We start from the raw sequence: 72,089 nt of genomic DNA on the forward strand, positions 1-72,089 counted from the left end.
AAAAATCTCTTGTAATGCAATGGAGTAAATTTGTATGCTACTTTATATTTAACTCTCCCTGGCAGCTCACAAATTAAATTGGTCCTGCTAATGTCAGTTTTAAGGTCTCTGCAGTGGCTAGCTGTCTGCTTCAGGATTGATTTTAAGATCCTTTTAATGGTTTTCAAAGCTCTTAACGGTCTCGGTCCCAGTTACCTATCTGATTTGCTTTTAACATATGAGCCCTCTAGAACTCTCAGGTCTTCAGGCAGCGGCCTTTTAATTATTATACCAGAAGTTGCCAACAAAACATATGGTGCGGCCTCATTTTATCACTACGGCCCACGCCTGCGGAACAGATGCCTGAAGACTTGAGGAGAATCTGGACATTTTTAAAAGCAAACTGAAGACCTACCTTTTTAGCCTGGCTTTTAACTGATTCTTATTATTTTTATCGTTATAAAACATTCAATTTAATTTATTTTATTTTTCATTTATTTATTTATTATTATTATCTTTTTCTATTCTATTTTAATTCATCAATTTTTATTCTATTTTATCCTACTACACCTGTCTATTTTAGGCTACTTCATTTTCTCGTCTTCTCATTGTATCTATTTTACTTCATTTTATCTAGTGTTTTTCCCCATTGCAAATGATTGAGTGAAGATAGCGTTTCCCCGATGTCTCTATCCAATGTTCTAAAATTATTGTGTGAATGCATATGTGTATGTGAATGTAGTATGTGTGTCTCGCAATATGTGTTCCCTATGTTCCTTGTTTTTATCATGTGAAGCACTTTGAGCTGCTGTGGGCATGAATAGTGCTATACAAATAAAGCCTGACTGGTTGATTGATTGATTTACAGTAATGAAACAGGCAGATAATTAAATCATAACATTCATCATGTAAAGGTGCTGATCAATAAACCAATCAGTCCCCAGGGATCTGCACATGAAGGCTTTTTCTTTGGCCTCTGCTTCGAAGTCACCCAGTCCTTAAAATAAAAAAGCTTTCATGACACAAGAAGCGTGAGAGAGGAGATGTTTTATTGTGAAAATATGTGACCGGAAGTGGCGCTTCTGCGGACTTGACGGAGCATCGACAAGCAGCCTCCAACAAAGTGCTCCTGCTCGGCCGCTCAGACCTGCTGCTGCTGCTGCTGCTGCTGCTGCTGCTGCATGTGGAGGGACTGAGGGAGGCGGTGGCCGCTCCGAGCAGGAATATTTCTCTCCATCAGGACGTCAAGAGTTTTTTGTTGTTTCCCTCTCGCGTCTCTTCCTCCAACACTGGAACACTTCAGAGTTCATGTGGCGATTAAACTCCGCGCGTGATGACTGGTGATGATTAAAAGGTGAGTGATGAGTCAAAGCTTCACTTTGGTTCTCTCACGTCTTGCTGCACTGACAACAACTCACTCAACATGTCATGTTTTACAGTGACACAGGTCAGTGTTAGGCTATAATGAAATTAAATTGAATGTTTTTTTTCAAAATGAAGGACTTTCCTCACTGGAAATCAAAAAAAAAAAAACACACAAAAAAACCGGAGAAAAAGACAAAAACAACATAAACAACAACAACAAAGGGCTTCCTCCATTTTCCTTAAAAATATTCAAATATTTGTTTTTGTTTTAGGTGAGCCAATACTATTAGCTTCAAAAATAAACACCATCCACCCAATGTCCAGTGTCAAAGAGAATAAAGATGAAAATGTAAATGATATATCCCACTACCAGCACCTACTGTAAAAGTCATATTATGATGCACAGATTAATACGTTTCCCAGCGCTGTCTGTTTCCTTCCATCATTTTGGCTCACACGAGCTCCCTGCTCCAGAGATCTAGAGGTGTCAAGAGACCAGAAGACAATAATAAATCCTATTATAATAATATGTCTTCATATTTTCTTATCATATGAAAATCTCATATATAATCCAGCCTGCACAGGTGAAAGTTCCTTTGAAAAAAGCAGAGAAATGACAAAGGTATTGTCATGACATCACAATATTAAATCAAGATTAATTGAATTGTTTTGTACAATATGTTGTCATTGTGATTGCTAAAACGTAGAAATATCAGTGTTTGGGGTCAACATATTTAACTCCCTGTTAACCCTTTATATTAAAACTTGATTTATTAGACAGTAGTTCTGTTTAATAAGTATCATTAGCATCAACGGTGCTCTGTATGTATGAATATACTTGACACCTGTGGTCTGTCAGAGCTCAGAAGTAGTTTGTAACAGCAGACATCTAAATCAAGTCATGTGTGAAGGGATTTCTCATAACATCAGGAAAGTTTGTATTGTACAAACCGTATTATGCAAAGAATGTACTTTTTGTTTTTTTTTATACCATCAAATAAAGTGGAGCCTTTCAGAGTCCCACAGCATCCAGGTCCATAGATGAAACATACAGCTGATAATCACTGAAAGCCGAGGCAACAAAAGACTGAACTCTATACATGCTTTATTCATATTCACTGAGTATTTTGTTGTCTGGGATGTAAATAGTCCGATTACTCACATAATGTATAATGAAGGTCTTCAGTCTGTGATAGAAGTTGAAAAGTGGAACACAAGCCGTGCGGTCTGAATGGCATGAGAAATGTTAAGCTTATTTTCTAACAGTAAATCTGTCAATGTGCAATAGAGAGAAATATCTTCAGCTGTCTGCAGGTTTCATTAGAAAACATTTAGTTAAAACACCTTGAAAAGAGAGCGGCATGCTGCTGCAACACAGATATGACACAGACACCGAAGGGCATGTGCAGTGTATATTCAAACCTTTTTTAATAAGAAGAATTTCATGCAAACAATGTGAATTAATTTTGCCTTACTGTCAGGCATTTGGACATAACAACACACTCTTAAAAAGTGTGTGTGTTTTTTCCTCAGATAGACATGTATTGACTAAACATTTTAAACACGTTCTGTCCCTAAATGAGAATAGCTCCATTCGTGATTCAAATAAACAAAAGTCAGAAAGAAGTCAGAAAATGTTTGCTACTGAAATGTAGAATCATGAAGTAGTTTAAAAGTGACATACACAATGCAGCACTTGACTGACTAACTGCTTGTGTGTGATGTGGTGTGTGATGTGGTGAGATTCATGGTCATGCCTGTGGCTCCGTCTGAGGATGACTCTGTAGCAGAGTGGAGTGTGACAGCGCGTCTGTCGGATTCTGACCTGCTGTGTTATCTCTGATTGGAAGTCTGTGAGTTTTGTGTAGGGAAAGCCTGGAGGTGGTGGAAGAGTAGATTGTTGCTGAGAATAATTGGGGGGATGTGTCTGTATCTGCTGCTGCTGCTGCTGCTGCTGCTGAGCCCAGGTGACAGGAAGGTTCGTCTTCTACTGATGTGCAAATCCACCAGCGCTAAAAGTTCTGAGAGATTATCATCAAAGGGAATATTTATGTTACAATGCAGTCACAACATTGCTGCGCTTGATTATGTGAGTTGGAATAGTTAGAGAAATACATGTGTCTTACTCTTAGAGGAGGGTGTATGGACATGTAACTGGGAGGATCTCATGTCGGCTTTTGTTGTTTCTGTGTGAGTGCAGGTTGTCTTTCATAGCTTGTTTCATGTTTGATTTCCATAATAATTCATATATTGATTATTGGACTATGTCTTGGTTCAGCCATAAGAATAAATAACAACATCATAATATGAAAGTTTGTTGTCCATAGCACAAAATAATCATCATCAACAGTAAATCTAAACAACGGCCACCAAACAACAAGCCAAATGCAATGCACTGACACTGTGATAAATAAGAGTTGCTCTTCTTGTCATAATTTAAAAGCTAAATGTAATTAACTCAAAAGTGCGTGACCAATTTAATTTCCTGTAACAATTTCCTGATACCAGTCAAACGTGTTTTCTGTTCCCCTTGCATGACGCACACATCGCCATGGGGATTTATCTTAAAGCTGCAGTCTAAGCAAAGTTGCAGACCTGGTGTGAAATGGATTGTTAGTACATAATTAAGAGCTAGCAGGTGATTCATGTAAACATGAATTTACAATTAACTAATGTGATAAGTCAGCCCAAGGCCCATTAAACCCAAAATAAAGTGTGAAGACACTTCTCTTTACCAGGGGCTTTTTCCTAGAGCTTTAACAAGCTCTGAGTGTGTCCCTGAAGTCTGAGTTGACTTACTCTCAGAAGAGAGACTGTTGAGTAGTTAAGTCAGCGTGTTCCTGACGGCTATAGAAAAAAGCCATCATCAGTCTCGCTCCGATGATTCACCATGGAAAACAGTAACAAGGCTGCAGCCGTAATAAGTTGCATGGAAAAGAAATTACTCACAGAGTGAATGTGAAAGTTTAGAAGCAGTAATCTCTTCATCACTGAATTTAACATCACTTTCTTTAATATTAGCCTTTGTGAATGTTGTTCAGTGATTTTATTTTCATTAAAGGGCAAATCCCACAGCCACTGAGTGTACTTGGAAGCAGCTGAAAATGAAATATAAAAACAGCCTTGTGATTGCAACTCGCTTTAGTTTTTTGGTTTCAGTGACTATTTCAACTCTACCCATGAAAAGATGTTTAACACACATCCTGTCATCCACTGTAAAATCCTGATTAGTAGCTAGATGAATGTCCTTGATTAAGAAAATGGACAAAACCGACAAAGATTGTGTAGCAGCAAGATAGAAAGACAGATTTTTAAATTGACTTGTTAGAAAAAAATATATAAATATATACCAACTAACTGTTGCTTTTGTATCTGTAGGAAATCCAGAAAGCCACATGAAATGTGAATTATTTCTGGGGTGGTGATTGCTTAATCTGCAAAGTGATAGAAATGAAGAGCCATGCAGAGACTTTGTTCAGATGTGAGTCTGTGCTGTGTAATAGGATGTAGGGCCAGAGAATGTTGTTTAGGGGGTTAGGGTTATAAATGACGGAGTGTGACGAGAAGCGGTACTGTTCAGTTAAGAACAGGGACAAATTGTCCTCTCATGTCCTAAAACTACAGGAAGGACTTCTGCTTCAACATGACTGGCCAGAGTAGACAGCTGGCTCAGGCTCCGCTGGAGGAGTCACAGACAAACTCAGGGTTCCTTCAAATAAACCTGCCAGTGACTGCGTTTACATGCACTTCAGTACCCCGATTTCAATCGGGTTTTTTAAGTACCCCGATTATTGATCAAATTCGGGGTATGGTGTTTACATGAAGTTAGAGAACCCCGGTTATTCAGTATCCCTGTATACATGATAAATACAGTATCCCGGTTTCTGATTACTGCGTCTTACGTGCGTAGGTGTGTTTCATTCATGTTTATTATTACAACAGGAAGCGCAACTACTAGGAAATATAGGTCCGAACATTTACAAATTAAAAATGCTGCCATGTTATATAACTTCATAAAAGAAAGGTAAATTCAATGCAGACTGATCGGTTCATTGTAAAACATGCATTTATTGATGTAAAAGTGGTGATTTCTGTACACACGTTAGGCGACAGAGCCTCCAGGCAGCGCTGCTCCTCCAATACACACATGAAGCTTCACTTTTACTTCAAACAAACTAATGCGACTGCCACAATTGTTAGATTTCATCAATGAAACCAGCATTTATCTCCTAAAAAGAATTTAACCAGCCGGCAGTAAACATCTAAAAACCTACGGGTAAGTTAATTAACGACCGTCTTCTCTCCTGAGGTGACGGAGTGTTCTGGCCGGCCGAGCACGTCAGGAGACGGGGTTGCTGCCTCTGTGATGTCCCGGTCACAGCTCACACACAGGGAGCTTCACTCCTCTGAAAAACGTCGTAGCAAACTTGTACACAGCCGTCGTTTGGATAAACCGGCCGCACATTGGGCATCTAAACTGTTACTTTCTCGCATGAAAAAAACTAACAAAAAAACGTAATAGTCTCCTCGTTGCTCTAGAATGCGCTCTTGTTGTCGCCGCCATTTTGTACGTAACGTATCTATGGTAACGGTTACGTCAGCTGGCTGAGCAGCTTTCAGATATCGGGGTACTGTGTTTACATGCTCCAGTATCCTGGTTTCTTTCGGAGTTCTCCAGGCAGCAAAATCGGGTTTCTCAAAATCGGGATATGAGCTTATCCCGATTTCTGGAATCGGGAAATGGTGTTTACATGCGCAAACACAAATTCGGGGTACTTAAAAAACCCGATTGAAATCGGGGTACTGAAAAGCATGTAAACGCAGTCAATGAGAAGGTTAGGTTTACAGAGTTATGTTGCCATAGTAACTGACTTACAGCAACTGAGTTTAAATGGTCCATCTTTCTAGAACAGAAAACCCAGAGTTTCCCTCATCTCAAACTTACTTTGAGTTTTCACATAACCTGCTTTCTGGAACAAGCCCCATGGTGCTTAACTGATTGAAACCATTTGGATTACATTTAAAACCTTTTCTACTCATCCAAGAGAAAACAAATTTGGCAGAGTCCCCTTTGAATCCATCTTCAAGTGGTCAAATTGAATTACCTAAACGGACATGACTGGATGTGACAGATACAATTAGATGATGATAAATTCATTTTAGAAAGTTATGGATGGGACAGCTTTGCTTTGTGACCTCCGAAAAGACTTTGGCAGAATATTTGGGTCATGAAAGTTTGTGTTGGACAGAGGTAAAAATGTGTCTGCTGGAGAATGACGATGGTCATTACTTATTATGTTAATGTCAACAAATCCAATCGATGGGCCGAAGACAAAAATGCATTAGCATCTTTCAACACATACTGTGACTCCAGACCCATTGATTCCCATTGAAGAGGGCTGCTGCTGATTTCATTCACCTTTTTGTAAATTTGTATTTACTGTATTTCCTGTGAGCTTTCAGCTGTCGTGCTAAAAGTCTGTTGTCCTGAACAAAAAAGAACAGTTTTGCATCACCCCTGTCACCGTTTTGAATCATTAAGGACTAAAGTTTTCATTTTCCAGCTGCAGCTGTGTAACATGGGAGAAGAGATTTGTTTTTAGTTGTTGTTTGAGCTATGAGGAGAACAGAGGGAGCTTCTCCACTACACTTCTCTCTGTTCCTCTAATTATGAGCATTCAGCTGTGTGTTCCTGTGTGCTGCTTTGTTCAGTTCTGCCCCCTGCACAAACACCCCAGATTTTCTCAGTGTATTGAGTATATGATGCTTACTCTTTGAAGTATTCCAGGTCACATCTGTATGTGGATACCAGAGGACCTGATCCTCCTTTAGATGTCTGATGGAGCCCTACGGGCAGTGCTGCTAGAGCCACATCAGTTCAAGCCCCCGTTTCCAGCCACACAGTGTCTCCCTTCGACACGCTACCCACTGTGGTGATGTAATGTGGTTGATCTCCTAACCAGACTTCTAAAAACCACTCTCTCTGAAAGAGATTCTCACTTCTAAACTGCACAAAGAGGAAACAAAACCTGCCTTTTCCTTCTATTATTCCACCCTGGTCACATTTTCATGTCTACAGAAAGTTGTTGGCCTATTCTCTCGATTCGGGTATTAAAATAATTCCCCTCTGTGCAACAACACTGCAACACTCATTCTGCGGAAATCAAAGCTTCTTTTGAGATAAATCATCAATAAATCTGCCCATAGACTATAATCTACTTACCTGTTCTTTTTAACCTTTGATCTGCGATGAGTGATTGATTGGATTAATTGATCCCTGGAAAATTCTATCTGACTGTTTGTGAAGTGTAGCCCCCTCTGACTTTGTGTTATAATGCCAAGAAGATTGACCTTTACGATGTAATGTAAACATACAATGCAATGTTATTTTTGATTGATTGATTGATTGACATCTTTATTGACAACAGACAAAAATTTAAAAACGAAAACATACGTCGACAACTGCTGCCAAAGGGATAAAAACACAAAAAAGCCATCAGCTTATTTCCATTGTGGGCCCTTTAATTTAGTTTCAGCCATTGATTGTCGTTTTCTAACTAACTAAGATAGCCACCTAGCTAATGAAGTTAAATGAACCTTGGTTGAAAACAGGTCTCCTGACTTTTTTGACCTGAGACTCCTCTTATCTCATGACGTGTAGAGTAACAGGCTCTTAACAGTTGATGATAGGCTTTCACCCTGAACCATAAACCATGGCCTATTCTCTAGATCATTTTCTCAACCCCTCTGAGATGACCCACAGCACTGTCTGCTACATTTCTGTCATAGGCTTCTGTGCTAGATCTTGGTTGCCATGGTTACAGTAATAGATATGGGGGCTCTATGAATAACAACGTAAAAGACCCTTGTCACCATGGTTTCAATTAAGATTGGTCACTGCTTGGTTAAATTTAGGAAAAGGTCGTTCTTTTTTTAAAATACTTTATTGGGAAAAGATCGTTCTTTAGGTTAAAGTAGTGAGTAGATGATCTTTATTGTCATGGATACAAAAAAAGAAAAAAAAACTATATGGTCAATTATAGAGCTCTCATTGATAAGAGAACAACATTTGGTGCTAAATAAAAAAAACAAACAAAAAAAACGTTTATCCCTGGGTTAGAACCTGGGTGACCATCAGGAAAACGATTTAGGTCAAAAATGGCCGTAATTCTCCTGTAAAGCTGTTTTTTCGACTCATTCGTCCCCAAAACCACTTTCTTTTTCCCGACATAAGGACTACAGCTGTTACTCTCGCCAAGCAACAAAACATAATTAAAGGTCATGACCTGCTGCACAGTTGACCTAAAGACTGTACAGCAGCAGAGTGGCCATGGAGGTTTAAATATTTGCTGAATTATGGCAAATTATGTGCAGCCTAGTTTATTACACATTTCACTGCATGAAAATTGTTTGATGTAAGAGGGTTCTAAAGCAAACACAACAACATTATCTTCTGTGAGCTTGAGAAGAATCTGAAAATGGGAGGTAGGGCTCAACGTTTGGGCCAGAACTGGACATCTGACTTCACCAGAGCTCACTCTAATGTAACAAGAAAAAGAAAGTCAATACTTGGTAACAACCTGGATTTATGAATGAGGTCACACTCATCCAAGGAGCTTTTAACAATGAAGAAACCCACTTGGCACAAAGCTTTCTGTTATACCAGCCTTTATACTTGGCTTGGAGTTGGCTGAGGTTCTTGAAGAGGTGAATTGAAAATTCTTTCAGATGTGATGAAACATCTTAAAGAACCTGAAGCAAGTCTGGTTGTCTTCATTCCCTTTTAGTGATACCTTGACCTGCCCTGGATGATTGAGCATCTTCACAGACATACAAAGTATTGTGTTGTTACTGCTTATACTGAATGGACAAATAGTCCATACATGGAGATGATTGACTGCTGTGGTCACCCCCACCCCCCTAAAGTGGGTGTCTGGGAGGTTGAAATGAACCCCAGGCTAACGGCTGACTGCTTAAAGGGAACATTAGATCAGTTTAATAGTCAACCACACATACAGTATGTTGCATGGTTGTAAGTATAGGATGATGTCCAAAATAGAGAAAAAAATCCCCACGAATACTGTAATGCCTTCAAAATTACTTGTATTTAAAGCCCCAGTATGTAACTTATTTTGCTTTTTATTAGCAAAAATCAAATATGTCTTTCATAAATACGTATTTCACTGAAGTGGAATCACAGCCGCATACAAATGAAAGCTTTCTGGTACCTTAGAATGAGTTGTTACAAGTCGTTACAAATACATAAGTGGGCGACGCACCGAACCGAGGCGGCCATGTTGCATCGCCATTTTTTACGTTGAGTGGCAGCGTGACCGTAGGTAACCATAGAAACTCAGCGGAGCTGTGGGCTCGGCCTGTTAAAACTGTCACCACTGTGTAGTGTGAGGAAGGACGGAGGCACTGGTGTTGCATTCAGGTGCAGTCAGGCAGACGGCCGTCAGCAAACCAACCGGATGTCATTTTACTCGACAAGAGAAAGACGGTAAAACAATACCACATCGCCATGACAACATCTTGTCACGCCTGTATTGTTTTGCCTCGTGCTGGTGGACCACTTGTTTACATAGAGGCTTGTTTATCCTGTTACATGCAGCGTCTGTTGTCTGTCTGACATCTGCCCCATTTCACCTGAATGCAACATCAAGAATACGTTCAGATATGCAACCGCACGGCTAGATGAGGGGAATTCCTACACATTATACCCTTAATGAACTGCTAAAACGAATGTGGGCGATTTATTAAGAGAGACACTGAAGTTATTACAGAATGACTACAGAAGGAAAATTGATGCCAAGGGAGGTTCAGCCACACAACTAGACAAACAAGGGTTCACATACTTCTTTCTTGCCAGATTGTTGGATGAGATAAAAGACAGTGTCAGGCTCTGAGAGGACAGTTCATAAAACAGAAATATACTGCAGTGGTACGAAGGCTTTCAAGTCCTGAATAGCCTTGTCAACACAGTGATAACTCCTGCGTTACAATCTCTATCTTTATTGTACAGAGTAGGGAGCATGTCAGAGTTGTTACAAGACATTATAAGGACTCTGGTAACTGAATCTGTCTCTTTCTGGTGCTCTGCTATATATTCTTGATTGAAGATTTTAATTGAGAACCTGTTCCAAACCTCTTATAGAATGGAATAGAATAGAAAAATACTTAATTCATCCACTGGAGGGAAATTCAAGTCGTCTAGCAGCTTACAAGAACACATGACAAAAAAAGATAACACAGAACCATAAATAACCTAAAATGATATAAATACCAAGTAAAAGTGTATAGCTTTTGTATGTTATAAAATAGTCGAGCTTATCAGTTCTTATCATGATTTTCTGACCGTGCATTATTAAACAATGACATCAGACTTATGTAAGAAATTGTTATAGTGAGGAGAAATGGTCCAAAGCTTCATTTCATGATGAAAGAAGTTGACAGTTGTTGTAATATCTGTTGAAACATCTCTCCACGTAGGAGAGTAAATATGTTATGTTGTAATAACATCAGTGCCTGACAGATTTTCTCTTGGACTAGACAGGGAACATGGTGTGTGTGTGGTTGAGCTGTCTTCTTACACATGCTTTGCAGGTCACTTCATTATGAATACATTTCTGATTCTTAATTACAGACAGAAGATGTCACCAAAATGCTACTGTCTGCACATGTAGCTGCTAAAATGGCTAAAAATATATATCATTAAAAAAAATTTCTTCAGATTCAATATAAACAACTGTAGTTGAAAGGATTTTCTGTCAGGTTGCCAGTGTGACGTCAATAGGACTTTTATCTGTCTGTTTCTGCTGGGGGATGTGACACGCAACTCTGGGGTGAGTCATTCATGTAGACAGTCCGTCCACTATCCCTCAATATGTGTGAAATGAAAATGAACACATAACAGTTGCGCTGATGCTTAAAATCTGTAGGGCCAACTCTTTTCCACACAGAAAGTAAATCAGGAAAAAAACTGATGCAGAATTGGATCAATACGCAGAACTGATAATGGTATTGGTATGAAGAAAATCTCATCAACTCTCCCCAGGCTGGCATGAGCTTAAAAAAAAGAGGAAAAACAGATGGATACTTGTCTACAGGCCTGACCAGTGAACAGTCTGTACAATTTACAGTTTTACAGGAATTAGATAACATGTGCTCTTCACTGTATTTCATTATAGAAGTGCATTCCAAGTCTGTTGGTTCATTTTTAAAGCTATAGTGCGTAACTTCTACGTGTCTGTAAATATCCGTTTCACCCAAGCCACTAAGAAGAGATGATACAACACTGATGAAGCCGTTCGGCTCCTCTAACACCTTGCGGTGTTTTTCAGTATTTGTTCTTTTTGTATTTGGTGACATTGGCGACCAAAGAGGGAGGAGAGAAGGCGGGAGGGAGAAAGGAGGAGGAGAGAAAGGTGTGAAGTGGGATTAACACAGCCGATTCAGATCTTCATCTAAATGTGCCTGGAACTGTGGAAACCTGCCTGTGAGGTCTTGGTGACGGGGCGGGTGCTCTACCACCTGAGCTAAACACCGCCCCCTGGATCATTGTTTTGGTTATATGTAGTTTCCATCTCTGACAAACTGTGGGCTGTGTTGTTTTGTACTGTAGCTTGTTACACCAATCAATCACACAAAAAATGCTCCAAAAATCAGCATGATCTGAACATATTTCTTGGTTTCTCTCCATTCAAAAGCACAGCTAAACAGACTTAAACATATACTAAAATATGTTACAATCCTCCACAAAAAAACAGTGGTCATGTGTTATTAGCAACAGCTGTCATGCACTGTTCTAGACAGTCACCCGCTAAGTCGCAGACATCATTCAGGCCTGAATAATCACCAAGTTACATGCTGACCTCCTGCATTGTGTGAAGTGTTGATTTGACACACCTAAAAAAATTTAAAAAAACACACTGAAGCTGGAGCTCAGCGCTTAGATGATTGTCAGGAAACAGACAAACTCACATAAGAATAGTAATACAACCTGAGCACATTTAATAATTCATGTTACCTGTAGAGGCAGTAAGTAAATCCTATTGAAAATGAGGTTCTGAATGAAGTCTGACTGTGCTGGTGGTTTTAGCAGATGGTATACTGCTCATTCTACACATTGTAGCGCTTTATTAACAAGTCTAATTTCTGTAGGTGCCGAATCCTCAGCATGTGGTTATTTTGCTCAGCATGATGAGTCTTTTAAAGTAAAAGCTATGGAGATCAAACTTGCCAAATTAGAGGAGGCTGGGAAACATGTGATAATGAACTCTAGATAAAGGAGAAGCTTCCTGATCTAGACAGACATGAAAATATCACTGAAACATGTGTTCATACAGGCATTGAAGAGTATGGACTGACCTAGTTAGAGATCAGACAGCTCGGGGCGGTGCGTGGCGCAGTGGTTTAGGCGGCCGCCCCATGTAGAGGCTACAGTCCTCAACGCAGGCGTCCCCGGTTCAAATCCCGTGTCGGGCAGACCTTTCCTGCATGTCATTCCCCCTCTCTCTGCCTCCCCCTTTCCTGTCTATCTCACTGTGCTATCAAATAAATAAATAAATAAAGAGATCAGACAGCTCCATTGGGAAGCACAACCATTGAACTTTCTCATGTGGATTAACCAGTGTTGTGTCCCAAATCGCGCACTTCTGCACTTACACTTAATAGTGCATAAGTGCATTCACACTGAGCAGTGTGTGATAATGTAGTGCACTATGTGCACTCAAACGGCCAGAAAATTGAGTGTGGATCGATGCATACTTTCCACACTTAACGGCCGTCGTCTTAGTGACGTAGCGGAAACACGTCACTACTTTTCAAACGGCAGCGGTTGCTTTGAGCAGCGACGGAGCTGACACCGGCGTAAATGTCTTTAAAAAACACTCATAACAGCACAACAACAACACTAACACAATAAAACACAACTTAATAGCTCGTTTTGATCGCCAAAGAGCGCTGTCAAGTGTCGGCGATAGGGCTCGGCCGGTTGCTATGGTTGCGATCAGAATTTAAAAAAATAGAAGAAGAAGCTGTCGAGTCATTTCCAGTCAGTGCGCAGCGGCAGTGTTTGATTTGAGACGGTACTAACCTGTCAGTGCACTGCCTTACAGTGTACTGTAAAGCAGTGCACTAAGAGAAGTGTGCGATTTGAGACACACCACATGACTTAAAAGTGGTGCCTGAAATGAACCAACATCAGCCACTCTCACATCAGCTGCACACAATTAAGTTAACTGAAAGAATGAAGACAGCTGGTCTTGTGCAGTGGTGTAGTGGGGATTTTTCATACTGGGTGGACTGGCCGCCATCGAAATACAAAATCTGTGACGTCATTGAAATAAATGTGACGTCATTGAAATACCATCCACTGCCACATGAGAGTTTAGTGTCACTGAACAAGAGGTAATGTAATATTTAGTCGAGCAAACATTCAGTGGTGGTTCATTTCTGTGTTGCATCTCAACTGTGACTGCTAGTTGGCAGCAGTTATTCAGCCATCGTCTCTGTTCCAACCAAACATGAGATCTTGCGAGAGTACAGGGATGTGGCTCATCACATGTAAATGTAAATGTAAGTGTACTGTATTTATGCAGCCCTTGACAACAATCCTTTCGGTGTACCAAAGTGCTTTACAGAGGGTAATAATAAAAAAGAAAGAAGAAGAAATAAAAACAATAAAAACAGTGAAAGCAATAAAATACAGCAAAGTCAAATCAGTTAAAAAAAAAAAAAAGATAAAAGTGTCATCGCGCTACACATGCTCAAGTGTTAGCTAACTTAGCACAGTAAAAAAGAGGGGGGGGGGGGTCACTTATAGTCTCGCAATATATCAAAATGCTGCCCCCGTATCGTGAAACACATCGCATCTCCATATTCTGCCAACACACACCCCTAAATAACACACCCCTAATAATGAGTCAGAGTTAGCTTGCTCTGGTTGTCCCATGTGGCTGATGAATGAAACTAAAAAAACAACAACTAACAAAAAAAAAAAAAAAAGGTTATAGCAAATCTATAAGCAAACACAGATGACTCGTCACTCTTTCCTGTTGGCCTCCTTTTCTTACTTGTAAGTTGTACTTGTTTCATTTGAGTTCAGTAATGACAGTGCTTGATTCAGATGTTCGTATCCCATCCGGCCTTCAGCAGTGCAGGACAGGGACTGAAGGTCAAGAGACTCCACTCAGCTGTTTCCACCCCAGGGATCCCCTAAGGCACTGAGCAGGTCAGATGGTCAGTGCATTTAGGAAGCATGGCCTTGTATTTGTACGGATCAAATATGGAATATTTAACCACATTCAGTCAGTGGTTATGTCAAGTCATCAGCCCTGCCAATTGAAATGGACAATCAGCTTGAGGGCCCAATACCCACCCACCCACACATGCTGCTTCAAAGAGCAATCTGTTTAACCGTATGGCTCCACACAGCTTCAAGCTTATTTTTAAGCTTGAAGCTTAAAGGTTGTTTTTTTCCTATTTTGATGCAGCTGGAATCTACAATATTTCACTAAAACGTGTGGTCATGTGTAGAGCATGTTGCCAAGTCTGGAATGCTCACAGCAGCAATTGCATTTGTTATGTTTTCACTGTCCTGTCCCGTATGTATTTATTTATGTGAAAAGAAATGAACGAACACACACACATCACCACAGAACGTTCCAATTATGTCTAAACATAAAATGGCAAATAAATGAATCTTGAATCTTGAATCTTGAACATTTCAATGACACACACAACACAAGGACACAGAAGCTCAAGTATTGGAGTTTACATTAATCAAATCAACTTTATTTATATGGCACTTTTCATACGTTGCAGTAACACAAAGTTAGCCTGATGCATCAGCCGCTTACTTCATTACATTTCATAAAGCGTCTGAACACGAGCCATAGGGATTCGTTTGCTTCCGGGAGGCGGTTGCTTACATTTGCTTCAACTAATCGCTGCTGCTTGGTGGTCACGTGTGCTATACACCGGTTAAGCTCATAGGTTAATCTTGAGCGCTTGAGTTCAACGTCATCGCCTTCACTTACCCGTCTGTTCGCTGATTGGTCCGTCCGCTCTGGCGGACGGAGCAAACCGAAACGCATTGCTAGTGTCCTGACTACATGTTTGAGGCAAATGAAATTTGCCGGAACCAGTAGGCGGCGCTAGCCTGGCTAACACAAAGTGCCTCACAGAGGATAAAAACAACACACACATACACTATCTGTCGCTGAGGAGATTACTCACATATTTATTACATTACTCACATGTTCATACCTAGTGCCTTCTTTGAAAAGTCCTGTGGTGAGCTCTGTTCAGCTTTCTGGAACAAACACAGAGTCAAAGCTCGCTCAGTGACTATGATTTCATCTGCCAGGAAAAGCTGAAAAATGTGTTGCTAGTTTTGGTTCTCTGCTAGTGAAGTAAACCAATCTCTTGACACCTGCAACATCTGTTTCTGATTGTGGGGATGGGGATGTCATGATATACTGAAGAGCATGCAAACACCTGAGATTGATTTGTCAGTATACTGGCTCATGAATTTTGCATTTCATATATTGCATGTATAAGTATATTTATGCAGTTACGTGTCTTCTTTACCAGATGCCTGTGTGTGTGTGTTTTATAAACTGTTTTCAATTTGAGGAAGCAGCTTCATTGTTTCAGCCTTTTCCTCCACTTCACAGGACTTTCCCCACTGATGGCAGTGATGGAGAACGAGACATGGCCACGCCCCTCATTTGTCCCCCATTATCTGCTGCGTGGTGACCCCTTCGCCTCCAGACTCTCCAGAGAGGCGGACATAGTTGCAGCATTTTACATCTGCATTATAGGTCAGTCTCTTCACTCCCTCTTCATCTCTTCATTAATGTTTATTCAATCTTTTAACTGAATATGATATCAAGTGTTGGCAATCAGACTTCACACCAGTACACCAGGGAGGGTAAACAGAAAGGTAATGCACAAACTCATGTATATTAATATCAGAAAACACACAATGAAGAACCTTCCATGAGGCCCTTTCAGCTGAGTTTTGTTTTAAGTTATTTGGTTAAACTAGATGGTGTGCAGGCCACACAGGCAGCTTTGATTAAAGGGACATTGTGTAACTTCTCCTGTTATCTATTAACGAAAATGGATTATTTGTTTCAAAAGTCTGTTTTTCATTAATCAGTAATCCCCCCATCAACAAAGTGAAGTGTTCCTTTCAGCTCTGAATGAGTCGTTCATATCATTCATATCTCCATGGAGCGGGTAAGCTCGGTGCTGCTGCCATGTGGTGTCTCCATGTTTTTACGTTCAGTGGCAGCGTGACGGTAGGAAACCACGGAAACTCAGCGGAGACACCGGAGCTGTCGGCTCAGGTGGAGGTGGCGTCTGTGAAGTCACCATGGTAACGCAGTGAGGAGGAATGGAGCGTTATACTGATGCTGCATTCACCTGCAGTCGGGCAGACGGCCGTCACTAACAAACCAGATGTCATTTTAGTCACAGAAGTCCAGAGAAAGCCGGTAAAACGTGGGTCAGGTAAACAATACCACATCGCCATGACAACATATTGTCACGTGTATTGTTTTGCCTGGTGCAGACGGACCACTTGTTTACATAGAGGCTTGTTTATGCCGCTACGTGCAGCGGCTGTCGTCCGTCTGCCGTCTGCCCAATTTCACCTGAATGCAGCATGAAAAATACAATTAAGTTGTTTGTGATATACAACCACAACACTAGATGGGAGGAATTCCTACACAATGTACCTTTAAGGTTTTGTTTTATGCAAAGAAATAAATACCATAGTTCCCATAGTTGTGCACAGTGTTTATAGTCCTGCAGAACTTTGAAGTTTGAGTCGGAATAACGACAGTCTGCAAAGGACGGTCAAGCTACAAAGCAGCTGTGGATGGGGGGTGGACCTGGGGTGTCTGATTGGGAGTCAGACATCCTCCAGCTGTTTTGGTCCTTCATGATGGAGGTTGGCACCTGGACCCAGTGATGTGCAGATGAAACCACCTCAGAGCTGTGATACATATTATGTATCCTATTAGTGTTTATAGGTCCGTGTGTTTCTCTTGTTGGCAGACAGTGAACCCAGCATCAAGACATGTATGTTACAGTAGCACGTGCCGCACTGTGGTACGTGAGCAGCTAATTGATGGCATTTACTAACCACAAATTTAATTACAGTTAATTAAATTAATGTCAACTTTCTTTAAATATGACCAAATCATAACCAACACTGTCAGGGCATTTTATAGTAGAAGGTCAAGATTTCACTAACAGGACCAAACTCACGGCAGGTGGTGGATTTCTAGGCCTATTGGCCGATTTCAGGAGGATAGGAGTGACTGATTATCACATTCTTTTACCAGATTGATAATATTGATGACAGTTTAAAGGTAGCACTGTACTGCTCAAGTTGACCTAATTTTAACTACTTTTAAACAGTTAGATAATTAAGTTCAGTGAGTTAAGTTAATCAACAGTAGCACGAGCCGGGCTGATAAAGAGCGGCGCCACTGGAAGAGGTGAAAGACAGGATCATTCTCCTCCCAATCAAGATCAATGTGGGGGGTTTAGTGGCAATCAATGAGATTTAAAAAAAAAAACATAACATAATCTTCAAAGAAACTGGTCCTTGTAGTTGTAATAAAGTGCTAGATGTTCATCTAAAGTGTAGAAGTACTTGTAAGTTGTATTGAAAATGTATCTAGTTACTTGCCAAAAGCACAAGGGCAAACATGGCAACAAGACATCAAAATAGCTGCATACAATGATGCTACAGTGAATAAATGTACGACTGTAAACCAGAGTTTGGCAGAGAAATGTTGCATCTAACTAAAACAAGCAATGTGACCCTCACTGGAAGCAACTGATGAAAAAATAAGCCAATTGTAATTTGTAAAGCCTGGTAGCAGAGAAGTGGTGGAAGCAGGTTGTGGTGTGGGAGCAGCTGACAGGAGAAAGGGAGAATCTTGCAGCAGCAGCAATGTGAATGTGGAAATAAAAAAGAAAATCCAAGGTTACATAGAAATTTTGGGAACGAGATTCAGGAAGATGTTCACATCTTACACTACCCTACAGGCCAGAAAAAGGGGGCCGTCAGGTCTCTAACATGGCTTCCCAGTCAGTTTTTATCCACTTTAATCCTCTGCCTCCTTCAAGAGATCATAAGCAAACAGCAGCCTTGTTTGATACCCAATACAATACAACTCTAACCCTCACAACTAATTCACAGGCTGGAATGTATCACACCTCAGGAACATGTGTCTCCTGTGTTCTCAAACACCTCCTTCACCTCTTTGCTCCTTGACCTCTTAAATGAGAATTATTCTAAAGAACATTTTCTCAATGTGCAGATGACTGACTGCAATTACTGTGCTTTAACAGCAAATCAGATTATTGACTGCTCCCTGGGAATAAATAAGATCTAGACACAGCTACAGGCAACCAGGAGCACAAAGAGCATCATTGTGAAGATCATGCTCAGCCACCATGCTGTATAAGTTCAGTGCTGGCTGACAAACCTACAGTATGTAAGGCTGCTTTCTGTTTTTAACATAAATAAATAGCATTATTCTAATAAAGCTGTGGTATAACGGGATAGGGGAAGAACACACTCTATTTGCAAAGGCTATTAAGAGGATTTATGGGAAATGGAAATAATGTTAATGGCAAAAGGAGAACATAAACTCTGATGTCAAATAAAAGGCCCCTGAAATACAATAGAGGTTTGTTTGAGGGCTGCTGCCGTTTGACCTCATTCAGATAATGCAGATAAACATTTTCCTTCAAAAAGAACTGCACTGTTAAAATGAATTAAACTTAACACTGTTGCAGCGAAGAGAAACAGTTAGTTACACTTTTGCATTTTAGAGAGGGAAGTAAAATTGGGTGAGCAACATTTCCAAAACCCAGCAAAGAGGAAAATGTCTGTAGCAGAGAGGCATTTCTAAACAAAAACATAGTAGCTCTCTTAACCTGAGACCCACTGCACCTACAGTAGAAATCTGAATGGCCACTCCTGGTGCTCCCACCCAGCTGAGGCAGGCTGGCTTGTCTGGGTGGATTACTGAACAGGTCTACAGGACACTGGCCCAGGGCATAAAGACAATACAGAAAAATAGCTAAAGTCTGTGCTAGCTGAGTATAGCTAAACTTAAATTGAGAGCATTGGAGTTGAGATTCACATTGATATATTTGCAACAGCTCTAACAGACAGGGCCGTTGTTAGGAATTCTGGGCCCCCATAAAGAATACTAAAGTGGGCCCCTACCCCCCAACTTTTCCAGTTTTTTTCTTAGACAACATATTTATTTAGCCTACTTTGTTTTGATGCTAATACAGCATTACTACAGTATGAGTATTAGTCAGGGTCTTATGCAGATTTATTCAGTCAAAGATTAGACTACTGGGGTTTTTTGTGGGCCCTACTGGGCGCTGGGCCCCTGGAATTATCATCACCTTTCTCCCCTATACAATGGCCCTGCTAACAGAGCTCCTACATTATTCTCGCCAAATGAAAATGAAGACGTTAGTAGTAGCCTGTAATGGTTTCTTTCCGCCTGCCTACACCTCAGATTTGTATGTTGTTAAAGTGTAGGTTGCTGTGTCTGTTTTTAATTTGAAGGGCAAGAGTGTGGGGCGTCGTGTACGTGGTTTGGCACTGAATATAAGGCAGAGTGAGATATATCTGAGTAGACACTAGACAGCATTATACGTGTATAATAAGAACGGATTCAAATCCCATAAGCACCATCACCACGGCTATTGGTATGTCTTAAATTTGAAAGAAAATCTTGAGACAAAACACCATCACTAAACATAAAAAGACAGGAGAAGGTTGTGCGACTAGCGTGCTGAGAAATAATAACCTTAGATTGTACCTGCTCCACTTCTGCCTGGTCTGGACTCCGGCTTTTTTAGATACTAAATGTGGATCTATTTTGTCACAAACTTAGCTTAGTTTAACAATCCAGATTTTGACAGTTATTTTCTCCAATTTACGTATTTGGAAGTTGTCTGACAAAAATACACTTAAAGCCCCAGTATGTAACTTATTTGGCTTTTTTATTAGCAAAAATCGAATCTGCTGTGGGCTTGGGGAAAAAGTTTTCCAGGTAGCGCCTGTTAAAACTGTCACCACTGTGTAGTGTGAGGAAGGACGGAGGCACTGGTGTTGCATTCAGGTGCAGTCAGACAGATGGCTGTCGGCAAACCAACCGGAGTCATTTTACTCCACCAGAGAAAGACGGTAAAACGTTGGTCAGGTAAACAATACCACATCACCATGACAACATATTGTCACGCCTGTATTGTTTTGCCTCGTGCTGGCGGACCACTTGTTTACATAGAGGCTTGTTTATCCTGTTACATGCAGCGTCTGTCTGTCTGACGTCTGCCCCATTTCACGTGAATGCAACATCAAGAATACGTTCTGATATGCAACCGCACCACTAGATGGAGGGAATTTATACCTTTAAATTGAATGATGTCCTGCTTTTCTGGAGCTTCCAACAGCGTCTCGTTACTCCCCATTGCTTCCAGTCTGAATGTCATTTTAAAACATATACATTGTACTGGAGAACTTGTTGTGCAAACTACCATGTAAAAGTATGATGTCATCCTCCCACACCACCAGTGCATGTGAACACACTGGTCCTCAGATGAAAAGGTTGTATAGAACAGGATAATCCTGAAGAGGCCTCAATCAAGTGCCTCTTCAAAAATATATTAATCTGTGAATAGGGCTGTATACACACAGATCCCACACAAACACTGATTCTTTTATCTGTCAGTGGGCTGAGTGGAGGTCTACTGACATGCTTCTATCAGCGGTGGGATGGAATTGCACTGATGTGAGCAGTCATAAGCTCATGTGGTTTCTGCTCCCAGTTTCAGTTATCATCTGGCTTCTTCAGTTCCCCTGTACATGTAGGCTGTCATCAACTCCATTTTCTGTCAGTGTGGCTATTTAGATAACACTGTTATTCCACTAAGTCTGATAGACAATGGTATTATATGAACGAACATGAAGCATGTATAGTTACATTGCCTTATGTCGTAACTCTCTCAGCGATGCTGGTTGGTGCCTTCATGGGAACACATGGCAAGAATTTCCCTGTAACATCAGGGGCAGAAGAACAGAGAAGCTGTGATGGATTGTTGTATGGATATACATGTATACTGTAGGTCACCTCAGTCAAGGTATAATTGATAGGGACAAGTTAACTGTGACAAAGTGCTGTTGTTTTGTGGTGGTGAGATAAATAATCAAAGGAGTGACTCAATCAAGCTAACCTGTCTCCACAGATGGACTGCCTCTGTAAAAAGTAATAGGGAACATTCCTGAGGGTGATACATCTTCCCATGACAACATCTTTTCAGACATGTCCCCCTACTGCCAATAATTTAAAACCATTGGTCACCATATTTCACAGGGTAGGGTTTCACCACAAATAAAATGGCCTTGCCTTGCCTAAAACAGGAAACCAGATTACAGGTTACCAAATTAAGACTATTACATTTTTTTCTCCAATCAAGGAAGAGCTTGTTTTGAAGGAAAAGTGTGGGTTTTTTTTAACCTTATTTCTGGCATAATATATGGTTGTTTACTCACTCATATAAGTGTGGTGTCATTAGGAGCCCTTCTGACCATATTTAGATCCATTCGAGAGCTGCATATATCCATATAGTGGGGGTGATCGGGGCACAGAGAATGCAGCCTTTAGATAATGCATAACAGGCAACTCCGGACTCGAAGGGGAATAGAACTAGCCAATCATGATAAAATATTGGTGAAATGAATGAGTTTTGCGCGGCTAATGCGCTAGAATGCACTATAATGCGGATTCTCTGTGCCCCCAATCACGCTTACTATGGCTATACACGGCTCTCGTCCAAAGGACTCCTTATAACACCAAAGTTATCTGGGTGAGTAAACCACCGTATTTTATGCTAGAAATAAAGTCCAGGTTGTAAAAAAAAATGTACTTCTCCTTTAACAGTGAAATGCTGACCTATTTTAACTACTGATCAACAGTAACATCCCTTCTCCAAGTCCCCAGATACAGTTAAGAAAACTTTTACTTCCCACACCAATACAATAATAACAAGTGAGTGTCTTTTTGTCCCATATTGTACCAGGGGCATAGGCTTGAAAATATCCACCCATTCCTCTGGGAAGTCCTTGTCCAACCCTGTAGCTCTGTTCACCATTATTAAGATAACCATGGACTGTAGTGAAATGGCCTTTGTCATACATACATTTAAGTTTATTATCTAATATTTGTGGTTTTGGCAGTAATTTGAACATGGTTACCAAACTTGTTCCAGGTCGATCAGTTGCAGAAAAACTGCCAATTGGTTAAGTCTTTGACGTGAATTATGAACAACCTACCTAAATCTCTTTTTCTTTTCCACTCTACATATCCACCTCAGTTGTGAGTGGAATGATTACTGTTTCTTCTTCTTACTGACCTACTGTATAGTAATGTAAGACCACTTGATGATTTCTTCATCCTGTATTCACTCGTAGCAGTAGCAGTAGCAGTAGCAGTAGCAGTAGCAGTAGCAGTTTAACTCTCCATTGTTTGCTCATGAAAATATTCTTATTCTTATTCTGATGATTTATTGCTTGATATGAATGAAACAGAATTAATTTCCAAGTCATTTGGGTGCGAGATTTAAAAGGCTTTGCTGAAGGGTGAAATGATCTCCCTCTCTTCTTATAATAATAATAAAATTACAGAAGCCTTTTTGATCTGATTAGAGAGACAGATGGTCTGTGAGCAACGACCACTTCACGAACCCTGTTCCTTCGGGACATTAGTAAACTGACACTATTCTCTACGTACCTCAGACTGACCAGCTGATAAGCTCAAACAGCCTGTACTTATCTGCTCTATGTTCAGATGCTGACACCCATTTGAATAAACCCATTACTGCGGAAGAAATTGCAGTCGCTATTGCTTCCGTAAGAGGTGGCAGGAGCAATTACATTATGGTCTAGAATTTTATAAGCAATTTTATGATGAAAGGTGTGTAATGAATCCTTTAAACAAGGCTGTCTCTGGGCGTTTCTCACCAAGGCCACTATCACCTTCCTTCCTTCCAAAAGGATCCAACTCATTTTAAATCTTATGGAGCCATACTGTAAGTCGTACAGTAAGATTCTCACTATGCAACTGGAACCATCCTCATGATTACATCTGAAGACAGGGCAAAGAAACTTTTTTGTATTTCAAACATTATAAACACACATGTTTTCCTGAGGTCATGGTTTATGGATGCAGGAAAGTCTGTCCACCACAATGAGTGAGACTACTTATTTATGATTCTTGCTAAATCTAGATCACATCTCTATGTTTCTTTTTGTTCCATCTCTATAAACTCTTACTGGTGGAGTCAAGTGTATCCATTGGGATAGTGTCACTGTCAATACAGCCCTCAAATGATGTTGTCTGACTTGGGATATAAATCAGCATCATTTGTGGACAGTGAGTACTTTCATAAACAAAGATTTTAACATTTTTCTCTCAGTTTCATTTCACTTCAATTCAGTTTTACTAAACTTTTATTACAATGGGCAGAACCAGGCAATGTGATTGATGTCTTTGACAGTAAAACACCAGTGTCCTTTTTGTGTTGGTGGTGGGCTGAAGATCAGGATGTGATGACGCGTGGACTGTGATGAGCTCAGTCTAGTACTGGAAATGAAAGCTGGAGGTGAAGGGATGACAGCTGTCATCTCAGACAGGAGAATGCAGTACCTATAAAAAGTCATCATACCCTGCCAAAATCTTAACCTTTTGTCAAGCCTTCGCTTAAAAAGATGCCTCCGTCTTATTAAAAAAAGATAGGCAGGTCATCCACTCTCCAACATGACAATGACCCTGAATATAATATACCACTAAAAGAGCAATGTACTGTAGTGGCTGAAGGATAGAAAGGTTAATGTCCTTGAGTGAACAAGTCATTCCAATAGAAAATCTGTGATTGGACTTGAAGAGATGAGTCTATCACCTCTCACCACATAATTTGACTGAGCTTGAACAATTCTTCAAGGAAGAATGGGTAAATATTCCCCAATCTAGGTGTGCAAAGCTTGTCAAGACATGTCCAAAGAGAATGATTTCTGTAATTAAAGCAAAAGGGGATCTATGAAGTATTAAATCAGATGACTGATGAATTTTCCACTTCAGTTGTTTAATTTTAATTTTATTTATTTATTTTTGGAACTCTCAGGGTAAATTCATAAAATAAATATGTTTTTTTTGTTTTTTTGAATGGGTTTGGATTTCAGCCTGTATTAAAAGTAATCTTGCTAATTCAAGGGGGTGTAATGATTTTCTATAGCCACTGTAATTTTAAATTTTGACAGCAAAGATTGCTTGATTGATTGAGACTGTGGTGAAGTATGAGAGAAAGATAATTGTGAATGAATAAGGCACTAAGATAATCTCCCTGATTTAGGCTTTGCTTCATTTTAAGTCAAGACCTTAGGAACCCACCATGAGCAGTGTATTCAAGCACCAGATTATTATTACAATGATGACAATACCAGGATACTCACAGTATGCCTGTATTACTAAAAGCAGTGACGCAGTGAAGCATTTGATAATAAGAATAATAATAAGAGGAATAGTAAATACAAATTTGAATTATCCATATTTCTTTAGAATATATAAGCTTTGATCCTGAAGGTTGGGAGCACAACCTTCAGGATCACACATTAATGCACTCACTTTTTATTTCATTATCTTCAAAGGCCCACTGTGTGAGTGCTTGGTCAGCTTCCTTTGGGTGCCACTAGAGCACACAAATAATGTTTGAAGAACAACTGCCCCTAAAAAAAAATGCTTAAATACATAAAGTAGAAATATAATGAGAAAGTAGAAAATAAGGTGCAGAGTGAAGGTGTAATGTGAAGAGAAAAATAACTTGGATAACTTATGAAGTTTGCACATACAAAAACAATGCCAAAATTAATATTGTGATTAGGGATGTCCCGATCACATTTTTTTGCCCCCGAGTCCGAGTCCGAGTCATTTGATTTTGAGTATCTGCCGATACCGAGTCCCGATCCGATACTTTGGCAATGCAGTAAAGTTTTTAATGTAGATCAACTGTATCATCCCACTATTTCTCTGTTCTTTGTGCTCTACTAGGGATGTAACAATATCACAATCTCACAATAATACGCCCCCCCTTGCGGCCCGTCTTCGCTTTAGACAGATAGGAAAACCCTGACATGTAGATATGTAATATATCCGATTCCTGATCGGGATGTAACGTCCGATTCCGATCGAGTCTGAAACCACGTGATCGACCCCGATTTCCGATCACGTGATCGGATCGGGACATCCCTAATTGTGATGGTATTCACATACTGTAATTTTTTACAAAATGGATTAAACACAAATTTATGTGCCAGGTAAAACAATAGCCTACATAAAGGGCACAGAGTGGCCCTGTTAAAAATATGCTTTTTTAATTGAATAGACACACATCTTATGAAATATATCCCTATCCTTATCAGATTTGTAACGTAAAACCATCAGATTGTACCTGTTGTGTCTTGGTTGAGATATCCTTTGTGTGTGACTGATGAAAAAAATCTATATTTAGTCAAATATCCCAAAATGAAATCATGCCATGTTTATGGTTTGTAGGTTACATGTCAGTCATGATTCCACTCGACAGGTGAGAACATCAGATCAGTGCGGAGCCTTGACCTTCCTGAAATTAAAAGATGAAATGCACACAAATGTCACATTTCCATATTATTCTTCACCTTATCTCAATGCACTCCACTCTGCTCATTATATTCATATGCATTACCTTTATGCTCTGCATATTCCAGTTAAGTTTGTGCAACATGGAAAGCTGGTTATATAGCCTACTCTGCATCATGCAAATGATCTTTGAGCTCTGTGAGAACAAAGTTTAATTATTACTATAAAAGCACTCACTTCTGACATAATCCTCACTGTTGCACACCTGAAATAGACCACACATGTTTTCCTTTGCATCCTGGACAGGTCACAGTTACTCACGGACATAGTCTCTCTGCCTGTCCTCCATCTCCTGGAGAGCACTCATAGTTTTACTGAGAGAAGGTTTACCATAGTCAAGTGGACGTGAGAGGAAGAACTTTAAACTTCACTCTGAGAATTTCTGGCCTGAAGGAGACACACACACACACACACACACACACACACACACACTATAGGGCATGTGACGTTGACGTTAACCCGTGGAGACACAGCTAAGCCTGTCTCCAGATGTCCCCGTGGTGTCTAGGTGGAAGTGAGAGGCTTCACTAACACTGAGTGGCAGCAACAGGACGAGTCAGAGGAAGGCGATTATATCAGGGAGGTGATAGTGAGTGATGGATGTAGGATCAAACTCTTCAAAACACAATGTCCACTATTGAATATAGTATAGAATATGAATACAGATACATCTGGACAGAGGACGCGGCAGCATCTGGTGCCCTGGTGGAGGTTATCTAGTTCATTTTCTATCACTTCAGATTCTCTGCTTTATTCTTCATTTTTATAATACATTTTCCCACGTTCCCACATGAGCATGACCCTGCAACCCAATCTTGGCTGAGAGCCTCCATTTGCTACTGTTCCTGCTCCCTCTGCATGGATCATATGGGTGCCTGGAAATGAGCAGATGTACACTGCACTCATTGTGTTAGATATTAATTTAATTTTCTTTTCTTTTTTTTCAACTGGCCTTACAAATAACTGAGAATGAAGTTTCATACAGATAATATTCTGACTCGGCAGCTGTCAGATCTTTCTCTTCCTGTTGGTATAGTGTTGCTTTATCATGTTTGATGAGATTATTTTAGTTTTTAGGCTATGTAATTAATTAATTCTCATTGCCACTAAAATCCAATGTGCATTTTCAACAATATAAGCCGTGTTTCCATTGCAGGAACTTCGGGGTAATTTTACGGGGCCAGCCCCGTTGGTGCGTGTTTCCACTGCAGGAACCTCCCCCACAGGGCCATTTACAGGAACTTTTACGGGGGCCAACGGAGTACCTACTCCAGGGTAGGTACTCCGTTCGGCCCTGAAAAGCTCCTGGGTGGGGCTCGAGGTTAACCCAGCGCTGATTGGCTAAAGCTAGAGCAGCTCTGACGCCACCAGAAAGCATCAAAACAACCGGCATTTTTAAAAGGGGGAGCAGAAGGGGAGCATTAGCCTAGCAGACACCGCTGTAAACAACAAGAAAACAGCAGGAAGATGTACACAAATGGAGCGACGATGAGGTGCAGGCACTGATTGCAGTCTACAGCACCGAGGAGATTCAGAGGGGGTTTGAGTCATCGCGGCGAAATGAAAATATCAGCGCACCTCGACACACTGGGGATCCATCACGCCGCAAAACAATGCCGTGAAAAGTTAAAAAAAAAAAAAAACTCAAGCAGGATTACAATCAACCGCCATGTGCACAAACACACAAACCAGAAACGCGGCTACCACCTCAGCTCCTTCCATCCTTCTTCTCCGTTGTTGTTATGATTTTTGTGCATGTGCTTGTGACCTGCCTGGGTGACGTCACGGTCGAAACTGTCGCACAGCGATTAAGCGGCGATCGAAACTCAATGCGTCGCCGCGGGGTCCTACTCTGCAGTGGAAACACGACCTCTGAGAGGGCCGAGTGAGAGGACGGTTCCTGTAGAAGTTCCTACCCCCTCCCTTTACCAGGAACTCCTGCAGTGGAAACACGGCTATTATACCTCTTCTGGTTTCAAATTCATCCTGAGGGCCAGATTGGATCCTCTACGAGGCTGGTTTTGGCCCGAAGGCTGCACGTTTGACACCCCTGCACTAATGTACAGCATTATAGCAGTTAGCTAAATAAAGTTGGTTTAGCCTGCCTAGTCAATGTTCTGCTCCCCTCAGCTGTTGACCAGCTAACGGCTAACTTTGTTGTTGTCTGTCTGTTGTGCTGGTTCAGTGTTTTGACCTCTGTTCATTTGAAAGAATTCCTTTGATTTATCATTTATTCTTTTAGGTTAATGAAAAATTACACTCTTCTGCATGGTCATGAGGTTATGTTGTCTACAACTTTACATTTCCCTGACTCATTGATACAAACCCCATCAGGGTTCAGTGTGTAAGTCCACATTAGACATGTTGTCTGCACTGGATGACACTAGTTCAGAGCTAACTAATAGTCACATGTTTGTCGTACTCTCGTCTGATTGTCAACTGAGCAACACACAGTATGACAGGAAAATCTATTTTCTTGTGGAATTCAATCAGATGCTGGCTCTTTAGTTTCATAGAGTGCAGGCACCGTCATGAGGTCATTGTTTCCTCAAATGCTACTCTCCTTGTTCTCCTTTATAAAGCATATAGCTGCTACGTCCTTATTCCACCCACCCCAGGGACAGTTCTTTCCCTGGTTAGTAATGATTCAGTGGCACTGGCAGGAATACAGACAGTATGTTGCTGCCAGATGTTGACCGCCTGCTGTAAATGGTTCAGCTCCTCAGGTTGATTTACATTTAAAATGGAATTCCTCTGGGAGAATTCAGAAGATAAGATAAGCAGTTTCAAGACCCTGCACACTGTTGCTGAAATATCCCAAATTAACCTCTTCTCAGTTCCCATGACAAATGAGCGCCTCTTCCGGAAAACCCAGAAAATTTCCCCCAAAATCTCACATGACGCTTTGGCAAATAGGCACAGTGCAATCCTGCACTGAATTTACCTCTGGTGATGGCCATCAATACTAATCATGATGAGCAGTCAAAAAAGTGAATATTTGAAGTAGTCGCATGATTTCTGTTTACCTTCATTCAGAGTGAGAGATAGTGAGAGTTGATGAAGACATTAAAGCCCCTGTACAGACTTTTCATTTAGTGTTGATTCTGGCGGCCCCTGTGGACGAAAGCGGCGGAATAAAGACTGCATTTCTGTCATGAAGGCGTTTGTCTGACCGGCGCGTGTAGATTTGTTTTGGAAACGTCGGAAAGAAGACTGGACTTCCTTTTTTTTTTTTCTTTTTTTTTTAGCAGGGTAATGTATTTATTCCTATCGTTTGGTCAGTGGTCCGACCCGACCATGCCTTCCAGAGGTCTAGAATTAGACTACTTAGAAATAGCGTATCTTCACACTGATGGGCTCATTTGCTGTTGTAGGTAACAGAGACACATCAGCAGAAACTAGAGACTTTTGCGTATCCAGTTAAAAGCTCCGTACAGGGGCTGAATGTTATTATCATGTTATAGGCTACATTTGCTATGATCTGGCTTTCACTTGAACACATTTTGAACACATCAGTCACACATGTATGTAATCTGGTGGCCAAATGTATAAGTCTGATACAGATCTCAACAAAAGGTATTAGCCTAGATATATTAGTGATCTGATGGTTCATTTAAGTGTTATTATTTATTTATATTAATATTTGCATAAATAATTGTTTCAATTTGTCTTTAACAGAACTCCTTCTATTACTACCAATTAAAAAGGTGTAATAAACAGGTGTGATATTGCTAACCTTAAAGTCTGTGGCCCTTTTGACTGGTGTTATGGACTTTTATGCACTCATGAGTGATCACACATCTGGCCTCCAACATCAGAACACATGATGGGAGAGATAAACAGACACTTCATATTACTGTATGTATAGAGTAGTGGAGCTGGCTGTTATTGAGACACGCTGTGTTTAAATTCACTCCTTTACCATGTGAGATGTGTAAATCTCTCTCAGTGATGGTTGAAACACGTGCAATCTTAACATACTGTGCACTACAGAGTCACGTACAGACATAATTGCATTTCCAGCCATCGTGGAGTGATGAGGAGACTGAAATTGATACTTGTCACTTTTCCATCATGTTTTCCAAGTGGTTATTCATCACTCCATGTCACTCACTCATGTGATTTCCTGTCTGTGAACCTCAGCAAGTCCTAACAATGATCACTCAAAGCAATCATCATTTTCACCATCATGATCAGAATTATTGATGCAGAAACAACTGAGGACAGACACAGACAGTAGGCTGTCTGGCCCTGTCTGAAATCTGGACATTTTAGACTGCATTGTAAACTTCAAAATACAACTTCAAGGTAATCAAGTGCTTGTTATGTATCCTCATAATAATTGTCCAATTATGTCTCAGAGACAATTAGACAAAAGGAGTGTTCTGAGAGGTTCAGAGATGGGGAAATTTCCATGGTTACAAACTGTGAGCTCCCAAGCCTTTGAATCAACAGCTATTGTTGAAGATCTTTAGAGCAGATAGGCAACAATTTAGTCAATGGATGGAAACTTGTATGGCACTGAGCTGCAGTGGTCTGACAGGCAGGGCAGGTGAGCGGTTGCTTGAAATAGCAGTGGGTGGGATTATTTTTAGGGGATTATTGAATGAAGTCAAATAGCCTGGTGTGCTTGTTTTTTCAGACACAACTGAGTCTGTAATTAACTATAATGACCATGATTAAATACTGGGTGAACTGTTGCCATAAAAGGATGCACAGGCTGTGGTATTGAAGCTACTGAATTTGTTGAAGTTAAGAAGTCAAAGTGTGTGGCAAGAAAATATCCCCCACACTGTTACATCACCACCAGCAGCCTCTGTTGACACAGGGCAGACTGGGTACATGGATCCACACCGCCGATGCCAAGTTCTGCCCCGACCATCTGTGTTCATCAAGCACAAGTGGAGATTCATCAGATCAGGCTCCAGGCGACACTTCTAATTTGATTTGATTATTCCACTTTGTTTGATTTCCTATGACTGGTCTGGCCATCACATTTGTGTTCATCACATTACTGACAAAATTTCAATAAAGTCAATTTGAGGAGAACATAATGTGAAATGTACATTAAATCGTAAGGAAGGTACCTATGCACTGGCCAGAAGAACTAAATTATAAGTTATGTAAATAACCAAAAATAATCCACTTTACTTTCAGTGACAAAGAGAGCTGAGTGCATAACAAAGTTAGTTTTTTTTTTCAACAATGTCCAACTTAAAATGCTTTTTGAAAATGTTTGTGCACTCCATTTCACATCTCAACAGACTCATTCATTTACTATTTCCAAATGTTCTCTTCTCTCTCCTCCTGGTGCATCTTTCTCACTCACATCACAACAAATGGCTGAGTAGCATCATGTGACCAGTGCTATAAGGCTGGGAAAGCTCCGTCTGTTAAAATGATAACAGATTTAGATATTGTGTCTGTCTATCTGGTGTCTGGGTCAAGCCTCAGATCTGGAGTCTGCTTATTTGAGGCTTTGGAAACATGGGCCTTTGCCTTCACAATTCCAAAATAGACATAATGTGATTAATAGTGCTTGGCTTAGAGGAGAAGTTATTTGTCTGTGACTTGGAATCATTCACTTATCAGGCGCTCGTGAAACAAAACAGAGCAGCTGTATCAGGCTTTGAGACTTTATTCTCTCTGAGCTCCACAAAGAATCAAATACCCACAAAGCTGCACTTTGGATGTGAAAGAGCTCTGTGGAAGTTGACCCACAGAGACTCATCACCTAGCTGTGCAGCTTTATAGCTCATTGTTCTGGTTTTATGGCCCTTAAATGTGCTAAATCCAGTCTCATACAGTAGCTGTCATTAATTTACCAGTAGTTTCCTTCAGCAGCAGCAGCAGAGCAGGCAGAGAAGTTCTGCTGACCCAGCCTGTGCTACCTGAAGGCAGATGAAATTAACAACTAGCTTCTGATAAACATTAATGCTGCAGAAATTAATTGTAAAATGACACATTTTCACCGGTATGCATTGTTAGCAACGTAAGTGTTGTGTTGCTACAGAGACATCCTGGCCAATAAATTATTTTCTCAAGACCTAAAGAAACATGTTTGTTTGTGATCACGTCACAAATCATTATCACATCATCAATTATTAAATGTGTTGTGCTTATGGTGCAGCCCAATAAACATCAAACAAGTAGCAACATAAGAACCACAAATGCTAATGGCAACTGATTTTACAGTAATAGAGGCAAAACAGAGACAGTAAATAGGTTAATGTGTGCAAGCATAATGGTAGAAATACTGTTCTGTCATATCTGGTTAAACTAAACGCAGACTCTTTAAAACAACACCTGTTAGGGTGAGATGAACATGTGGAAAGCCAAACTACCCATAATATTGCTTAACTTTGCCAAGTAGCGAACAAACACATGCTATAACATGACAATGGTCTTTACATCTTTGTTTGAGTTAGGACTTGAGTTTGGTAATTTTCCATTTGTATTTACAGTGTTCATTGACATTTTTGCTGTGAGGACACATTCACAGGCTTCATTCAGCGAACTGAAAACCATAATTAAAAATACTTTCCCTCCTTTTTCTCCCTCCCTTTCACTCTCTTTATTCTACACACACACACACACACACACACACACACACACACACACACACACACACACACACACACACACACACACACACACACACACACACTCATTTACCCCATACTCCCTCCCTCTCTCACACACCCTGATTGGACTGTGAGATAAGACGACGGCCAGGCTGCAGCATTCCTGAAGTAACCCAACACTGATGCTGCTTGGATGTGTCTGAGTTATTGTCTGACTATTCAGTAATCCAGTTAATATTACAAATGCCCAAACGTGGCCCCAGTTCCATCAGATTGTGTAATGTGTTCTCTTAATGTAATGTGTGAAGCATGATGTTAAGTACAATTACTTAAAGGAGATATCAGTGAAATGTTTTTGTTAATATAAGTCCTAATTAGTCATATTTTCCGTCAGCAATCACTTACATAGAGTGTTTCGACCGGAACACGAGTCTCTCCGTCACTCTGCTCTGCTGTAACCCGAGGAGAAAACATTTCTTCTGGGATACAAGTGTTATCCAATGAGGAGAGAGAACGGCATGAAGGGCTGTGTGTGCAGCCAAGGGATGCGCGTGAATGTGGTGACGTAGCACGAGGACCAATTGATGCCTGACAAGGGCGGGGGCTGCTAACTCATGGTGCGTTCAAAGAAACTCGTACTTTGTGTTTTTCCTTCCTGTGAAGTCATACCAGTTCGATCTGGTACGAGTTCACGGGTCGGAAGTTACGAGTGGCCGTTATAGGGAACTTTCACAGACAACAGGATGGTAAAAACACGAGCTACGGGTTACCTGGAACGCTACCAAGTCGTAGTTGTGACTTGAAGCTGTAACTTACGGTTTCAAAAGCCTGCCTTGAACGCAGCATTAGCCGAAACGGCCGTGAAGCTGATATCTGCTTTAATGTTCTGTCCAACAGAAGCAAGAAGTGTCAGTGAAGGGAACAAATGTTCCCGTTGGCCTTGTCACTGACAGACTGGACTTGAACATCATAGAATATTTAGAGGATGCTGTGCCTGTGTCTCAGGAATGCCAACGGTATTTCCTCACCCTCCTTTTCTTTCTTTGTCCCTTACAGGTATATTGTCTGCAACGGGGAACGGCTACGTCATCTATATGACCATCAAACGCAAGACCAAGTTGAAGCCTCCAGAGCTGATGACTGTCAATCTTGCCATTTTTGACTTTGGCATTTCAGGTAGAGTAATGTGTGTAATAAGCAGAAGACCAGCAGTATTTGACTGTCAGTAAAACTGTCAGTCTATGTCAGTACTAACTAAATCACCGGAGAACCGTTGCTCACATACGTAACTGTTTGCAGTGAATATGCACTCATAGACTGTATATGTGATAATGGTACTGCAGCTCGAACACCAGAAGAAGTATTACTGTTAGTTACTATGGCAGCAGTTTTATCTAGTTGAAACAGTATCCACAGCAACAGCTTGATACACCTCTATCATTACATCTGTTCAATCTGCTGGAAGTGCTGTCTTCCTGAAGCTGTAATGAGATAATAAACGTGACAACTAATTAATGTAAGAGGAGCTCAGTGACCTCAGCCACCGATAAGAGCAGCCTGCTAGACCTCCTGGGTCCTCATGGCGCCAGCTTGTTGGCCTAGTGAGCATCAAGGGGGCAGTTGTCGGTCTGAGAAGTGAAGCTCACTTCCGCATTCAAAAAGCTGCAATCCCCCCGGCTGTCGCTGGGGGCTGGCTCCAGAAGGGAGCAACTCCAATCGAGCCCCATGTTAAAATAGCCGATTTTACAGCTTAAAAAAACATATTTACAGCCTGGTACATTTTATTTTTTTGGTCTCAATCGATAGTTTCTACCCCCACACACACTCTGAGGGGGGTGAATTTTTTTTAAACTCTACCGTTTTACTATTATTAGGGTTAAAGTTCTGGCCAATCAGGGCGCAGAACCGTTGAGTGACAGGTCCGGCGACCGCTGCTACGAGGCCAGTGGGCGGGCTCTCGGCCGGCCAACGGCCGCACCGCTCCAAATATGGCAAGTAGAATCCAACATGGCGCGGTTCTAACCCCCGTAGTAGCGGCACAAAACAGACTCCCCCAAACCAATGGGTGACGTCACGGACGGTACGTCCATTCTTTTTACAGTCTATGGTGAGCATCTGCACACCTGCCTAGCCACTCTCAACCTTTGAAAACCTTGGAAAGTGCTGTAGCACATCCATGTCTTGGTAAACCACAGGTTTTGAATTGTACCCCATCCTGACCTCTGTCCCTGCAGGTGTTGGGTCTAAATGTTGTTGGCCCATATAACTGTTCCAAGCTGTGTCCACCTGAGACCCTTGTGGCAATGCCTGGCCATCTGACATTAAAGCAGAAGTAAGCGGAATATTTGTGTTAGTATAAGTCTTAAATAATTATATCTTCCGACAGCAATCACTTACATAGAGTGTTTGGTCTGAAACACGGGTCTGTCAGTCACTCTGCTCTGCTGTAAGCCGAGGAGAAAACTTTCCTTGTATCCTACAACCTTTATCCAATGAGGAGAGAGAACGGCATAAAGGGGCGGTCCTCTCTGTGTGTGCAGCCAAGGGATGCGCGTGAATGTGGTGACGTAGGGACGAGGGCGGGGACTGCTAACTCCATCTGCTGACAGGAAGTTAGACAAAACCACCGGATCACTTACTTCTGCTTTAATTGGCAAAGTACTCTCCCATGGGTTATGACCCAGTAGGTTTTTATAGATTTTCTCTAAGGTCGTTTTCACACCTGACCAAGAGGACTGATTGGTTGATTGGTGGCTGAAAGTTGTAAAATTGTTCATCACTTGTTTGGTTGTGCTTTCGCACTGCCATTTCTGAAGCGCACCAAACTTTCTGAATAATGTCATGTAGTGGAAAAGAGGGTTCGTGGATTGAACAAGGGGAAATCCCTCCTTCCTGACCTGGAAAAACAAACAGCAAACATGAAGCATGTTAAGTTAGCTTTTCTATTTCTTATTCGGTCAACACACCACCATACGGGTCACTCTCTCTCCGAGGGTGACGGCACCGGAGGAAAATAAGATTGATGACGGACTACAAGCTGTTGGTGTTGCTAACGTTACACAGACACACTGTGTACAGATGCACTGTGTATTGCGACACTTCCTAGTTCCTACAGTCCTGTGTTTGGTCTGGTGAGCGTTCACACTGCAAACAGTATGAACCGCTCCGGGTTTCACTTCAGGTGAGCTGTCACACCTTCCCAAATGAAGCAGACTGGTCTGTTTAACACAGACCAAACAGCTCTGCTGACCTTGGTTTAACCCTACCACTTTGCCTCGGGGTTGTTGCCCCCAACAACACAACTCCCAGGATCACGGGGAAACAAACTCCATAAGGTAATAGTTTCAGAGCAGGAAGTTCGGCCCCTCCTCTGGGACCAGTTTGCCTGTGGATGAGCTTTCTTTCTTTCTTTCGTGACAAGAGTACAAAAGCTACTTTAAGCATGATTTATTTTATGTGTAGTTATCTGTTGAAGACGTAGCTTTTTTCCACGTGTGTCTACCCTATGTGTAGTGCATTGAAGATTGCGTATCTGTGTAGGAAAGATGAATACATTTATACATTTTCAACTGCTATTTGAATCACTGTCAAATGTCAATGAAATCAATCAAATTTCATTCCATTTATGTAATACCTCATTTTCATGTATGTCTCCCCCTGTGCACTGAGGTTCTGCACCTGTTATATGAGGAAAATACAAGCGCAGGTAGAGAGCAGTTACTGCAGTGTATTTGAACTCATTTCTCCTGACTTCTGTCATTTCAAAGCAGCAATCAACCTGACTGAAGCAGTCAATAATACTCCTGTTACAGAGATAAGCAGGGAGAGCCTTCCTTGTGCTTCCAGTCAGCAAGGCCGCCCTGCAATCCAGGTTGAAAGTCAGAGAGAAGTAATTACTGTACCCTTCTAATTTCCTGACTTCACGTCAAATGTTTAACATATTCTTTAAAAGCACATTGTCTTTTGCTAATGTTGCAACCCTGCCAGGAGAGATATATAATACATTCTTTAAGGGGATCTTATCTAAAGAGGCGGAGACCAAATGCTTTTGAATCTCTGTTTTATACAATATTCAAATATCCTCCTCAGTGATCTGAATTACAAGCCTAAAACATCTGAAACACATTGGAATGATTACAGAACTAGAAAGAATAGCCTAAATGCAAGAAAAAAAAGACATTTGGTATAAAAAAAAAAAATCTAATATCACATCATAACACCAGTGCATTATTCTATTCATTTATCTCAATGAAGTACATCACTGGAAACAGTGAAAATCACCCACTGCTTTATAATGCAAAGTATATCATCAGCTCTTATCCATGAAGAAAAGCCCTTCAAGTAATAACTACAATTATCTTTCATCAGCTTAAACAAATGCAACAGGCCTGAATTTCAATGTGCATGTTCAAGTGTCAGTCAGCCAGTGTTTCTCTCATTCAGTCCATCGTCATACATGTTGCATTAGGCTGTGCATTGATTCATTTATAGTGTGAAGACACTGGGAAAGGAATAAAGTCATTTCCTTTCCTACACAGTAGTTCTTCCCCTCTATATAAGATGAGGTTATTTATCTTCTGGCTGCGTAATGTTTGTTTGGTTTTCTTGAATTCACAAATCACATTTGTTGTCCCCTGTTACAGTAATTGTTCAAAATCTGTCAGTCACTGGCCCAGGATCAGTTTGATTCTGGTACAATATTAACTTTCTCCCTTCATTAATATTTGAAAACTGAACTTCTCTCTGACTCATCTCACACCTCAAAGGAAAACGTGGATGTTTTGATTTGTTTATTTGTTTATTTGTTTATTATTAAGATCCCCATTAGCTGCAGCAAAGCCACAGCTATTCTTCCTGGGGTCCAACAGTATCAAATATACAGTTGAAAACAAAACATAAACATTATAAAAATTAAAAACAAAAAAACAAGTGAGCGATATGCTTAACCTAACAAAACAAAAACAGAATAAGTGTTTACATTTCTTAACTGTGTTTCATTCATTCTTCGTTATATTAATTGTTCACATACTAATCCTATTACTCACATTTCTACATATCATATATACATCATTACACATCACACATCATACTTGTATATTCTACAGAATATACATTATAATAACACATATCATATATCCATCGAAATATACTCCATATATAGATAGACCATGTTGTCTTACTTTGATAAATGCTGTTTTATTAATATTTTGAATTTCTTTGTGTTCGTGGTGAGTTTGATATTTTTCGGCAGTGAATTCCATTCTTTCATACCTCTATACAGCACAGTGCGCTTGATGGCGTTAGATCTTGATTATGATTCTCTCATTACTACACTGCCGCATGATTGAGCAGCCAGGCATACATTTAACTTCAGCTGTTAAAGGGGCAGATTTATACTACATGCATGTAAAGGTCGTGCAAGCTGTCAGAATGAATAGCAATCAGCCAGTGACCACACTTGAAAGATCTGAATAATGAGGAGCTGCTTTTTTTAAACTCAGATTGAGCTTGACAGAAATTCATCATCACGACGCCTGATCTACCTCCCACAAGCTAATGACTGCTCTGTGCTTTCCTGCCACCTTTCTGGACGGGGATAGTCTGGTGTTTCATGTCCAGAGATGAACGGTGTGCCAGGTGAAGATCCTATCAGAACAGCAGGAGGATGAGATAACAGCACACTTACTGTCAATTCTCAAATAGAAGCCTGGGCTTTTATTTGCTTCAACTGCTGAACTGACCCGGCTTATATTTTATGCTCAGAAAATTCTTACTGGTTAAAAGAGTGAGAATAGAGGACCACACATTCAGTTAGAAGTTTAATTGGCACAGATCAAACTTCTTCTAAACAAATGCGTGCTTCGATCATTGACTGCATAGGCTCCAGCTCTTTCCTTCGGTCAGTCGGAGTTCTCGCCGGGTTCGGGTCAAAAACATTTACAAATAACTCAGGTTGAGTCGGACCACGGACAACTGGCCTTGAAATGTACTTGTTATAATCAGACACGTAAAGATGTTGGTGAATGTTCAGCTTCCAGTTAGAGAAGTGCCAAGAAGGTGATTGTCATTTGTTTTTATGGGTACAAGAATCTATCCAAAATGTTGACTTGGTGATGCTCCTGGAGGAGAATTGATTTTTTTTTATAAATCATCCCACATTTTGTGGCAATCCTTCTCGTAGCTGTTGATGTATTTCCCTACAAATCAGACACGGCTATCTGCTATCAAGTAGTTGACACAACCATCCATGCTGCTGGCTATCTAATAAAGAAAGAAAGAAAAATAAACTGTATGAAAACAAATGCTGGGTATGTTAGCCAGCTTGACACTTCCATTCATAAACTGTAGCTCAAAGCTATTCAAATATCACATGTGCAAATCAACATAGAGTAGGATGTGGTTTGGTCATGTGGTTTCTTTCATGCTCTTCACTGATAGATAGATAGATAGATAGATAGATAGATAGATAGATAGATAGATAGATAGATAGATAGATAGATAGATAGATAGATAGATAGATAGATAGATAGATAGATAGATAGATAGATAGATAGATAGATAGATAGATAGATAGATAGATAGATAGATAGATAGATAGATAGATAGATTGATTGATTGATTGATTGATTGATTGATTGATTGATTGATTGATTGATTGATTGATTGATAGATATATTGATAGATTGATAGATTGATTGATTGATAGATTGATAGATTAATAGAGCATGTGTACATCAGTGTGTGCTGCAGCTTGTTGAGAACCTATTTAGCTTTCCTGACTGACATGAATGTTAATGTCAGGGTTTGAACGTAATGCATGGTTGAAATAACAAGAAGATGCATCGCTCTGTTTCTGGGGCTTCTTCCAATATCATGTGATTTCAGCTGCAGAAAACCACAAGATGCAGGAGACGAAATCTCTCGGCCACCTTCAGCTGTTCCTTGCTGGGAGACAAGCTCTGAGAATCGTTCAAAGTGCTGCATAGAAAAATATTAACCATTTGTCAAATCCATGTTTTTTGAACTATGAGCATTTTATAGAAAAAACTGCTAAAAACCATCACTGGCATTTATGATCCTTTGACCTTATCTTCCTGGTCTTGTATGGCTTCTGCTGTGAGTGCGCAGCAGAAGCCGTACCAGCCATTGTGGGAAGCTGACCTGTGGATGCCCCACTCTGCTCACACAGAGTCAAAGTTAAGTCAACAGAGGCTACGTGTGTCCTGAAAGAGAACAGAGGGTTATCAGCCCATGTGGTTGCCTCCCAGCCGCTTATGAAGTTGTCCTGGTTCACAATAAATGTTATTAAACAAGTATTGCCTTGTGACATGAATCATGACATCAGTATATTATTGAGAATAAATGAAGAGTTTTATTCCAAAATGGGTCATCCGTTGAGTAATAGCATACCTCGTAAACTATGGTTTATGATGACGAAATCCGTCTTTCTCATCACATGAAGATTTACTCTCTTTCGCTGGCATCCTCATTATTTGTGGCATAAAACAGTTAATCTTTAAAGGGATAGTTCAACATTTTGGCAAATTGGCCCATTGCCATAATCACTATAATCATAGCAGTAGGTTTGTTACCTTTATTTGTCGGTGCAAGCTATTTCTAGAATGGCAGGGCAGAGCAGCAAGCTGCTCAGAGTTACGCTACGGAGGCTCATGGGATTTCTTGGTTTCCCTCATCAAACTCATCAAATACACAATCCAACAACTCCAAAACGCTCTGGTGGACAAGTTGTGACCTGCACATTCACCACGCTATGAGATAATAATGGAACGTTATGAGACAGAGCCATTTTAGAGGTAAATTCATGCAAAACCACTGATGTGCGTTGCCTTCAGGGACAGTTTTTCATCAAGCAGTCTCTGTATTTCCCTCTAAAACAACTCTGTGTGGTAACATTGTGTTATTATCTCATAGTGTGGTGAATGTGCAGGTCACAACTTGTCCACCAGAGCGTTTTGGAGTTGTTGGATTGTTTATTTGATGAGTTTGATGAGGGAAACCAAGAAATCCCATGAGCCTCCGTAGCGTAGCTCTGAGCAGCTCACGGCTCTGCTCCGCCGTTCTAGAATTACAGTAGCTTGCACCGACAAATAAAGGTAACGAACCTACTGCTACGACTATAGCGATTATGGCAATGGGCCAATTTGCCAAAATGTTGAACTATCCCTTTAATAAGTATGTGAATTGTAACATCCCCATTTTTATCCTGTGATTTGATAATTCTCTACCAAGGTTTGCAGTCTTATAATCTTTTAAAATTCTGACTTCTTCAGCTCAGTGGTTTTCCCACAGTAACTTAAATACTAATCATGTTTCACTTACTCAGTGGTTCAGCTAAAGTCCATCAGCCTCACATCGTCTGCACACTGACATGTGCTTCTCTGCAGCCTGTCTCTTCAAGAACAGCTGAGACTGTACAGCTTTGTGCTATTCGGAGGTTTGTGCCACTGCCAATAATAATACAGACATTGCTGTGTTGTTTGCCCTCCATGTGTTTACAAAATTATGTTCTTGTGACTTTCTGTTTAGGTGGCACACACTGAGGCATGATCAAATTCTGAAAACAAATGGTACAACTCATTACAGGCTCTCTCAGAAAAGAGCCAGCCAATCAGGAAAGAGGCCCACAGCCAGATCTTTCCTACAAGATCTGGTTGAAGCGAAACAGCGAGAAGAAAGAAAATAATGGACTGATATTGTCATTTGCAGAATGTTTTTTTTTCTTTTGTGTTCCATAAATGCTTTCACATCTTCACCTTCCACCTTCTTCACCTTCTCTCCTCATTGTCCATTTGAATGCAGTCAGATCTGCATCATTAACCTTTCATTCAGCACTAGCCTGCTTTTCACTGCATAAGGTAAATAGTAAATAAACTTTAATTTATAATGCATTGAAACGTGTCCATCACCTAGCACCCCAGATATACATTCACATTGTACACATTGTAAAGGAAGATGAAGGTATTTATTTTGAGAGACCAGGGCAATGTCAAAGCAATGTATGCTGGCCTTCAGAGCCTTTGTGTCTTTGATGTTCACATATGTCGTAGAGTCTCTATGGATCGGCAGGTGTTGGGGGTCCTGCAGCAAAGCTTTGGAATAATTGAAAAAAAAGAGAAAAAAGTCTCGTCTTGTCTTGCAGCTCACTCTGACTCAGAAGATCAAAAACAATATTATGCATTTTTCTTCCAATCCAGCCGGATAATGTTTGAATTTCACACCCCTTGGTAATTCCCAGCTTCGAGGCCCAGTTTCCATTCACAGTACTGAAAAGATGAACACGGTGTACTGTACCTTTCATTCATTCCTAAGTCTTACTATCACTATTACCACTTCTTTGCCAAGTTTGAAATGTGAAAATGTTTTAGAACGTATCTGTACCAAAAGAAAATGTATTTTTTAATTATTGTCTAAACTAAACATACATTAATATGATGTAAGGAATACGCACAAGCTGTGTATTTTTAAACACTTAAGCCTGGTTTATGCTTCTGCGTTGCGGCGACACACTAAATAGCCTCTACAGACAGTACACCCACTGAAAACAACTGTACTATCATTTCACTGTGTATTTAGGGCTGACAAAAAAATACGGCCAGTTACTCCACAGTTACCCACAGGTATCTCTTATAATGGGGCCTGTGTATATTCATGTAGCGGCTCACCAATGGTTTGCTCTGATCATCTCCACTGTGGACACATGTTGCTGTCCATCTACACAGATCTGGCTTTGAGTCTCAGATAATCTAATCACAAGTGAACATCTCTAAGTTCAGGTGTGAACACACCGAGCACACATTAAAGACACACATTCAGAGTTGGTCTGAGTCACATGTGGCCATGTTCTTTCAGCAGTCTGCCACAGACTAATTATTCTGACCACAATGTCACAAAGATTTTTACAGTTGTCACAGTGTTTCTCATGCTCTGATTTACAGTATCTGTGGCAGCCTGCCATCAGTATCAGCACTGACACACACACACACACACACACACACACACACACACACACACACACACACACACACACACACACACACACACACACACACACACACACACACATACAAGTTGTCAGTCCAGACACATGTGGAGATCAATTTGTAATACCAGGTGTGTACTGGTCTGATAAGCTGTCCACTTGTGATCAAATCGTTAAAGACCCCCTCCCATGAAAATCGTATTTTTCGTGCTTTTCACATGTTCCTGTGGCATTTTTCTTGTGTTAGAGTACATATCAGCAGAAATAGTTTTTCTGCCTTCAAATTGCTGTGAACCTATGGCAGACGCAAACTGGCAGGGAGACTGGGGTTGACGTGTCACAACCCCAGGGGAGGGCACTCGTGCTACAAGCTCCGTCCCACTCTGCATCTGGCTCAGAGGTAGCTCACCTGGTAGAGCATCTTGCACTGTGAACAAGGACTATATTCCAGTCTGGGATCCAATCCCAGTGTGGAGTTTTACGCTAAACGTGCTGAATCGGTAATTGTACAATGTCCAGCTGTCAGCGAACTGGGGTGCGAGGGGGTGGCTGGGCGGGCGCAGGCTCCGCCCACCCTCAGAGGTGCATTGCTAATGAGCTGCTGGTGCTGTGCAGAAGGAGAGCCCTGGGAAATGGCTCAGGTTTTGTAATTTTGGCTAAAAACTTCATAATAACAATTTAAAGACCACAGAGAATGTTTTAAAATAACCAAAAAGGGTCGCGGGAGGGAGGGGGACTTTAATGCCTTGTCCTAACAGAAATCTAGTGTGTACTTTCATGTGAAGTTCTCTTCATGCCGTTCTCTCTCCTCATTGGATAAAGCTTGTAGGATACAAGGAAAGTTTTCTCCTGGGCTTACAGCAGAGCAGAGTGACTGACAGACCCGTGTTTCAGACCAAACACTCTATAGAAGTGATTGCTGTCGGAATATATAACTATTTAAGACTTATATTAACACAAATATTCAGCTTACTTCTGCTTTAAGTCTGAGGCTATTTTACTTACTGGCTCCAATATTACTGTAAAAGGAAGATTGTATAAAAACAACCTCTCATCCTGACCCTTATGTTAGACAAAAACCCTACTGACCTCTTACAGTAATATAAAGGTGGTCAGTTGGGCTCACCTGATTGGCTGAATTAACCGTGTCACCAGGCACTAGCCTGCGAGTTCTGCTGCTGGTCTTTCAGTTGAGCTTCATTGATCTTTTAGAAACAGTGATGAGGTCTTTATCTGGTCCTACTGGAGAAGCTTGTTCGTCTCACGGTGTCTCTTAGAGGGATGAGCTTTGTTCTTTAGCCAGCAGCTCACAGCATGACTCGATGTTCAGTCAGTCAGTTCACCACTTTGGTTCAGACTGAACTATCTCAGTTTGGGCCCACTGAAGATGGATCTTAATGACTCCCCACTGGCTTTTAGCCTTTTCAAAATAAATGGTATTCCTGTTCCCGCTTCAATTGAATGTGTTGCTAAGTAGCAAATGTTAGCATGCTAAAATGCTTAACCAAGATGGTAGCCGCTGGACATCATTTGACAATTGAAAGGTTACATATTTTACATATTTTCTGTGTTTCATTTGTTAAGGTGTTGAGCCATTTGTTGTGTGTTTTGAGAAGTGTAAGTTGATCCATATTTGTTGTAATTTTACAACTCCTCTATGGAGCTTTTGTAACAAGCAGCAGAAAAGAATGCCTTTCTTCTGATTGGCTGTTATATAAGTGAGACTCTCCTCCACGGTTGGATGGAGGTGGACATACCTGAGTAAGTTACCGCTTTTTTGTGTGACATCACAAAGTTGTATAAGTCCTGACTTCTCATTTTAAGGCTCAGTTGCTGTGTGCATTTCATTGTGGGCTTTTCTCATGCTTTGTCCAGATAGCCCTAATCGCTCCAATGCCTTTGCCAGGACTGGTAAATAAACATATTTCAATCTGTTGTTGGCTCTGTAGCAATAGCAAAACTTAGAAATATTCATCATAACATTTCTGGTGAGATGTGCGTCAAAAATCTTTTTGTGACTCAGGTTCAGTCATGCATGACAATTTTATTCCATCACATGGAAGTTACTAATTGTGACAAGAGCAATTGCCCCATGGCACGTACTGTTTTTCTCATGATCTCCTGTCGCACCGGATGCAAAGATTTAATTAAGATGCTGTGGCTTTTTGACACACAAATAAATGGATGTTAGTGATAACCCTCCAGGGAACAAACTATGCTCTGTGACTATAATGTACTGTATTGATTTGTGAATTGAACCGTATCAGCACCACTGGCAGTATACTGGATTTGCCGCTTTGATTTTCCTAATGAAGACTTTTGTATATTGAAGGAAGACAGAAATTAATATCTGGACTGATGCATAAAGTAATGCTGTTGATGTGAAGATATTTATTTTAGTTTTAAGAATGCCCAAATATTTTGTAAATATACATTTTAAGGTTATTTAACTGACATAATCTAATTGAACCTTGTAGTTACATATTTCTATACCTTGCATAATACTTGATGTCATCCTCAGAGCTGTAATCCTCTGTAATCCTTCCATGGTTGACCTGCTCTCTTCTTAAACCTTTAGTCGGATTTGCCAGGAAGCACTGTGCTCTCCCTGATCATCAATCAAAATGATAATGTAGCAAACAAAATCAGTCCTCCATCTAAAACTGGTTTATATATTTCAAGTCTTGTCACAGCCTCGTGCATTTCACAAAAACAGATGAGAGTTCATAAAACAGTGATAGTTACACAGAAAGGTCATGACACTTCCCAGGTCAAGGGAGGTCAAACACATTAACATTATGAAAAATCTCCATTATTGATATTAGCCTTTGCCCTTCAGCACTTAAGACCGATGAGATGAGGCTGCCAACCATTTTTCCATTCAACACTTTGGTTCATAGCAGATTGTCTTCTGGTTAGATGACCATGAATATGTACAGTATACTACATTTCATGGTCATCTGTTTTAGGGATTCCTCACGCACTACCATCAACATTTATTCCACTTGACAGAAGTTTTCAGTCAATTATAAGATTCCTCTTGAAAACGGATGGCCTTGTTTTAATGACTTTCGTCATGAATATTGATGACCCCCAGAGGATTAGTCATGATCTAGTTTGTAGCCAAGTGTTATTTTTTTTCGTGCCACCATCAGTCAAAATATTTAACCCTGGCTCGCAAAAGACTTGCATCACGCAAGTGAGTAGCAAGCCCAGCCACAAACTTTTCTGAAGCTCCAGGCATCTGCCATTAATAAGACTTAGATGTAAAGTACTGTCCACAATAATCCCTGTGGAAGTGAATTTATAATGAGTCAGGATACACCACTGTATGCACACATCACATAACAGCCTTTGACTACAAGCTTAAGGCAGGGGCTACAGTGTGTGTGTGACTAAGTGTATGATAAGAAATTATTTATCTTTAAAGGATACCGTAAGTCTGGTGATATTCTTTATTTTATATCAATGCGAAAAAAGACCAACACCAACAATAAATCAGTCCAGATTCCAATCCAAATCCTTCCGTGTCCAAAAAGGATCAAAAACAAATGAGCAACCAAACCATTGCTAAAAAGTGACGGGCACTGTATCTGAAAGTAAATGGTGTCAATCTCACATAAACTTTCCTGCTGCTGCTGTAAATATAGTGTAGACAAATCCACCACTATAAAAAATAGTCTCAGACAAATGCAGTAATTCTTCCTGTTTGAGCAACAACAGAATCTTCACTATTTCAAATAACATGCAGGAACAACAATGTGGCTCTGTATGCACATGTCAAATGGTCAAATTAATTGCAAAGTGGATCTGTAGCACTTTTGACGGACAGTAGTTTATGAAGCTTAGTTATAGCTACTTTAACATCCTTCCAATAATGTAAAACATTTTACTCACAATATTGCAAGTGGTTTCGAGTCCTCAGCAGCTGAATGAATGTAAGGGGAAACCCTTGAGGACACTTTGAATGACATTCCATTTAGAGATTATTCAAAGAGAACAGAGTGCAGTGTGTGCGCTGCATATGACACACTGTATTGTATTTATACTTAAAGCAGATATCAGTGGAATGTTTTTGTTAATATAAGTCCTAAATAGTCCTATTTTCCGTCAGCAATCACTTACATGAAGTATTTCAGCCTAAACACGAGTCTCTCCGTCACTCTGCTCTGCTGTAACCCGAGGAGAAAATTTTCCTTGTGGGATACAAGTGTTATCCAATGAGGAGAGAGAACGGCATGAAGGGCTGTGTGTGCAGCCAAGGGATGCGCGTGAATGTGGTGACGTAGCACGAGGACCAATTGATGCCTGACAAGGGCGGGGGCTGCTAACTCATGGTGCGTTCAAAGAAACTCGTACTTTGTGTTTTTCCTTCCTGTGAAGTCATACCAGTTCGATCTGGTACGAGTTCACGGGTCGGAAGTTACGAGTGGCCGTTATAGGGAACTTTCACAGACAACAGGACGGTAAAAACACGAGCTACGGGTTACCTGGAACGCTACCAAGTCGTAGTTGTGACTTGAAGCTGTAACTTACGGTTTCAAAAGCCTGCCTTGAACGCAGCATTAGCCGAAACGGCCGTGAAGCTGATATCTGCTTTAAGAGACCTGACAGTGACGAGGTCTCAGGCTTCCCTCGCTTGCACATATTTTTCCTCAGCCATTCCATGGCTGCTCCTGCTTCTTTCTAATTTTTCCCTTCACCTGTAGACTCTCCATAAAGTAGGTTAGGGACAAGTTTTGATCATATTCATTCTCACAGTATTTCCATCCAAATTAATTCGATATGAAAAACTGTCACAGGTTGCCCTACCCTCTTTCCACTGTCCTGTTTACTGTGTCATTGAACCTTTATGTGAACTTGTATGTATATTCATATGTGATAGAACTTTGAACTTCTTTGCAGTGGCACCTTTTCTTATACCTTTAAATACATTACACAATACACAAATACACATCATAAAAACAACTGAAAACATTAAAGGGATAGTTCACCCAAAATTGAAATTTCACTCATTATCTACTCCCCCTCATGTGGACTAAGGGCTGGGAGAAGTTTCAGAGTCCTCCATGGCTTCTCTGAGTTACAGGGGGTCTCGGCGTAGCAGTGCATGTCCATATAACGGTTGCAAATGGATACCAACTGTCTTCGTAACAAAAAGACACACCAAAAAACATCCAAATACCTCCATGCTGCTCGTATGTAATGTCCGTCTTGTATTGAAGCCCCGAAATGCAAAATTGTTCCAAAAAATTAAATAAGTCTATATTTCAAGCTTGTTTGTAGCGGAAGCTCCTCTTCAAATATTCGTCAAATTTGACGAACCGGGATGAGGAGCTTCGAGAAGCATTACATACGAGCAGCATGGAGGTATTTGGATGTTTTTTGGTGTGTCTTTTTGTTACGAAGACAGTTGGTATCCATTTGCAACCGTTATATGGACATGCACTGCTACGCCGAGACCCCCTGTAACTCAGAGAAGCTACGGAGGACTCTGAAACTTCTCCCAGCCCTTAGTCCACATGAGGGTGAGTAGATAATGAGTGAAATTTCAATCTTGGGTGAACTATCCCTTTAATATTATTACTTTAATACAAAATGTACATATTAAAATCATGTTGCATAAAAAGTAAGGAAATAAAATACAACAATATTATGACTTACAGTATAAAAACAACTGAAGACTGTATCATCTCTGTACATACAGTACAGGTGTTTTCCATTTCCATGTTGATGCCTTCCACATGAGAGTTGGTAGCACCAGGCTGCAGCTGCCAAATAAAACAGTGGCATGATTTGTGCAGCTGAAAGTCTGTTTGCAGTTGTTGTCGTGACTCACAATTATTGCTGTTTAGCCTCAGAACATGTGAGAAACCATGTGCAAACGTGTGCACATGGCCCGCTGGGTTTTCAGTGATTCCAGGAAAACATTAGGCTCATCATGTCTCATGCAGCTTTGCCTCAAGAGGTTCTGATGTTTATCTCCCTCATGCCGCTCGGGGTTGGCTCTCAGCCTGTCCAGCTCTCCAGGAAGACCTTGCATCTGACACACAAGGACTCACTGTGGTTTAGGAATAGCTCTATTAGCTCTATAACCCCTATTGGGTGTGAAAGGGTATTCCCATACCTTAAAGTATAGGACTGACTCATAAGACGCATAGCAGCTTACACAACATGCACACTGTAAAGCCAAGAGCGTTCAAGGAAGCGTTACTACGATAATCACTACGATGCCTTTGTGTTTGTACCCATGACAACAGTGTTCTCTGCCATTACTCACTTTTACGCTGGTCATTAATTAGTCACTATTGTCACAAGTTGTCACAAGAGCTGTCACATGTATTTGTGCCTTTTATCCTTTGAAACCAAAGATTTGGAGAGGAGAAAGGGGCTCTTGTCACAGCACTGAAAGATACTGACTGGGATTTTTTTGTGCATGTTGCTTTTTTAGTTGCACAGCAGAACCAACCAAGTCAAACTTTTATGTCATCTTGACAAACTGTTGCTTCATCTTGCAACAGTTGTGCCTGTGTTAATGAACATGCAGTTTCCTCTATTTACTTACTACTTAGTCTTACTTGCTCAGAAACATTCAGGACAAAAATAAATGATTGTTAGTGTCTCCACTGCATTTCATTAACAACTGAAAAGGTTTTATATGTCCAGGTTCATAAGTTTGACCCATGGCCCCAGGGAAGCAGGGGAAGAAGAGTGATTCAGTTAATATCCATCCTTATTTCTGCAGCCTTGACAGTGATGTATGATGAATGTTGTAGACATAAATATCTGAACATCTGATTATGAAAACTGTCCACATTGTGTTTATCTCCTAAGACGACACAGGCCAGACATCACTGATTTATTCAAAACTAATAGTTTACTAACTATTAGTGCTAATTCTATATGAGTATTTGTGATTGAAAAATATGTTGATTTTGTACAAATTTCACAGTGTTTTAATTAATTGTGTTGTAAAAGTTGGTTTACTGCAGTATAAATCGCACAAACCATTGGTTTAAATTAACAAACATTTATTTTCTGTCAGTTTTCATAATTAAAATATTCTTTTGTGAGAAACTTTAAGCTGAAAAACTAACACTGATTTTGTATTTTCTCCTCAATCTCTTTCTTCATCCTCCTCCACATCCTCCTTCCTTTCCCTTTCTGTTCCATACCTCTTTCTCTTCTGTCCTACCCTATGTTTGTCTTTACAGTGACAGGAAAACCCTTTTTCATAATATCTAGTTTGTCCCACCGCTGGTTGTTCGGATGGGAGGGCTGCCGTTTCTATGGCTGGGCCGGCTTCTTCTTCGGTTGCGGGAGCCTCATCACCATGACCGTGGTCAGCCTGGACCGGTACCTCAAAATCTGCCATCTCAGATACGGTACGGGAGTCAGTCTATCCATCAACCCATTCACTGTATCAGTCTGTTGTTAGCCTTGGCTGAAATTATGACACATTTCCAATTCAAAGGTACAGTGTTTGTTTGATTTTCCATTAAGCTCATTCGTTTCTTTTTCTTTTTTTTGTCATTTTCTGACCATACTACCTACTTTGTTGAATAGAGCAAATACATTTGCTGGATTCACCTTTTGAAATATTAACTCTGTGAAATGAAATATACTGTGACGACTAATGACTGTTCACACCCCACAGTCAAGAGTCCAGTCTCCACTCCTGAAAACAGTTTAAATGGATAGTTCAACATTTTGGCAAATTGGCCCATTGCCATAATCCCTATAGTCATAGCAGTAGGTTCATTACCTTTGTTGGTGTAAGCTGTTTTTAGAACGGCAGAGCAGAGCCGTGAGCTGCTCAGAGCTACGCTACGGAGGCTCATTATGGGATTTCTTGGTTTCCCTCATCAAACTCATCAAATACACAATCCAACAACTCCACAACGCTCTGGTGGACAAGTTGTGAGCTGCACATTCACCACGTTATGAGATAATAACACAACGTTACCAGAGAGAGTTGTTTTAGAGGGAAATACAGAGACTGCTTGATGAAAAACTGTCCCTGAACGCAACGCACATCAGTGGTTTTGCATGAACTTACCTCTAAAACAACTCTGTCTGGTAACGTTGTGTTATTATCTCATAGCGTGGTGAGCGTTGTGGAGTTGTTGGATTGTGTATTTGATGAGTTTGATGAGGGAAACCAAGAAATCCCATGAGCCTCTGTAGCGTAGCTCTGAGCAGCTCACGCCGCAGCTTGGCCGTTCTAAAAATAGCTTACACCAAGAAATAAAGGGAACGGACCTACTGCTATGACTATCGATTACATGTATGGTAATGGGCCAATTTGCCAAAATGTTGAACTATCTCTTTAAAGGAACTCTGCAGTAAAATTTAAACTACATGTATGTATTATGCATTGAGTGAGCTTCACAGCTCTCACATTGTCCATGGTGGAAGTAGCAAAAAGCAGGAACACACATCTTCAAATACTCTCGACTCGAACCAGTTAGTCTCTAAAATGTCAGAAATGATTTCACATTGTTCCCCATCCTGAATGAACTCCCACTGATGTGATTTTTGTGACCAAATGTGTTGTTTGAAATGAAAAATACACAATTTACTGCTGAATTCACTGATGTGATGTTTGGCTTATATTGTCAAGAGTTCAAACACAAACCCACAGATAGTTCTAGATTTAAAGTTCACTGTGTTTGTAGTGGAAGAGTTTATATTAAGTTATGTTTAAGTAACTAACAAAAACTAAACTTTAATTTCTTCTCTTTTTACTCCCAGGCACATGGCTGAAACGCCACCATGCCTTCGTGTGTCTGGCTTTTGTGTGGATGTATGCGGCGTTCTGGGCCACCATGCCCCTGGTGGGCTGGGGGAACTACGCCCCGGAGCCCTTCGGGACCTCCTGCACACTGGACTGGTGGCTGGCCCAGGCCTCCGTGTCCGGCCAGAGCTTCGTCATGGCCATCCTCTTCTTCTGTCTCATCCTCCCCACAGGCATCATCGTCTTCTCCTACGTCATGATCATCGTCAAGGTCAAGTCCTCTGCAAAGGAGATCTCGAACTTCGACGCCCGCATCAGGAACAACCACAGCCTCGAGATGAAACTCACAAAGGTGGGTGAAGGGTTGGAGGAGCAGTGGCAGAGAAAGGAAATCAGACCAAAGTAAGGCTCCTGAAGAGAGGGGATAGAACCAAGGAGAAACTTTGAGTGCTGCTCAATTCTGTGATGTGAATATTGCTGTGTGTCTTCTTGTAGGTGGCGATGCTGATCTGTGCCGGCTTCTTGATCGCCTGGATCCCGTATGCAGTGGTGTCGGTGGTGTCTGCGTTTGGTGAACCAGACTCGGTGCCCATTCCTGTGTCTGTGATCCCCACCTTGCTGGCCAAGTCCTCAGCTATGTACAACCCCATCATCTACCAAGTGGCGGACCTGAAGAACACCTGCATGAAATCCTCCTGTTTCCAGGCCCTGAAGAAACACAGGCCCTTTAGAAAGTCAAGGTAGAGACCACTTTTTAAATTCTGGATTATTGATTTATGGTTAAAGCTGTTCAGGCAGAATACTGACATCAGCTCACATGACTGGATGCATGTTGCCAATACTGTTTTCCTTTGAAGCTTTATGCACAGCTCCACTACTTCCTGAACTTAAACCAGCTCCTTTATTTCCTGTCTTATGTTATTGGACAAACTGATGAATCCAGGTGTGTCTGAGTCGTCACAATGGTCAGACACACCTGGATTCATCAGTTTGTCCAAAAGGAGCTTGTTTAAGTTCAGGAAGTAGTGGAGCTGTGCATAAAGCCTATAGAGAATGTGAAGTTACGTCACGCCGCTTTGCATTGTGGGACGTTGGGCGCCGTCTCTGCTCGTCTCCCCAAAAAAAGTCCCCCAAAGTCTTGAATCAAGTCCCTTAACGGCAAAACGTAGGGATCGACACCGTTAATAAGTCGTAGTTTTTCTGTGTACCGTTGTTTCTCGTTAAATTTGAGTTTATCACGATACGTTCCTCCTTCGTTTTCCTTCCCCTTCTCCATTTCTTTTTTTCTTTTTGTTCGTCTTCCTCATCTCTTTTTCTTCTTGCTCGTTTTCCTCCGTTTTCCCCACTCTGTTTACGTTTGCGTTCCTCCAAAGATGGCGCCGACGTCCCACAATGCAAGGCGGCGTGACGTCAGCTTCACATTCTCTATTATTTAGCATAATCTAACCCTTGAATGGTCATTAAACACATACTATGTTTCACTGTAAAACAACCTATGTGTGTCTGTTGTCTGTTTTACTTGTGCTCCATTCTGTATTTAAATGTCCTTCAGTCTTTGTCAGTTCAGCTGTGTTCCCTCCGTTTCCCTGTCCTGCTACCTGTGTTTGGATTGATGGTGATTTTAATTCCTTTAATGTAACTACCTGCCTTTATGACATTCTTGTGTTGTTATGTTTAGGTTGTTGATGCTTATTAAGTGGAATAGTTCAAAATAAATTACTACTAATTTGAATTAGTACTTCCTTTGTACTTGTATTAAAGAATTCATTTAATTAACCCATATTTGACCTCTCAGTATCACAACTCAAGCTGCCAACTGCTTTGGGCCCCAGGTCCATAGGGACTCCAAAGACCAGGTTCCTTGTGTGGCAGCTAGTTTATTATAATGATCCCTTTGTAGTTATTGTGTAGTAGTATTTATGTGTCCTTTTGGATAACACAATCATCCTTCCCTCCTCCTGTTTCCTCCACCCTGAGGATGATGGGAACCTTAAGGCCAAATTATGTCATGATAAAATAGAAATTACAATGACGGAATAACAAAAAACCTTTTTTTCTTTTAATTTTACACTTAATAATATAACATAATTTATCATTTTTGTTGTAATTTGCAACTCCTACATCCTGCGGCACAGACAGCATTGTTTTATAGAAACCAAATGATAAAACAGGTTAATCGAATTTACTCATATTCACAATTATAAACATCTTTCAGTGGCATTTATCACAAATGGGCTGTGGCTGCTGAAATTAAATTGCTAACCTTTAGTGCCTGTTTAGTGCCTGTTGTCAGAAATTAAATTCACCTTTCAATAACGAAAAACATGAACGTGATTTGAATTACAGCCGAGTCAGAGAACTTGACAAATAAACAAGTGACTCATACAATATGTGGAGTACGGATGAATGCAGGGCTTTTTAAATGAAACCCGCACTTCCATCTCATTCTCAAGGGTATCTGACAGAACATATGTCACATTTTTCTCCCTCAGCTCAAATGTGAGGAATGATGTCGGCTTATGTTACATATATGTGTGTGTAACTTGTTAAACATGATTTTCACACATACAGTAGTGGAAAACATGTCAGATGTCAGAGATCCAGCCACATGTCTGTCTGATCCTCAGTCATACCAGACTCAGTCCATTGTGCAGTGACACTGATGCGCAAATCACGTCCACACAATGATTGGGCTCATCTCCTAATAACACCGCACAACAGAAAATAACAGTAAAAAGCATGTGTTTACCTTTGAAAACCTCCCACAAACCATCCATATACCCCTCAGCCTCCTATGTTTTTACTATACTCTATATACAGTATAGTAAAAACTCACAGTTTGCATCATTGCATAACCTGATGATTGACATTTATCAATGGCTGTTTTCTTTTTTCTCAGAAAATGCATTAAAAACAGGCAAATTATGAGTAACTTCAAAGAGAAATAAACACAGAGAGAGCATGAATAAAATTTGATATTACTCTTAATTTATGTACAGGTTTTGATTGACAGAGGAGGTCATGGATCCAATCAAATAGGTAGCGGACCCGGTTCTGATCAGCGAGGCAAATTAAGCCCTGCTGGAGCGTGGAGCACCCAAGGGTCGATGCCTATGGTCTAAATTAGCTTATTCTTTAAGCATTAAAGTGGACTGCCTATATGACATTCATACTGGAGCATCTCTATTTGTTAATGTTGTTTGTCAGTTTGTAACACAGTTTGCTCATAAAAGGTGTGAGACTGTCACTGGTTGACAGCAGGTCAAAGGTGGAAGCACTGAGTCATGGTGGTGACTGATTATTTCACTCACTTTGTGTTATTCTGTAACATTGTGTGGATGTTAAATGCTTGACTTTCATCAGCGGGGATCTTTAAAACAAACTCTGAACCTTTGTTTGCTTCTGTTTTTCTGTTTCCCTGCAGGTTCTACACCATCTCTGGCTCGATAAAGGACGCACCAGCAGCCAAAGACGCTCACGTGGAGATGTGAGACAGACACTTTAGACTGTGTGACCCACTCTTACCTCTTCCCCTTTGGACAGTTTGCCGTGTTCCCTGACTCCTGTGCCCTGGACTGACCCAATCACACGCTGCCTGTCATGTTGCTATGACACCATCAGCTGCTCACCCTCAGTCTCGCTGCTTGTCTTTACACCCAGGCTGGATTTCCATCGGCTCTTCCCCACATCTTCCCCACAAGGGTTTTCCTTAGTTTGTGGAGAGTGTGTTATTGTTCAGTGGTTACATCATACAAGTGACATAGTGTGACTTTGTTTTCCAGTATTACAGACACACTGACTTTCATGCATTTAAAAATAAAAGAAAAAAGCATAAATGGAAAAACAAGTCTTACTGGGGCTGACTGACTGCAGTGTTATATGATATATACTGTAAGTTGCCTCAGGTTTCAAAACTAAGGAACATTCATGAGTTGCAAAAGATCATATAACATATTTCTGAGGCTAAATCACAAATTGGGAAACAAAAGAAAAGTTGTATTTGTATATTTGTATTAGTTTCCTACACCTGTGGCTTGTATATACATAGTCAAGCACTTTATTAGGAACACCTTGACACTTGCATATTCATGCAATTACACAATCAGCCATTGAGTATATTGTATAAAATAGTGCAGATATGGGTCAGGAGCTTCAGATGTTGAGATGAATCAGAGAAGAGACTGGTTGGAGCCTGCAGAACTATGATAACTATGATACCACTTCCAATGAGGAGGACTTGAACCTTGAAGTTGGACAACTGAAACAGCAGAAGACCACGTCAGGTTCTACTTCCTTGACAGTGGAGTGGGCACAGACTGATCAGAACAGCTTGTCTCCATGGACTGTGTCAACATCCAGACTGCTGTTTGTAGAATATTTTCTTGCCAAACTCTATGGTCACAGTTCACCATCTTCATCAAACTGGGAAAATGAACATAACAGTGAGTTCAGTGAACTTCAGTGACCTCGGCCTCCAGAGTGAATCCAGTAGAGCATGTGTGGGATGTGGTAGAAGAGGAGATTGTGAAGCTGACAACAAATTGGCAGAAATGATCTGATGCAGTCGTGTTGGCATGGAGCACAATCTCCAAGGAATGTTTCCGACCTCTTGTTGAATGGCCGGCATGAGGAACTGAGGCTGTTTTCAGCCTGAAAAAGGACCTGTCCAGTATCAGCCATGGTGTTCCTGATAAAGCATTTGGTGCATGTATTCTCATCAGCTTCTTTTCTCCTCAGACGTTAAACTGCACACAAGGAGACATTTTGTGAGTCAAAGCGGTGAAAGTAAGACTTTTATATTGCTTTTCCAGGGTATTTCACAGAACTCATCAAAAGCTTTTTTATTCCTGAGATGAGTGTTCTAAGAAGTGAGCTAAACGGCTCAAGGCTTCATGCTTCACAAGGAAACACACAGGATGAGTGCACTTTACTTACAAATTGTTCAATATGCACTGATTATATTTTGGTGTTGCATACAGTATGTGTAGTAGATTGTTGCAGAGGAAATATATTTATTCAAAGAACAACTGCAGACATTCATGTCATTCTATCAGAAACCAAAATTGTGGCCATAGACACAAAAACATTATTATTTTTGTTTTAATCCATGTGTTCTCATTTTGTTGTCCTTTTTTGCCACAGTCAGAAATAACAGTATATTTTCCTTGATGCATTAAATAAATAGTTTGGACACCTTTAAAACATTAATTTGCTTTAATACTGAGTCAGAGGAGAAGATTGATATCACTCTAATGTCTATGTGCTCTGCATGGAGAAGATTCATTCATTCATAACCTTTATTTAAACTCGGAGATATATTGAGGAGCAACCTCATTTACAATATAGCCGAGATTTTTTTTTTTTTTACATGAGGCAGTTAGCTTTGTTTAGCATTAAGACTGGAAGCAGAGGAGAACATCTTGTCTGACAGTGTCCTGACTTAGAAAAGACATCATCAACATCTCTAAAGATTGGGTTAAACCAACATGTAGTGGCTTGTTGTTTAAATGAGTCAAATATGTTTTTTTTCCCATTTAAATGATAAACCTGCAAGCCCTGACCCCGATCTCATCACATTCTGATATCAAGCCCTGAAGCTTTAGCATTGCACAAAGGACGTATTATAATCTGTTATTCTGTGGACATCATGATGGCTGAGGTGCTGCTAGACTGAATTCTGAACTCTACACAAAGCCAGGCCGTGTGCTGCTCCTACCAGTCTGCTAAACTTACAACATCCTCCAACTCCATAACAAAGGACCAGTTACAACCTGCTAGGGAAGTTTCCTGTGATTAATAAGGACCAATAATAATATTTGCAATAATAATAATACAATAAATCCTAGGTTGTAGGTTGAAGATCTGAGGATCAACTATTCTTCCTGTGATACAATTTACTGCAGTGATATCTGGTAGGATCAAGTTGAGCAAAGTTGAAATTTAGGAAAGTGAGAGAAAGAAGAAGAACCTCTGGTTTTATTTTTTAAATTTTTTGTCCAATGCCAACATTCTTTATGAGTAATGCTTTTTAGAATATGTGCTCATAAGTGGTATAAGAAAGAAGGTGATTATGGAAAACAAGTTTAACTGAACTTCTCAGTCAAGCTCTGTTACATGAACAAAGTGAGGCACCGCAAATGTCTTCCAGACAGTGGTGATTGTTTAAGGCTACTGCATCTCCCTTCGTTCTTTCTTTCTTTCGTTCTTTCTTTCTTTCTTTCTTTCTTTCTTTCTTTCTTTCTTTCTTTCTTTCTTTCTTTCTTTTGAGGATGCCATTTGGTTCAAGCATAATCCAACCCTTAGGCAACTAGAACACTATGATTAGTTTAAGAGAAGAGAATGATGATGCAAGAAACATGTGAAAATGAAATGTGTAACAGGAGGATCTCCCATCCATCAGCCAGACATCCTAACGTAGGTAAATAGGTCATAGGTAAATAAAGGGAACCCTTAGTCTGTGAGTTGCACTGCATGTTGGCATTGGACATAAAATCCTGAAATTCAGAATTTTCCAATATAAACATTATTTCCATGGCCATTGGACTTAAAATTGCTGCTTTACTATTGATAAAACAAATGCAACAGTACATTTTGAAATAATGTTGATTTGACATCCTATAGCCTACTAATGAAGATAATGACAGCATTAGGGCAGGGGTGCTTCTAATCTGAAACATCAATTACAGATAATTTTGCAAATCCATGATTTTTGGGTCGATGTGATAAAGTTCCTTGTTGTGAATTGATTGCTTTTACACATATATATTAATCCCATATTCAAGATTTAATTCACCAAGAAATGGCCCATTGTCCTATTTTCACTGAATCCAGTTATTTTTTATAGACTGGTTTTTGCTGAGTTTGTACATTCACAGTCTAATATATAGAAGAGTAAAATGACAATATTGAAACTCTGTAATGAATCTTCACTAGAAACCACAGAATTGTTATAATTTGTTTCATCATTATATTTGGACCTACCTCAAACATATTTTTGACTATTGTCATAGATGATGTCTGAAATAAATGTTTTGTTTTATTTAAATTCTATGTTATTTTAGAGCATTTATTAATGGCAGAAGATCATTGCATTTTCTGGTAATATTGGACCTTTTCTTGTGAGGGCAGTGTTTCATTTTCTGCTATAGCTGTATGTCACTGTATAGCTGCCTTGTGTAAACATACCATTGATCCTTTGTTGTCCTTGTCTGTGTGTCAGCACTCAGCACTGTGCTGATGGTGAATCTCAAGTGTTTGGACATGTTCTACTGTCTGGAACACCTGACTCTCTCTTATCTGTGCAACACAGAGCAGTCGGACACTTTGGATCCTCTAGCAACTCTTTAGTGCCACTTATTTAAGTTTAAATTTAGCCATTGTATTAGCACACTGTGTCCCCTACCAGTTGAGTTGCGTCATTTGTGTTGTAATAAATGAGCTGTTGTTTTGCCCTCCTCTGCGCCAGCTTGGGAATATCACAGAACAGTCAGTATGTACTATTCCCACGTGGTGGCCAAACTGCATTGTTTTAAGAAGTAGTCTTACAGTAGATGTTAATCTATATCCCTCCTCCATTCAGTTTTTAAAAAGAACAACTGTATACTTTCTGGGTTTTTGTTGTTGTTGTTGTTGTTGTTCTGAAAAGTTATGTTAAAAAGTACAAACCACTCCTCTGGAAATCTGTCACATACACAATTTACCATCAATCACAAATGCAAAGTTCATTACCTCAATTCTTCTTCCTTATTTATTTGTGCAGTAACATGAGAATTTGTCGTGCGTACAAAAACTAGAACTGTCAGGAGCCAATGTAAATTTAGAATCTCTTAAACACTTACACAAACTGATACATCTTTAAAAGTCTGCTATATTATTGAATAATATCTGCAAAGGCATCCAAAGCATTGCAGAGTTTTTGTATTGGATTATATTATATTACACTGTACAGATATTTTTGTATTATGGTCACTGGACGGGTAGTCATGTCTCTTTGAACTCCCTTAAAACACTGCTGCACCAACACTTTGCACCAGCTCAGTCGTGTTTTAGTTCTGTGCGGTCTGCATTGTCCCAGCAGTTTCTATCCAGCTTGGACACTCATACTTTGCTGCTTTAAATGTAGATAAAATAACATCCTTGTTATGTTAATTGAGACAGGTCTATATGAGGCCAATGTCACCGTAGTAGCAACACAGAAACGGATGTTAGACAGCACACTGTACTGCGTACCGAGAACTACTACTACTACTACTGTTTATGCACAAAGAAAAGCATCCTGATACAGGGTGAGATCTCAAATGTTTAATAACAATCATAAGCCTTAATAATTCACAAAATAAATATTAGAAATCTTGAACTGATGTGACCCAGGTCTGTTGTTGATGCAGAGACGACAAAGCTGCCTTGTTTGGCATCAGACTGAATCTCAGGTATTGGTTGGTAGTTGTTGGACTGTTAGTCTGGTCAGTGGAGAATGTGTGGGGTTACGTTGGTTCCAAAAATGTCTTGCACACACCTGAATACTGTTGTCCACATTTTCAATGAGATTAATGTACCGTCTTTGTTTGCTTCAGTTGAATACATTGGTTTGGCTTTGTACATCATTTCTGTTCACTTCTGTTTATGATATGTTTTATATTCGGACAACAGCAGTATTATGTCTAATGACAACCATTCATTTTGACTCACTGGTATGTAAATGTGCAATTATTTATTTACTATATTCCATAAACACACTGACATATAAACCACAATAAACTGTATCACTTTATCAAATGCAGCTGTAGTTGCTGCTTTATATTTTATAAATGTATCATCTAACCTTTTTCTTATGCACTGATTCATTGGTCACATGGTTTTTAAGTGCGACTCGGTTACACACCAGTTCACACACATAAGGGAACCGGATTGTTGCATTGGTTAAACCATACCATCACATTAACATCACTGTTATGTAGTTGTAATTTAGATTCAGCTCTGCACACACAATACTGCTGATTGAGGAGAATATGTTCAATATTTTAATTTGACATGGTTAGAAACCACAGGTTTGGCCTGAGTCCTCCAGATGTGTTAGCTGAGTTGGAAACACACATTTGTTAGAATTTTGTTGTTAATAATAACAAAATTATAAAGAAATGCCAGCAGTGTCACCAGTTGGAGTCTTTTTTAATCCAACAATACTCTGCATAATAATGCAACAATAACTGTGACCATGCTGCATTATGACTTTATTTTATTTTCAAGAGCAAAAGCAGTGACAGGAGTCAGGTTTTTTTTCTCCCCACACATCATCCACATGAGGTTAAAGCAGAAGTGAGTGATATATTTGTGTTAATATAAGTCTTAAAGGGATAGTTCAACATTTTGGCAAATTGGCCCATTGCCATAATTGCTATAGTCATAGCAGTAGGTTCGTTACCTTTAATTGTAGGTGTAAGCTATTTTTAGTACAGCGGAGCGCAGCAGCAGGCTGCTCAGAGCTACGCTATGGAGGCTAAGGGAATTTCTTGGTTTCCCTCATCAAACTCATCAAATACAAAATCCCAAAACTCCACAGCGCTTTTGTAGACAAGTTGTGAGCTGCACAACCACCACGCTATGAGATAATGACGGAACGATACGAAACGGAGCCGTTTTCGAGGTAAATTCATACAAAACCGCTGATGCGCGTTGCGTTCAGGGACAGTTTTTCAGCAAGCAGTCTCCGTATTTACCCTGTATTTACCTCGAAAACGGCTCCGTTTCGTATCGTTCCGTCATTATCTCATAGCGTGGTGGTTGTGCAGGTCACAACTTGTCTACAAAAGCGCTGTGGAGTTTTGGGATGTTGAATTTGATGAGTTTAATGAGGGAAACCAAGAAATTCCATTAGCCTCCATAGCGTAGCTCTGAGCAGCCAGCTGCTGCGCTCCGCCGTACTGAAAATAGCTTACACCTACAATTAAAGGTAATGAACCTACTGCTATGACTATAGCGATTATGGCAATGGGCCAATTTGCCAAAATGTTGAACTATCCCTTTAAATAGTTCTATCTTCCGACAGCAATCACTTAGTGTTTGGTCTGAAACACGGGTCTGTCAGTCACTCTGCTCTGCTGTAAGCCGAGGAGAAAACTTTCCTTGTATCCTACAACCTTTATCCAATGAGGAGAGAGAACGGCATAAAGGGGCGGTCCTCTCTGTGTGTGCAGCCATGGATGCGCGTGAATGTGGTGACGTAGGGACGAGGGCGGGGACTGCTAACTCCATCTGCTGACAGGAAGTTAGCCAAAACCACCGGGTCGCTTACTTCTGCTTTAATCTGTAGGCAGTTTGAAACTGTGGTATATGATTTGGTGAACAGCAAACAACATGATCTTATCATCTTATTTTCTATATTTTTCAGTCAGACAGATGGACTCTGGCTAATATTTACCCATTTCTTATAATATTTGCTTGGATTTGATGTAATTGAATCCAACTGGTTCCATCTACGGGCAATACAAAAAATCTGTGTGACTGCTGGAGCAAGAATTTATCCTGTAGTTCAGGTGTTTCATAATGAGTTGGAGAGATGTGTGAACTTCAATGTTTGTGGAAAATCTTAACATTTTGAATTTTCATATCACGAGATACAGTGGCATAATTATCTATACTTCCTTTGTCATGTAATGTCCTGATGCGACTTGGTATCAGTAGGGTCCAATAAAGAAACATGTTACTGTATTATTTTTTATACACCTTGATTCGTACTTTTTCACATTACTGCTATTTCTCTCTAATGAGGTGTTAATGTGTATTTGAGGTAGCACATGTTGCACACTAACTGTACCGTTTCATCACCTACATTGTGTTGACAACATTCTCAGTTACACTGTTGTGCAGATTTTGTCATGTCCTGTGAAGTCTTGGATAACATTTCAAATAAAGGTGCAGCAGTGCACATCTATTCAAATGAAAAGACTGTTCTTTCCTCTTGTCTCACTGAATCTTACTGCTACTTTTTTGAGTCAAACCTATTAATTCTGCTTTATTATTAAATCATTTATTTGGTTTCCACTATGAAGCTAACTCATTTCACTCATTATCTACTCACCCTCATGTGGACTAAGGGCTGGGAGAAGTTTCAGAGTCCTCCGTGGCTTCTCTGAGTTACAGGGGGTCTCGGCGTAGCAGTGCATGTCCATATGACGGTTGCAAATGGATACACCAAAAAAACATCCAAATACCTCCATGCTGCTCGTATGTAATTTCCATCTTGTATTGAGGCCCCGAAATGCAAAATTGTTCCGGAAAAAATTAAATAAGTCTATATTTCAAGCTTGTTTTGTAGCGGAAGCTCCTCTTCCCAGTTCGTCAAATTTGGACGAACCGGGAAGAGGACATTACATACGAGCAGCATGGAGGTATTTGGATGTTTTTTGGTGTGTCTTTTTGTTACGAAGACAGTTGGTATCCATTTGCAACCGTTATATGGACATGCACTGCTACGCCGAGACCCCCTGTAACTCAGAGAAGCCACGGAGGACTCTGAAACTTCTCCCAGCCCTTAGTCCACATGAGGGGGAGTAGATAATGAGAAATTTCAATTTTGGGTGAACTATTCCTTTAAGGCCTCAAACAAGATTAGATGTGACAGGGGGCAGCAAAACTAAACACTTCTCCTCAGCTCGGTGCAGACATGAGGCGTAGACAGCTGGAGAAGGTTTTAAGAAGACAAGGCATAATAACTGTTGGTTCTTTGGTAATATTATATATACATACAGTAGATAAGCTGGAACTGAACCCAGGAGAGCCTTAGAAATAAATCTGTCAGTATATATTCCTGTATATCTGTTGGTTTTAATTTATTTGTGAATCAGCCGTTGTTTATGTCTGGTGGTTATTCATGAGCTCTTGTTGAGTGACAGTAACTAAACACTGGCACATTATATTTGGACACCACAACCCACATGTGTGCTTTTGATTTAAAGCTATTTTTGATTGTGTGGATTCATCACCCCCACATTTCTAATTAAGGGAAATGTTAATGATGTAATGAACCAGATTTTAGACAACAGAACAGTGACCTCTGCCATGTTTTGAAATGTTGACTATGAGCCAGACTTCTACACAGTCAGTGGCTGATGTTGTGGTTTGTTAACAGTGTTGTGGAGCAGGTAATGAGACAGCAACCTGTAGAACCTACACAGCAGCGAGGACTCTGTCAGCTCTTTGAACCATGATAATGAGGAAAGTTAAAGGACCCTGCTTGTGCATTACAGGCCAGAGACCCACTATAGAGCAGACTGACAACTTGTCTATAGGAGGTGGGATGACAAGAAAGTAATCATTTGGGGGAGGCAGAGAGGAAGAAAGAGGAGATAAAGAAAAGAAGATGGGTGAGAGTGCAAATATGACGGCGGAAAAGAAGGGGAGGGACACTTTTAGTTTCTGTAAATGGGCAAACGGTTCATTTTAGCCAAAGCTAATGTGCAGGAAACCACCTAAGAAAATTGGTTGTTGCTGATCTGGTTTTACATTTATTGTTAACATGAGCCAATGATATGGATATTATTGTCTTTTTATGTGCAAACTTATACAATAATACAATAACAGCTGGGTCAACGTTTTCTGTAGTGAGAAGGGGAATCCAATACACAATACAGTAACTAAGTGCTAATGACTGAGCAACAATGTTTACAAACATTAGACAATATGACATTTTACACTGGTAATGAAATGTCAAGCCAGCACTGGGAATGAAGGGTGTTCAATCAGCTAAGTTAACTAAACTGTAATTTAGGCAAAAGCTAGCCTTGGCCTTAGCCTTTGTCTATAGATTCTTAAAACAATCTATTTCAGAAACTGTTACATTCTTTAAACAAGGTAACTAGTTAGTGCTATGACCAGCAGATGAGAATGAGGCAAGCCATTCATCAAACTTCAAGACAATAGAGGTGTTTGAAATTATGTTAAAAGATTTTTCTGGGCATGAATTAATTATAGTTACATTAGGCTGATTGACTTTAGTTTTGTGCCAGTTGGGTCTTAGAAATAACCTTCAAAACTAAAAATACTACCTATATCTTCCTGATGTGAATTTCTTCATAAATGTGTCCACGTAAGTAAAAGACATTAACATACAGTAACAATTAATAACAAATACTCAATGCAAGCACAAGAGCACTTTAAAGGGATAGTTCAACATTTTGGCAAATTGGCCCATTGCCATAATCGCTATAGTCATAGCAGTAGGTTCGTTACCTTTATTTGTCGGTGTAAGCTATTTTTAGAACGGAGGAGCGGAGCGGCAGGCTGTTCAGAGCTACACTATGGAGGCTAATGGAATTTCTTGGTTTCCCTCATCAAACTCATCAAATACAAAATCCCAAAACTCCAAAACGCTTTCGTGGACAAGTTGTGACCTGCACAATCACCACGCTATGAGATAATAATGGAACGTTACGAAACGGAGCCGTTTTCGAGGTAAATACAGAGACTGCTTGCTGAAAAATTGTCCCTGAACGCAACGCGCATCAGCGGTTTTGCATGAATTTACCTCTAAAACAACTCTGTCTCGTAACGTTCTATTATTATCTCATGGCGTGGTGATTGTGCAGGTCACAACTTGTCCACGAAAGCGTTTTGGAGTTTTGGGATTTTGTATTTGATGAGTTTGATGAGGGAAACCAAGAAATTCCATTAGCCTCCATAGTGTAGCTCTGAACAGCCTGCCGCTCCGCTCCTCCGTTCTAAAAATAGCTTACACCGACAAATAAAGGTAACGAACCTACTGCTATGACTATAGGGATTATGGCAATGGGCCAATTTGCCAAAATGTTGAACTATCCCTTTAAACAGGGTTGAGTAATTGATCTGGAGGCATCTGATTAATAGATCATATTGGTCATATAAAGGTACTTTATTTGTCACATATACAGCTAGTACAGTGAAATTCTTTCTCTGCATTTAACCCATCCCTGAGGAGCAGTGGGCAACTCCAGATTATGAGCCAGTGCCTTTGGTCAGGGGCACTGAATGGAGGATCAGGCTAGCTGGCATGTTTTTAGTGGTGGGGGAAACCGGAGCACCCGGAGGAAACCCACGCAGACACGGGGAGAACATGCAAACTCCACACTGTGCCACCGTGCCGCTCATATAAACTGAACCTTTAAACATTGTTTAATAGAGTATATGTCACGCTACAGTACTTAAATGTAGTTTTCCCATTACAATCAGCCCCATGACACTAATAAGTGCTGCTGTAAGTTCTATTAACGGAAATGGGTCAAGCTTCAAAATATCCTGCTGTAACTCTGAAGCAAAAACGTAAGCTTTTATTAAATAACACAGACCAGAATGAGCCAATGTTCTGTACTGGGACAGTGTTTGGCAGAAACTTCACTGCTGCCAGCGAGCTACAGAATCATTATTACCAGTTTTACCAGTATCACTCTGGTTATAACTGTGTTTTTCTTCTTTTATTGTTAAAAAATCATATTTATAATGTAAAATTAAACATAATTATCTTTTAGCATATTGACAATTTTAATCATATAAACTTTAGTATAATCAATATTAGCCACTCTAACTTTAAAATGTATGGACACTGGCATTGTTTGATAAGGAGTCTCTTCAGTGAGAACTGTGGAAGTAAATGACTACTACTCTATAGGTAGATACACTTAGTAATCAAATGTAGAACCATTGTTGTGACTGTAATTTGTAATGCTGATCATTTAAGTTCTGTAAGATGATCAGGTGTTTCTTAAACTATGTCAACTCAATGAAGGGGGGATAAACAAAACAAATGTTACTATCAACAGCATGAGAATGAGAATGAAAGACCCTCAAAACAAATTTAACTCAATCAGATTATTATTTCAAGTGATTTTATCAAGGTTCACTCACTGTTGGACTAAGAAAGTGACTGTTTTTTTACTGACTACAGATTGTTTCAGTGCCTTAAGACACAGTAACATTTTGCTGAGGACACTAAAAGGATGTAAATTATACAATAAGAATTCTGTCTTTTGTTTTCTAAATCAATCAAGCATGATCTGAAAATGATCATAGTCAACTTCAAGCCACATCTTCTTTCCGTCTTGAAATATTTGATCACAGCCCCAGCCTATGATTTCTTATTACTGCAGTCTGAAGTGCTCCAAACTTCTTCCCATAGCTCAATTAGAGGTCCCAAAACCTGTGACCCTCTTCTGACCCCTTGTTCCTCCCACTGTAGCATTTAACCTTTAAGCACAGCTTTAAGACTGCACATGTTTTCATTATGTGTTGCCCAGAGCTCCAGTAACCAAAATACCTGCCCTAGGTTTGCTCTGTGGCCGTTAGCATGTGTCATTTAATTAAAGATTTTATAATTTAGGGAGGTGCACCATGTAAATGCAGCATTAAGGACAATACTGAAGGTCTTAGATTGTGGGACTGGAACGTACGAGACAGGGTCTGTGAGATATTTTATAATGCAAGACCTCAGGGCACTAGATTTATTTTATTGTTGGGCCTTAGAGACGTATTACAATTACACTTGCATTGTTACAAAACAAATGAAGCATAGTGAACCTGGGCCTTGGGACTGGATCCTGAGGGGTTGTTGTCTTTGGATAGGGGAGGATTGCTTAGGATTTCCCTGTTGTTGATCTGTATTGTATTGTATCATTTGTGCATATTAAAGCTATGGTCTACAATCTGAAAGAGGATGAGAAAAATTTGAAAAAAGCACCCCCCCACACACACACACTCACACACACACACACACACCCCTCCCCTCCCCTTGGAGCCTCCTCATGACACGCCCCCCGACACTCAGCCGCTTCCAGCCGCAGCTGCAGCCTGACCGGGGTCTCTCTGCACACTGCACAGCCACACCGCTCCGCTGGGCTACAGACCCCGGTCTGTGCTGGGCTGCACGGCGAGCAGCCTCCCTCCAGCTCTGGAACCTAGCTCGGCACCAGTTAGGCTACTGGTAATCATGGCGACGACAGCAATTGGCACCGCCATCATTACCGGCAGCTGGTGCACAGCGGCAGCAACGGGACCACAGGTACTGGCGTCGCCGCCATTAGCGGTGCCGAGCACAACTCCAGAGGGGGACAGCTCTCCATTCCGACACACCTCCACTTCGAAACACCGCTATTCCGACACCCTCCCCCCCGCAGCTGTCCAATGTCCAAGGTGCTGAACCGCGTGACGTTGTTTACACTCTGTGTTGCGGCTTGTCTGTGAAACGTGCGCTGCTCAGGGACTGGGCAGATCTGTCCCACTTGCTTCCTCCCCGACTCCGTTGTTGGAGATCTCCCACACAGTAAAATAAAGCCGCTGCTCCTGCTGACATCTGACTGAGGGAGATGCTTTGGTTGGGTTTAGGCAATGAAGAAAGGAGTTGGTTAAGTTTAGTAAAAAGAGCAGGTAGAGGCTAGACAGGCTAGAAGCATAATGAACATTATATGTCATTAATATTAAGTATTTGCTTGTTTTGCAGTTAATTATGCACATGATCCGTTTGACCCCAAAAAGGAAAAAAGGATCAATGCGCACTGTGCACTGCACAGCCTCCGGTTCCTTTCTGATTACGTCCGTCTGTCCGTTCGGAATAGCGGGGTCTTTAGAAAAAATAGAAAACCCCGCTATTACGATGAATGGAAGTCTATTTTCGGAAAGGCGGGGCTTCGGAAAGGCGGGGCTTCGGAAAGGCGGGGTGTAACCACTCCAGAGCAGGCGCTGAATTCATGGGTTCATGTGTCTGTGGCTGAGCAGGAAGGGGGTGGGGACGAGGCGGGTGGAGGAGGAGCAGTGGAGACGAGGGGATTGGATGGAGGGTACGAGCCAAAGGGAGCCTTCCGTGACGGATGGATAACATTGGTCAGTTTCCATGCAAGCCCACGGCTGATAGACTGAATGGATTTTTTTGGTTGTTTTTGGTATTCATATTGTGTAGATCGGACTACAGGACCATAATCGCCGTATAAACAATGTTACTGTAATAATAATTACCAATCTTCCAAATGGTAGAGCTTTAAGCAACCTATATAAGCTAGGAGAAATAGAGTTAAAACAGAAAAAGTGACCCCCCCCCCAAAAAAACAAAAAAAAACAAAAAAAAAACAATTAAAAGATGTTTGAACAGCCACATGAGCAAATACAAAGTACACCTGAGCTACAAATGCTATTAATAGATATGATAGTTATGGTCATGTAAAGACATTTAGAGATGTATGCCAAACATCTTGTAAGTCCAGGTGTAAAAACTAAATGTACTAAAAATGAATGATTGATTGATAGGTATCCACAATGTTTAGTGTTTGAGGCACCTCATTCAGTAACATATGTTGCCCTCTAGTGGCAAAAAGTACAAACAACATGAAGCAGTTTCCACAAAGACACAACTGTGTCTGTCCTTTTACAGTCATTTATTTCCATAAGAGCTGCGCCCTACTGTATGTAATCTTGACCTTTGACCCTTGTGCATACATTTGTCTGTAGGAAATATTGTAGGTAATAATCTGCAGCCAAGTCCTCGACAGGATAGTAAAGTTATGTAAACTATTAGTACTGTAATAATCAAACATGATGTGTCTGCCTGGGGTGGGGTGGGAAGTGGGATGTCTTTTTTTTTGTTTTTGTTTTGTATTTACGGTATTTTATTTTTTTTGCCTTGTTTGTTGTTGTAGTTGAGCTCTTCTTGCTCTTGTCTTGTTTTTATGTTTTCTGATGGAAACTACAAAAAGTTGAAGAAAAAAAACAACTATCAAACATGATAAAGTTTGTATAATATATCAGAACAAATAACTTAACCCTGGCATGACTTTTGACCCCATTTTTTTTGGAGCTTGTAGGTCCCTGATAACATACCGTACATCCTGACCCCGGATCAGATTTGGGTTCGGTGCCTCAGGTCAACACTGTGCTATAAGGGTCCTCAAAGTCCAAAATGTGATTATGAGAAGTGTTACACAAGTAAAACAAATAATATGTTCATTAGAAAACAACTTGACATTTTGTGTGTGTGTACCCCTGTAGTGTGTGTGTGTTATTTGAGAGAGAGGGAGAGTGTGTGTGTGTGTGTGTGTACCTCTGTAGTGTGTGTGTATGTGTGTGTGTGTGTGTGTAAAATAAGATTTACCAATGAACATAATAATATATCCATGTGTTTTTTTTTATAAAAATCATCAACTACGTAATGTCAAGCAGTTGAACACAGAGAATCCTCTAGGTGGCACAGTTGCTCTTTGTCTAAACATCCACAGCACCTTCAGCATCATAAGCATGAATGGTAGCAAATCTGTGAATTTGTTTTACAAGCTCTAAAAATTGAGCCAGTGCCTTTTTTCCCTGCCAGTGATATGGAATATTTTCCACAATATTGTCCAACCAAAAATCCCCTGTGATTTGAGCTGATTTCAGGCCAGTAGGAGACGCACATGAATATACAGTAGTGCACCACTGCACACTGCACTGTATCTTCCATATTCTGCTTCCCATTTCAGTATCTGCACCCCCTCCTCATTATACTGTACTGTATTCACCATTTTGTTCTTCGTCTTGTCTTCCTGTGTGGGTGGGAAGAAGAAGAAGGCGAAAGAGAGGGCGGGTGGCTGGAAGCGGAGCGGCAGGAGGATGGTTGCATACACAGTGCTGATGTACAGTAGGAATATGGTGACAGCAGTAATGCAGTAAAGCAGGTGGCAGCTGTGCTGGTAGTGACCACAGCAGCAGAGGAGGAGGAGGAGGAGGAGGAGGAGGCTGTCAGGACCATAAGCAACAGATCCAGGGCTTCCATGAATATTTCATTTCTGGAGAGATTCTGGCAGCAGTGAGAAGGATTTGGGGATGAAAAGTATCAAGGTTTAGAAGAATTCAGAGCTGCTATCTCCACCTCCTCTTACTTACTCTTCTCATTTCTGCCTGGTTTGCTTTTTTTTTTTTTTTAACCTTTCTCTCACTGTGTTTCATTATCTGATTGGCTTTTGTAATGATCTTAGGTCAGAAATAGAGCACCCAAAAGAAAAAGTGAGTTGTTCGACCACCACCAGCATTTCTTATTAGAGATTCTTCAACTTCACACATTTTTAGTATCTTTGTTTAAAGCAGAAGTAAGTGATCCGGTGGTTTTGGCTAACTTCTTGTCAGCCGATGGAGTTAGCAGTCCCCGTCCTCGTCCCTACGTCACCACATTCACGCGCATCCCTTGGCTGCACACACAGAGAGGACCGCCCCTTTATGCCGTTCTCTCTCCTCATTGGATAAAGGTTGTAGGATACAAGGAAAGTTTTCTCCTGGGCTTACAGCGGAGCAGAGTGACTGACAGACCCGTGTTTCAGACCAAACACTCTATAGAAGTGATTGCTGTCGGAAGATACAACTATTTAAGACTTATATTAACACAAATATTCCACTTCTGCTTTAAGTAATGGGGCCATAGAATAATAGTGAGGTAAGTGTTGATCACTGAATTGGAATTCAAGTGTTTCATTTGATGCTGGTGTGAGTGTAATGCTACCACTATGTTATGGATGTAAATACGGTATTTACATCTTAACCAAACCACAGCTTTACAGTGCTGACAATATTGTAATCCATCAAATGTTCTACTTTGGATATTACTCTATGTTGATTGATACTGTTTTACCTCACATTTCAAATGCAGAATTTTACCTGTAGTTAAATTATTCAGATTGTATATACCAATTTTTCAAATCAAATGTACTGTAGAGCTCCTTGTCTCCTAGTACTAGTCACCATCTTCATTAATAACTGTCACAATTAAAAAAAAATCCTTGTCTGAATGTTGTTGTTTTTTTTTTTTTCAATTTTTATGGATTATTTCCTCTTTTTTTAAATTAAGAAGGAATTTAAAAAAATAAATTAAAAAAAGGTAGAGATGTGCCAGGCAATAGATGTGCAAAAACAATAGACGAAAGAGGTACAATAAAATAGCAAAAAAAGGAAAACATGTTTTGTCTAAATGTTGTACAATCAATCAGACTCTTGGGAACATGCATTAAACACATCTTTTATGTTTCACTCAGCTGTCTACCAGTGTTAGCATATTAGCAAATTAGCATCAGGCTGATACTGTGAAAGCCTTCAACTTTTGATTAATGCTGGGAAGCTTTGCCAAGTAAACACAACTCCAGTCAGCACTGTCCAATTCCCCACTTTAATCATTTCACACGTTCACACAGAGCTGTTCTGTAGAACCACTCGGCCCGTTTCCTTTCATTTGTCAAAGAGCAGCACCACTGGAGCTGTTCATTTGCCAAAGTACAATATGATGGATGTAATTTGTTGAAAAGGCAAGTCAAGAGCAGCTGCTGATGATAGTTTTTGTTTCGCTTCAATTGTCTAGAGTAGATGACAAACTTTGCTTCCTTGTGATGTCAAGATTAATTAGATAATTGGTTCTTGCAGTGAGGGATGTTCATTGCTGCTGGCTCTTTTAAAATTTGTGTCAGTTGTCATTGCTCCACCATTGCTGTAAATCTACACTTTGACTGCACTGTCAGGTTTTAGTGGCCTTGTGTGTCATGAAGGCAGGACAAAAGATACAGTATGGGCAACCTGGTGATTACTGTAAGTGCATATAAAGAAAATAAAAGAATCACAGCTGCACACGAGTCCAGATGAAACCACTCAGGAGCCACAGAAGATGGAAGCTT

General features: G+C 40.4%; 1 protein-coding gene across 1 annotated transcript; it reads left to right on the top strand.

Moving 5' to 3' along the window:
* The first annotated feature begins 1,196 nt into the window (after positions 1-1,196).
* Positions 1,197-54,957, top strand: opn5 (opsin 5). The gene is made up of 7 exons (XM_084001166.1): positions 1,197-1,333; positions 16,026-16,172; positions 33,770-33,889; positions 49,928-50,098; positions 51,468-51,802; positions 51,946-52,190; positions 54,875-54,957. Exons 2-7 carry the CDS (start codon positions 16,040-16,042, stop codon positions 54,939-54,941), a joined length of 1,071 nt encoding a protein of 356 aa, XP_083857292.1. The 5' UTR covers positions 1,197-1,333; positions 16,026-16,039; the 3' UTR covers positions 54,942-54,957.
* The last annotated feature ends 17,132 nt before the right edge of the window (positions 54,958-72,089 follow it).

Source organism: Trachurus trachurus, assembly GCF_905171665.1.
Source record: "Trachurus trachurus genome assembly, chromosome: 24".
Lineage (NCBI taxonomy): Eukaryota > Metazoa > Chordata > Actinopteri > Carangiformes > Carangidae > Trachurus > Trachurus trachurus.

Coding starts and splice junctions, on each gene's coding strand:
- opn5 (XM_084001166.1), top strand. CDS start 16,040: ATGGCAGTGATGGAGAACGAGACATGGCCACGCCCCTCATTTGTCCCC. Junction 33,890..49,927: donor TTTTGACTTTGGCATTTCAG/GTAGAGTAATGT, acceptor TTGTCTTTACAG/TGACAGGAAAACCCTTTTTC. Junction 50,099..51,467: donor AATCTGCCATCTCAGATACG/GTACGGGAGTCA, acceptor TTTTACTCCCAG/GCACATGGCTGAAACGCCAC.